This window comes from Oryza sativa, chromosome 8 (genome assembly GCF_034140825.1).
Source record: "Oryza sativa Japonica Group chromosome 8, ASM3414082v1".
Classification (NCBI taxonomy): Eukaryota; Viridiplantae; Streptophyta; class Magnoliopsida; order Poales; family Poaceae; genus Oryza; species Oryza sativa.
In genome coordinates, this window is record NC_089042.1 from 162,552 (window position 1) to 221,278 (window position 58,727).

The 58,727-nt window shown below is 40.3% G+C and overlaps 8 protein-coding genes, 2 long non-coding RNA genes and 1 other non-coding gene across 24 annotated transcripts; 5 read left to right on the forward strand and 6 right to left on the reverse strand.

The window, feature by feature from the left end:
• The first annotated feature begins 1,193 nt into the window (after positions 1-1,193).
• On the forward strand, positions 1,194-2,040 carry LOC4344426 (uncharacterized protein At4g14100). Its single transcript, XM_015793418.3, has one exon. It carries the CDS (start codon positions 1,302-1,304, stop codon positions 1,770-1,772), a length of 471 nt encoding a protein of 156 aa, XP_015648904.1. The 5' UTR covers positions 1,194-1,301; the 3' UTR covers positions 1,773-2,040.
• Positions 2,041-9,930: 7,890 nt separating this feature from the next.
• Positions 9,931-11,203, forward strand: LOC107278628 (protein MKS1). Its single transcript, XM_015793417.3, has one exon. The coding sequence runs from the start codon at positions 10,120-10,122 to the stop codon at positions 10,741-10,743; it is 624 nt and encodes a 207-aa protein (XP_015648903.1). The 5' UTR covers positions 9,931-10,119; the 3' UTR covers positions 10,744-11,203.
• A 3,002-nt stretch (positions 11,204-14,205) lies between these two features.
• On the reverse strand, positions 14,206-21,549 carry LOC4344427 (serine/threonine-protein kinase STY17). Of its 7 annotated transcripts, XM_015795271.3 has the most exons (14): positions 21,240-21,549; positions 21,003-21,157; positions 18,885-18,954; positions 18,678-18,788; positions 18,472-18,522; positions 18,136-18,281; positions 17,728-17,835; positions 17,580-17,653; positions 17,009-17,184; positions 16,431-16,526; positions 15,492-15,572; positions 15,337-15,387; positions 14,906-15,046; positions 14,206-14,658 (listed from the first exon to the last, which is right to left on the reverse strand). In XM_015795271.3, exons 2-14 carry the CDS (start codon positions 21,077-21,079, stop codon positions 14,596-14,598), a joined length of 1,245 nt encoding a protein of 414 aa, XP_015650757.1. In that variant the 5' UTR covers positions 21,080-21,157; positions 21,240-21,549; the 3' UTR covers positions 14,206-14,595. The 7 variants fall into 7 exon arrangements, 3 of the variants coding, with proteins under 3 accessions (XP_015650757.1, XP_015650755.1, XP_015650754.1); XR_001548408.3 differs by having other exon boundaries at positions 14,906-14,946; positions 15,481-15,572; positions 21,003-21,549; XR_001548407.3 differs by having other exon boundaries at positions 15,481-15,572; positions 21,003-21,549.
• LOC4344428 (uncharacterized) lies at positions 19,341-24,712 on the forward strand. The gene is made up of 6 exons (XR_010734421.1): positions 19,341-19,663; positions 19,966-20,035; positions 20,159-20,318; positions 20,497-20,608; positions 20,776-20,841; positions 24,109-24,712. It is a non-coding gene; the product is annotated as an uncharacterized lncRNA (long non-coding RNA).
• A 4,391-nt stretch (positions 24,713-29,103) lies between these two features.
• LOC4344429 (tubby-like F-box protein 12) lies at positions 29,104-32,977 on the forward strand. 6 transcript variants are annotated; one of them, XM_066312830.1, is made up of 8 exons: positions 29,271-29,379; positions 29,474-29,620; positions 30,333-30,387; positions 30,484-30,636; positions 30,731-30,933; positions 31,420-31,507; positions 31,669-31,801; positions 31,901-32,977. In XM_066312830.1, exons 5-8 carry the CDS (start codon positions 30,778-30,780, stop codon positions 32,667-32,669), a joined length of 1,146 nt encoding a protein of 381 aa, XP_066168927.1. In that variant the 5' UTR covers positions 29,271-29,379; positions 29,474-29,620; positions 30,333-30,387; positions 30,484-30,636; positions 30,731-30,777; the 3' UTR covers positions 32,670-32,977. The 6 variants fall into 6 exon arrangements, with proteins under 6 accessions (NP_001409302.1, NP_001409303.1, NP_001409301.1 ...); XM_066312831.1 differs by having other exon boundaries at positions 29,271-29,363; NM_001422373.1 differs by having other exon boundaries at positions 29,104-29,379; positions 30,484-30,933; positions 31,901-32,930.
• A 90-nt stretch (positions 32,978-33,067) lies between these two features.
• LOC4344430 (protein S-acyltransferase 8) lies at positions 33,068-36,893 on the reverse strand. Its single transcript, XM_015794602.3, has 5 exons — positions 36,615-36,893; positions 35,663-35,848; positions 34,573-34,854; positions 34,214-34,447; positions 33,068-33,891 (listed from the first exon to the last, which is right to left on the reverse strand). The coding sequence occupies exons 1-5, from the start codon at positions 36,663-36,665 to the stop codon at positions 33,406-33,408; spliced, it is 1,239 nt and encodes a 412-aa protein (XP_015650088.1). The 5' UTR covers positions 36,666-36,893; the 3' UTR covers positions 33,068-33,405.
• Positions 36,894-38,146: 1,253 nt separating this feature from the next.
• LOC4344431 (PI-PLC X domain-containing protein At5g67130) lies at positions 38,147-42,476 on the reverse strand. 2 transcript variants are annotated; one of them, XM_015794759.3, is made up of 7 exons: positions 42,199-42,476; positions 41,973-42,110; positions 39,876-39,974; positions 39,468-39,768; positions 39,161-39,384; positions 38,980-39,066; positions 38,147-38,580 (listed from the first exon to the last, which is right to left on the reverse strand). In XM_015794759.3, the coding sequence occupies exons 1-7, from the start codon at positions 42,385-42,387 to the stop codon at positions 38,383-38,385; spliced, it is 1,236 nt and encodes a 411-aa protein (XP_015650245.1). In that variant the 5' UTR covers positions 42,388-42,476; the 3' UTR covers positions 38,147-38,382. The 2 variants fall into 2 exon arrangements, with proteins under 2 accessions (XP_015650245.1, XP_025883307.1); XM_026027522.2 differs by lacking the exons at positions 41,973-42,110; positions 42,199-42,476 and adding an exon at positions 41,039-41,363.
• Positions 42,477-43,644: 1,168 nt separating this feature from the next.
• Positions 43,645-46,096, reverse strand: LOC4344432 (BTB/POZ domain-containing protein At1g21780). 2 transcript variants are annotated; one of them, XM_015794761.3, is made up of 4 exons: positions 45,880-46,010; positions 45,640-45,785; positions 44,768-44,883; positions 43,645-44,512 (listed from the first exon to the last, which is right to left on the reverse strand). In XM_015794761.3, exons 1-4 carry the CDS (start codon positions 45,993-45,995, stop codon positions 43,901-43,903), a joined length of 990 nt encoding a protein of 329 aa, XP_015650247.1. In that variant the 5' UTR covers positions 45,996-46,010; the 3' UTR covers positions 43,645-43,900. The 2 variants fall into 2 exon arrangements, with proteins under 2 accessions (XP_015650247.1, XP_015650246.1); XM_015794760.3 differs by having other exon boundaries at positions 45,640-46,096.
• LOC136351368 (uncharacterized) lies at positions 45,916-54,529 on the forward strand. Its single transcript, XR_010734422.1, has 2 exons — positions 45,916-46,053; positions 54,152-54,529. It is a non-coding gene; the product is annotated as an uncharacterized lncRNA (long non-coding RNA).
• Positions 46,501-46,572, reverse strand: TRNAQ-UUG (transfer RNA glutamine (anticodon UUG)). Its single transcript has one exon. It is a non-coding gene; the product is annotated as a tRNA-Gln (tRNA).
• On the reverse strand, positions 52,604-54,325 carry LOC4344435 (NAC domain-containing protein 105). Its single transcript, XM_015794762.3, has 3 exons — positions 54,145-54,325; positions 53,734-54,020; positions 52,604-53,620 (listed from the first exon to the last, which is right to left on the reverse strand). Exons 1-3 carry the CDS (start codon positions 54,323-54,325, stop codon positions 53,114-53,116), a joined length of 975 nt encoding a protein of 324 aa, XP_015650248.1. The 3' UTR covers positions 52,604-53,113.
• Positions 54,530-58,727: the final 4,198 nt, after the last annotated feature.

Consider the following 58,727-nt stretch of genomic DNA (forward strand, 5'->3'; position numbering starts at 1 on the left):
CACTACTATACGTATGCAATATTGTATCTAGCCACTAGTTTATTCTCTTTCCCTCTTTCACACTTTAAATATTTTATCTCCTAAACTACTTATCCAATCTACAATCCGATCACACCGTTGTATTCATTGTAATTAAATTTTTACTACAAAATATTATATGATTATATTCCGATAAAAGAGAAACATGTGTTTGAAACCGTTAAATTAAACTCAATATTTTATATGTGATAGCGGCACGTTTCAACCCGTGTTTCCGATGTGTTTCACAAAATTGATGCAACTACATGCCTCTATTATGTCTTCTCTCTTCATTCCATCCATCCATGCATTCATGTATTTAATGATCTTAAAAAAATTCTCCTAAATTACTTATTCGATCTACGATCCGATCCCACCGTTGTATTTATTGTAATTAAATCTTTACAATAAGAATCACATGATTATATCCTGATGAAGAAAAATGTTTCAATCTGTTGACCCTCGATATTTCATACGCGCGTGATAGAGACATGTTTTAATGTGTGTGCTTTCCTTGTGTATCACAAAAAATTTGAATGTTTGAATGGTTGATTTTTTTCACCATATATGACCTAACATTTTTAGAACGGTCAAATGAAATGTTTGACCGGTAAGAAAAATCAAACACCCAATTTGGAACATTGGTCTGGTAAGAAAAACCGAACACTCGATTTGGAGTTTGCTCTTTTTTTTCAAGCTATTATTAATTGTTCCATCAAGAATAGGAAAGCTCCATGGAAGTCATTTAGGCCCTGTTTAGTTTCTAAAAAGTTTTTCCCAAAAACATCACATCGAATCTTTGGACACATGCATGAATCATTAAATATAGATAAAAACAAAAACTAATTACACAGTTAGGGGGAGACGAATTTTTTTAGCCTAATTAGTCCATAATTAGCCATAAGTGCTATAGTAACCCACATGTCCTAATGACGGATTAATTAGGCTCAAAAGATTCGTCTCGCGGTTTCCAGGCGAGTTATGAAATTAGTTTTTTCATTCGTGTCCGAAAAATCCTTCCGATATCCGGTCAAACGTCCGATGTGACACCCAAAATTTTTCATTTCTCGCGAACTAAACGGGGCCTTAGGTCCGTGCATTGCAGCCACAGACGTGCATATCACCTCGTCCGACCCGGCTTTAACATAGCTAGCGAGTACTACCTTTATTTATTTACAACTAGTTAATTATTAATTATTACTGTGTGATCCTCTAGCTGTAGCTAACCCGCGCGCCGCTCCGAGAGATAAGATAAACCCGCGAGTAGTGAGAGTCGACGATAGATGGCGCCAACGCTGCCGTCGTGGTGGTTGCTCTTCCTCCTGCTCCTCGGAGTTGGCGCCACCGCGGCGGCCAGAGGCAGCAAGAAGCTGACTCCCCCGGTGTCGACGGCGTACGAGTGGCCGGAGCGGTTCCACGCGGTGGTGGTGTCGATCAACCTGACCAACCACGACCGCGGCGGCGGGCGGCTGCAGCTAATCGAGATCTACTACGACTGGCCGCATGGCCGCGACCTTAACATCGTCAGGGACCAGCTCTCCGGCGATCCACCGCTGTACAACGTGGAGTGGGTGAATGGCACCTCCTACCTCTTCGACACCGCCGCCTCCAGCTGCCGCACCTTCCAGTTCCCCGTCGGCATCCTGCCTCGATCGGGCGTGACACCGTGGACGCCGACGTCGCCACTGGCCGCCCCGTCCGCTGGATATTCAACGGCAATACGCGGCATGTGCTCGTGTTCGAAGCCGGTGTAATCCTCCAAGTGGCAGGCGCCGCCGTACTGCTTCCTCAACCTCAATAATCTCGTCGCTCGATCGATCTCGCTGCCTCATGATTATATTAACTGTGATCAGGTTCGCATGCATATATATTGGACCAGCTGATGATTATATCCACCCATCGATCAATTCATGCCAAAGTCGATCAATATATCCTGTGCACGCGCGTACAACTTACTGAGTATATATGTTGTATATATAGTTTCCTCTCTGCTACCAATTAATTCATCCGTATTTTAATGTATGACGCCGTTTAACCATTCGTTTTATTTAATTTTTTTTTAAAATATGAAAATATTTATGTCATGCTTAAAGAACATTTGATGATGAATTAAGTCACAATAAAATAAATGATAATACAATAAAATTTTTGAATAAGACGAATGTTCAAACGTTGGACGAAAAGTTAACGGCATCATACATTACAATATGGAGGTAGTAATTAATTAACTGTGACATACCATAGTCAATACATATATATTCTGTGCTAAACAACACTAATATACCAACCTGTACTTACTTGCACAGTTATATTTTTTTTCTCCTGCTATATTTAATGAAATTAACATTCTCTACTCTGGTCGTAAAAAAAAATATAATACAACACCTTATTAACTACTCCTTTCCTAAAAAAATATTAACTACTCCCTCCGTCATATTATATAACAATCTAGTATCAGATACGACATGTCAGTACTACAAACCTGAACACTATGTTGCTATATTTTAGAATGGATGTAAGTTGCTGGCTATTTAATTTGTTTAAGCCAGCCTCCATGGGAAGGGAAAGGGAAGGGATGATGGGGACATGATGCAATTTCAGGCACAACACAACAACACTCATATCAATCGATAGGATATAGTACCTTATTTTTATAATATTGGATAAAACACAACATAACACTATAAATCTGAATAGTGTGTGTTCCATTAAATTTTAGTTTGTTGTATTTTAGGAAGATGATGAGGGAGAATATACTATAGTGGAGTGTTGTAGTGTAAGAGAGAATCTCAGGAGCTCTGGTCCATCGTATAGTGACGTACACCAACAAGCAAGCGTGACATCACAACTATCGGCATTGTTCGGTAGAATATCCGTGCAAATATATATTTGCAATGTGTTTGGATGCTTCAGGCTATTAAATAGCCCACTGAAATCTTTCTATTTAGAAGTATTAAACGTAGATTACTGACAAAATCCATTCTATAACCCCTAGGCTATTTTGTAAGACGAATCTAACGAGGTATATTAATCCATGATTTGCTACAGTGATGCTACAGTAATCATCTGCTAATCATAGATTAGTATACCTCGTTAGATTCGTCTCCCAAAATAGCCTAGGGGTTATAGAATTGATTTTGTCAGTAATCTACGTTTAATACTCCTAAATAGCAAGATTCCGGAGGGCTATTTAATAGCCCGAAGGATCCAAACAAGACCAATGAGATAGTACTAAGTTACTTTCTCCGTCTTAAAATATTAAAAGAAAATATGATCGGATGGGATATTTCTTAATATTATGGATCTGGATAGGAAATGACGCATTCAATTCTAGGTTTATATATTTTGAGATGGAGAAATTAAAGTATTGTATGGCAGAAACAGAAAGCGAAAAGAGCAGGACGAGGCGTGAGCTTATGGAGAGGGGACTGAAAAAACGAGAAGCAGGATGTCTATATATCAAGTAGTAAAGCACTGTGTTTTTTAGTGTTATCGTAAATTAGTATACTTTGAGAAATGAACTTCACAACAGATAGCTTTCGAACAAATGCTTTAAGCAATACGGTACAATTTTTATTTCGAATCATATTTTATACAACCCGTGATAAAGTTTTGGGGGGAAAAGAAGGCTGGAAAGAACCCTCTATTATCTCCATGTGCTTATATTTGTGGCTGTCTCTGTCTGAAAAAGAGAAAAGAAAGAAAAGAAGAAAGGGAGCGGTACATGAACATGTACTTGTCAGGTGAAGTGAGGTAATTAAGCGGCAAAGAGAAAAAAAGGTAATTAAGCGGCAAAGATAAAAAAAGAAAAAAGAAAAGGCAGCAGTGAGCAGAGGATGAGAGCCAGAGGAACAGGCAGATACACACACTGCAGAGTGCAGAGTCGCCTCTAGCATTCTTCTTCTTGTTGTATTACTTTGTTTTTCATGTGACTGATACTTTCTTTTAATTTTTTTCAAACCAGATTGGTAACGACATGTGGATCTTATTTGTGTTTTTATTTTTAATTTTGAGTAATTTTTTAAAAATAGAGATATTTAGATGAAACTATCACAAAATTACAAATTTAATGACATGTATCACAGAACTACAAATTTAGCATCAAATTTTTCATGAAACTGCATATTCAAGACATCATATCGTATCATAAAACTATAGAATTAGTGATAAAGTTATTAAAGAACTAATTTTAGAGTTTAGATCCATGCATGGTACTATTATCTCTACTATTATAAAAATTGAAGATGTTTTTGCCGGTATTTTGATACGTGATCCGTGTATGAGTCAGATTTTAAGTTCGTTTGCTTTTGGAAATATATATCCGTATTTGAGTCAGTTTTTAAGATAATTGTTTTTGGTAATACAGAAGAAATCATATAAGAAATCTGTTTTTAAAAAAAACTCACATGCAACTTGAGACGATCGGACTCCTAAGTGTAGCTCATGATATATATATATATATATATATATATATATATATATATATATATATATATATATATATATATATTCAAGTAGACTCCTACAGTGAATTTTATCTAACTAAACCACGTAACAATAATAAAATTAAAATAGACTTCACCAGTTGCAACGCACTGGCATTTTTTCTTGTTTATTTAAATTTGTAAAAGCTGTAGGTTTATGATAATATTGATGTTAAATATGATATCTTAAATCTGATAATATTTTCTGTGAATGACAAATGGGTCTCACACATATTTTTTAATTCTAATACCACCTAAGCGTCACGTCAACACCACGTGGAACGAAGACTATCCTCCAAAATAATCTAGAGAGTCAAATTACACCGGTTTTAATAGTTGAGGGTTGATATATCCGGTACTATGGTTCAGGATACGAATCAAATTCGTTTATTAGTTAAGGGAGTAAAAGTGAACGTATTCCACTTCATATATATGAATGCATGGTCTCTGCTAGCTAAGCTGCTAATTATTAATTGGGCCATGATTTTATACGTGTGCTAGGCCCAACGCACGCACGTTTGCTTCATTGAGCGAGCTGGACATACTGTTGGAGTTATGAAGCTGCACTGTGACCTAATTAACCTACGTCGCCTTCCCAGCTCGTACCTGTATGTACGTTCTAATTAAGCTACTGTACTACTACTAGTCATTACTACTGTCAACAAATTAACTAAAGTCATTCGTATATTTACTTTATTTTGCCTTAGCTAATGTAACTGCAAACGATTTACTACTGTGTTAATTTTCCTTGAGAAAAATACTACCGTGTTCGTCATAATTAAGTAGCTGTAATTAATACTGCATACAGCTACTTAATTACGTAGGATAGATATGTATGGATTGATCCATAGGAGACTGCCTCTATACGTATATATGTTCATACATGTCGATCGATGATGTAGATGGTTGATACTATTAATTTGGATGGATTCAACGTACGTAATTGACCAGACGAAGACGACTAGATCAATCTACCCTTGACTTTGTCTCCTACGCTCTCTTCTGACCGTCTCCCTAATTCCTATCTAGCTACTATACATCGATCGATCTCTCTAGATCTCTACATATATATTCACTCTGTTTTTTTACTCCTTACGTTTCGTATTATAAATCATCACCGTTTCATAGTATAAGCCGTTTAACTTTTTATTAGTCAAATTTTATTAAATTTAATTAAGTTTATAGAAAAATTTAACAACACATCCAAAATATGAAATAAGTTTCACTAGATCATAATATATTTATTTTGTGTCGAACATAATACCCTATATGTTTTATCAAACTTAAAGAAGTTTGTCTAAAAAAAATTAAACACTTATAATATGAAACATAATGAGTATATCTCTATATGATGAAAAACATTATATATATATATATATATATATATATATATATATATATATATATATATATTGTCGGTGACATAGGATCGAGGGTATCATGACTAGAGAATTGGGCAGCCGCGGTCACCCACGTGGCCCGACCCCCCCGAGGGTGACGTGGCCACCCCTCCCTCTGTCTCCCCGAGGGGTCGGGCCGCTCCCGTTTTGGCCCCGAGGGCTGGGGTGCCCCGACCCCTTGTGATTTTGGCACCACGTGTATGGGTTAGGTGAGCACAAGCGGGGCTCACCTAACCGCATTTATCGCGGGTTGGACGAGCGCGCCACGCCACATTTAATGCAGCATAGCGCATGCTTATCCGGTCCGTGATCGGTCGCAGTGTGTGACCGGTCACAGACCGGTCAGATCGCGGGTTAGGGGGCAACAGGCGGCCTGACACACGCCTCGCCCCGTCCCGTCGGAATGATGAGAGCCTCCAGGCACTCGTCCCTAGCCGGAGCCGGCGTGGGAACTCCTAGAGTTGGCACGTCAGCCCCGGCCAGATACATTCCAGGCTTCATCGTAACCATTGCAAGGAAGTCATTGTATGAAGAAGGGCAGACGTGTAGCATGCTAAACTGACACGTGGTGGACAAGAATGACCGGTCTGTGACTGGTCTGACGCCGGTCGCGTCATCGGCAGACAACCGTGCTCCCACGATGCATCTGCCTCCGGTGGAGTGGAGGTAGGTATGACCCATCTCGTCGGATGGTCATTTGGATAGCAGCCATGGCAAATCTCCGCCCATTAATGAGGGAGTAACAGGGAGATCCCCGGTGTCAGGCGAGTGATGACGCTGGGCCTCACTCAAAGATAAGCTGTGATTTAGCTTCCAGGCGAAGGCGCAAGCCAGTTTTTTCTTTTTTGGGAAGATAGGGTGAGTCCCCACCCAAAAGAAGAGTAAGTAGAAGTGGTGCATGTGGGATCCCCTTGAGATATAAAAGGAGGACCTTGCCCACCGAAGGGAGCGGGGGAAAAAGGGAAGAGAAAGGACTCTAGAGGGGTTCTGGAGCCTGAACTCTCTTGCTCTCCGGCTTTCTGTAACTCCTTCACACACAGATCCACCAGAACACAGGAGTAGGGTATTACGCTTCTCAGCGGCCCGAACCTGTCTACATCGCCCGTGTCTCGTGCACTTGCTCTCTCGCGAACATTCCCCAGATCGATCGAGGACGAAGAACCTCACTTAGCGCCCCCGGCCGAACCGGCAAAGGGGGGCCTACGCGGTCTCCCGGTGAGGAGTCCCACGCTCCTTCATATATATATATATATATATATATATATATATATATATATATATATATATATATATATATATATATATATATATATATATATATATATATATAGAGAGAGAGAGAGAGTACTTTTACGGTATAATATACTATACTAGTGCTATATATTGATAGTATAAAGAAGATTATGTTGGAAATTTCTCACAAAATAGAAAATGTTCTTTAGTACGTAATTTCGTGTTAGATGTTAACTCAGATAATAATCCTAATGGATCATGCGTCAGATCGGATTACTGACTGGATACGTTTGAATTAATAAATGGCACAAGATCTCTATAGATTGCTCAAACACATAAAAACATTAGGGCTTGTTTGGTTTAATACTAACTTAAATTTTGGTAACTTCAATAGTAACAATTGCATGTTTAGTTTGGTACCAAATTTTATTCACAATAATTCAAATTCAATACTATCCATTTGGCACTATCAAGATTTTGGTAGGATAAAAATTGGTTCCAAACCAAATAGGCCCTTAATTTGTGTTATAGCTAGAGTGGGAGAGATTATCTAGCATAGAGAAAGATCATTTTACCCCCATTAAAATTTTATATTGCAGTCGATTTAAATGGATATATAGGCAAATCAACCTACACCCTTGAATTGTTTCTACTAGCGGTATACATTGTACCATAAAAGTTCTCTCTATATATAATATATATATAGAGAGATACAAAGATAGATATATATAGCCCCAGGGGCGGAGCTAGTGTATATTAGGGGGTGCCTAGGAACCCGGTTAAGAAAATTTTTTAGTTATACCTTATCTATTTTTACCATGTATGCACTCCCCTCAATACAAACTTAGACATCCACATCAGCTTAAACTCGGTCTAAAGTATAGTAAATTAAGCAAGTGGTACCACCCTCTATTTCGCTCTAGCTGCGCCCCTGTATAGCCCATAAATCCATCATCCACATGTACATATACGTGTGCACATCGATCGATTGATCTCTGCCTCCTCCTATACTACACTACTACTACGTCAACGCCTGCGTTTTGAGTAATTACGAAAAAAAAAACTGCGGGGTTTGACACCATCAAAACATGACAAAGTAGTAGTACAAGATATGGTAGTTGCTTTCCAATTCAGTTCCAGCAACAGCAGCTTGAAATCAGTCTAAGCGCATTAATCTAGCTTAGCTGCTCACTCCAATCTCGATCAGCAATCGGGCTAACTTAGCTCCTCACAGTACACATATATATAGTCACACGACACGCTCTTCTTATGTACATGTATCCTTCAAACAAGCCCTTTAATATATATGTTATTTTGTTTAAATAAAAGGCCCTTGAAATGTTACTTGTACGTATTATATATGAAGATACTACACGATAGATGTTATATTGCACACACATAAAAATTCTCATACATAGTTAGCTAACTATGTTGATAAGAAAGCATCGCATTTTTTTCAAGTCTTTGTAGAAAAGACAAATTATGCAAAAACTGGAGTAGATCAGGTGGTTATGTACCTTATGATAGGACCTACTAATTTATACTTTTTATAAAGTTATAGCCTACTAAATCTAAAACTCAACATGCAACATTGCCACATTATCACCCATTAACAATAATTGCATATTTAACCTCATGCAAACATACAACGGCATCTATAATTTATTTAATTCTACAAATCAATATGTAAGCATATCCAATCATATCCCCTCACATCATTTGCACAATATTTTAACAAATCTATCTATTATTTTTTATAATATTTAAAATATACTTATCAATATGTTTCACATTAAAACACGGGTATCATATGTTTCATGATAAGCACTGATAAAACCTAATGTTTCATTTCATTATTTACCCTGATTGTCGAAAAAAACATATTGAGAATTGCTTAGCAATTCCCGTAGCAAAATGCGGGGAACCATCTAGTTTTATAATAGTAGACATCGTACCCGTCGACGTCAAAGTGCTTGTACTAGTTTTTCTTCCATTTCAAGGTACGCTGATTCATAGAGATAGGAGAGAGAGGTTATGCGCGAGTGGACATTTGTATTGAGTTTCGTAAAAAGAATAGGAAAAGAAAAAGAAAAACTGTAGGAAAAATAAATTGGGTTTATCACGGCACGTAAGTGGTAATAAGAAAAGAAAAGAAAATAGGTAATGGGTAGAGAAGATTGCTAACTTGATCGTTGAGCTGCTGTCGGATGAAATGAAATGAATGAAATGAAAGGTAGGAAGCTTCTTAACAGAAAAAAAAGAGCGGTTATGTAGAGTATATAATTATATCCGCAGTAAAGCGAAAGAGATATGTATGTGTGACGACTTGGCCCACTCAAATCTATCAACCAAAAGCTGATGAGAAGAAACTGACTGACTAAGTGCACCATATAAACCAATGAAAGCAATCCACGTCTATACGTAAATAGTTAGGGACAGATTCAGCACAAAAAATGTATCGTATTCAAGCAGCAGAACATCGATTGAGATCGATCGATCGATGGATGATCGGTCCAGCTAGCTTAATGAAATTATTAGTAATTTGACGTTGTCAAAAGGCAAGCGCATTTTCCATTTTTTGAGGACAAAAGGCAAGGCATTGGTGAATGGTGATAGCTACTGCAATTCACTTTTTCTTGGCGATCGCTAGCTTTATACTAATATTTTGCAATCGATCGATGGAGTGCGTCCATGCGACCTTTTGTTGACTCGATCGAACATCGATGTATCCTCCTACCTCAGCTTACATATATGCATACCAAATCAACGGGAAAAATTCAAGCAACAATTAATAATTTCAGTTTGCACCTCTCTCTCTATATATTTACCAACGGGGCCGGCTAGACAGTTTACTTTCAGGCAGGCAGGCAGCAGCAGCTATTACTATCGAGCTGAAAACGAGTTCAGTACAGCTGCGGGCATCGCCGGCCGGCCGGCCGGCTGCTCCCCTTCAACCAACCAAAAAAACTTAGGCTTAGGTCGTCATGGAGCAGCAGTTGTCCTCGCCGTCGGCGTCGCAGCGTGGCGGCGGGAGGGAGCTGCAGGGTCCACGGCCGGCGCCGCTCAAGGTCCGCAAGGAGTCTCACAAGATCAGGAAGCAGGAGCCGGTGCAGCAGCTCCGGCAGCCGGTCATCATCTACACCATGTCGCCCAAGGTCGTCCACGCCAACGCCGCCGACTTCATGTCCGTCGTGCAGCGCCTCACCGGCGCCCCGCCCACCGCACCGCCGCAGCCGCAGCCGCACCACCCCACGCTCTTGGCGCAGATGCCGCCGCAGCCGTCGTTCCCTTTCCACCTCCAACAGCAAGATGCTTGGCCCCAGCAGCAGCACTCGCCCGCCGCCATCGAGCAAGCGGCAGCACGGAGCTCCGGCGCCGATCTGCCACCGTTGCCGAGCATCCTGTCGCCGGTGCCGGGGACAGTACTGCCAGCTATCCCGGCGAGCTTCTTCTCCCCGCCGTCGTTGATCAGCCCCGTGCCATTTCTTGGTGCAACGACTACTTCTTCTGCTGCGCCGTCGACGTCGCCGTCTCCAATGGGCGGCAGCGCCTACTATTGGGATCTCTTCAACATGCAGCAGCAGCAGCACTACCACCACCAAAATTAATTAATTTCATCCATCAATTCAGATATATAATTTGCACGGATATGGCGCGGTCATCATCACAATATTGGCATCCATTTAATTAGTTCCTAAGCTAGTTAGGGTTTACCATATTTTTTTTAGATATATGACGTCATAGTCATACAGGAGAAAATCCACTGTCAGATGATAGAGTACATTGGGATTAATTATTGATAGATAGTCGATGCTAATTACCTCGTTAGCTAGCTAGCTTAATTAGTTAGAGTGCACAACTGTAACTAACTCTAGCTAGCTGCAAGGAAGCTTCATCGTATCGATCGCCAGCACCTACTAATTGATTTTCTCCGATGTACTTGCTGTAATTTTTCACTCTTGTAGGCACCCCACTTAATTTGGAGGTGATAATATACCTAGATGCCACAGTGTATAATGTAATATTCACTTCATTCATTTTTTATATAAACTACAGGTATGTTAACCAGTTGTGCCCTCTTGTATTATATATGCTCTTGATTCTACCGTACGTACCACACCATGCACGCATTGCGGTCAGTTCAGAGAGAAAAAAAAAATCAGAATTGCTAACCTACTGCCGACATAAATTGCACCCCTAAATCTTGCAGATTTTGAGCCACTGGATGAGCTTCGAGATTCATGCTCCAGGCCTTCTACTCCAACTCCAGTGACCTCCTCTTCTTTTCCAGCGCCGACGACACCTAGACTCCGGCAGAGGACTCTACGGGTTAAGGTCTCGAGGTGAGGTTGGGGTGGGAGGGGCAAGGGGAAGGGGAGGAGTTCTTCGGCTCTAGAGGGTTGGCTAGGAGAGGCGGCAGCCCAGCGGTGGGCGGCGAGACGCCGGCAGCGGCGCCGGAGCGCAGGGCTGGAGGAGGGCGGTGGACCAGCGTTGGTGTCGGGGGCATCTCGCCGCCGACGGCTTGAGGAGGAAGGAGGGGGGAGGAGGAGGAGGCTGGCTGGCCGAGGGATCTCACCGGCGCCGTTGACGCCCTCCGGCCAGCCGGCGAGGCAGCAGGCGGCACAGTGGGGCGGTGGCGGTGGAGGAACACGCGATGGGAGGGGAACGGGAGGAGGAGCGCTAGGGTTAATGCCTCTGTACGAATCTTAAAGCATATTTGATGGTCCAAAATTTGAAGGATAGGAGGTGGGATTTTATGTCAGCAGATATATAGGCCGTCTCAACAAAAAATTTGCGAATGTATACGATCGATCAATGAATTAATCATGCATTCATATATATACAAGAGTGTATGCAACCATGTCCCGCGACTGGCAAAAGAACTAGTCGTTCTCGCTCTCCTCCCTCGTCCTAGTTTTGCGTAACATAGCCGCATCGCCATACTCGGGCGCTGTTGTCTCCCTTCCTCGACGCGGCGAGGCTACACCAACTGGCTCCTTGGACGAGCAGTCGCCAGACCGTGCATGGTTAAGTTCATCCGTCGTCAATGGATGCCGATCGAGTTTAATTGGCGCCTCCTCCGACGCCGTCGACTTAATCTTGGTGAGGGCGGCCTGCCTTAGGAGCCTATGGTTTGCATAGCTCTGTCCATCCCCATTGCCGTTGACCTGATCTCGTCGAGCTGAGGCCTATGACGATCGAGCAGATCAACATAACGAGCATCAACCTCTCCACGCTCCTCCGCCAAGAGCATCAACATCCGTTGCTAACAAGTCTAGTTGGAGGCTGCCCAGTGAAACGTCCCATCCTCCACTGTCAGATTGGAGAAATTGATTGGGGAGGATAAATATCTATAGGAGTGAGAACGAAAAAAACAAAGAGAGGCTGATAAGTAAAACCCATTATCAGATTGGAGCGCAAGCCACATATGGCTCTAAATTGTTTGCCTAGCTAACCAAATAAGGGCACCTTTGAATCAAAGGATTTTATGTAGTAATTTCATACGATTCAAATTCTATAGGAAATTTTTCTATGTGGCCATTTGATTCAAAGAATTGAAGCTTTAATTTCTAAAGAATTGAAGCTTTAATTTCTAAATCCTATGAAATTCCTATGGAATGGCTTATTTCATATAGGTTTTTGAAGGAAACATAGCAAGAGCTCTAACCTCGTGGAAAATTTCCTTTGGATCTATCTCTCTCATCCGATTTCTGCGTTTTTCATGTAATCCAATCAAACGATCATTCATGTGTTTTACCTATATTTTGCAATAATCTATTTTAAACTTACATTCATGTCTTGTGTTTTTTTCTATTCCTCCGTTTTTTTCAATCATGCGATTCAAAGGGACCCTAAATGTTTGGAGAACTAAAAATATCCACTCTATTAGAGATGCTCCGGTGAAGTGTCCAATGCATGGAGATACAAATGATGGCAAGGAAAAATGGCATGGAATTTCTGTTTTTAGCCTACTCACTCATTAAACAATCTGAAAATAGAGTATTTTCATTTGGATCACCTTTTCATTGTTGTAGTAATTAATTATCATCAATCGCACAAATTTGATGGTTTGGATTAAACTATCTATTAAAATCAAGACAAAATTTGTTCTCACCTGTCAAAATTTGTTCATTAGCAATTATTGCTTTTAAATATGAATTAACCACTCGTTATAAAGATAGATTAAAAAAATGGAGGGAGTACTCGTGTAATTTTATTCTTTTTTGTGCTGGCAAGCTTCTTAATTGTAACCATTTAACTGCAAAAATGATGTACTGTAGGGTATCACAACAGAGGCTGAGCGCCTTGTTGACTTGCTGAGTACAAAGGACACTGACGTGTTACCGGAGTTCTGTAGATGTAATAAGATCAGGGAATGTACATCATCAAGTTTTGCTCAAGCTTTAGTAGGAATTTGCTTGCAAAGCTGCTGATGTTGCTGCTGCTTCAAACAACACATCAGAGAGGTACGGTATATATTGTCTGAATAGTAGTATATCTTAATTTCGTTTCACTTGATTCAAGATTGTTGCCCATCGGATTATATTAGCGACATTAATTTGATTATTCTCTTCTTTGTATGATCTGTAGGGTCACTGATTCAATGGAAGGCTCTAGTAATAAGGATATGAATAGCTCAAAGTGGAAGTTGAACAGTAATCAGGCGGCGGAGGGTAATTCTAAGGAGAAGAGGAAAATGAAGAAGAGGATGTTCAGAAAGCAATTTTAGTATGGACGTTCAGAAGAGGTGATGAAGAGTCTATATGAAATTGCCGACTCATCTGCTGCAACCATAAGACAATTGGAAGACAAACAAAAATACAAAATGTCACACTTGGCTGATGATGGACTGGAGAAGATCCATGGCGGCTTTGATTTAACAAAGGATGAGGTTAAGTCACTGCTACAAAGCATTAAGGAGACAGCTTACACCACTGACTGATCTTTTGATTTGTAGACATGTCAAAGGTCAATGTAGCTAGAGGCTGTTATAATTTTCTTTACTTCTGGCCTTTTTTTTTGTTTTACCAGAGACCAAAACAAAGTTGATTATTATACTCTATCAGGCAAACTGAAAGATTCTGAAGTGAATAACTAAAGAATGCAGTAAAATACATGTACAGGAGCAGCGAAGGCCACTATAATACGAAGTACTAGTACTTAGGTGCAACAACTACAGCTGTACAAGTGTTCTAAGGTCGGCTTTGCCATCGAGGATGGGAAGCAAACAATGGTCATCTTCTAATCAGTCCACAGATGACACCAACAGTGAATTCGCAGTCATTCTGTTACTGCCGTCAAATCGGCAAGTACATATATATACGCATATATACCTTCATTTGAAGGAGACCTAAAGAAATTACACATTCTGTGGAGTTGCTAAGAAAGCAGCTACAAGTTAGCCTGTTTTACCAAAAAGAATGAAAACAAAAGAGCAAGATAACCTTTGGTATGATACTCTATCGAGGTGATTTCTTCTGTATCTTAGCTCTAGAACGCCGACTGGCTCCCCTGCTGTTTGCCTGCTCAAAAAACATACTCGATTAAGACAGAATGTTCAGAACAACAACCCAAGTCCATCATACTACCAAGGACTGGACATACAAATACACAATTGAATTACTCCCAGGTTATGCTACTGAGCAATCATACTGCACATTTATCAAGCCACTGAAGAAACATTCTGATACTTTAATTCAACTCCTCAAGACTAACAAAATGTGATAACTCTGTGTTATATGAATGAAAAGGGGAAAAAATCATTCTTACCTGGGCATGCTGTAAGATGTCTTCAAGTTCGATGACAATCTCTGCAAAAACAGGCCGGACATCAGGATCTTCGTCCCAACACCGCTGAATCAGTTTTGACAATCTCGGGTTCACACTTGAGGGAATCTCCAAGCGAAATCCCTAAGCAGGGTGTGTGGGAAAATGAGTCAATGTGGATTTCTGTTTAAAGAAACACAGAGACAAAATAATTTGCTAGTTTGTCATTATTCATGTTCATTTCTGTCATCTTCTAATATCCTTGAAGTGTGGTACTTTGGTTCTGTTTGATCTTGTGATTTACATGGATAAGGAGCATCCCTTACAACTCCAAAAAATTTGGGATTTTCTGGAATCTTTTACAGTGGATGACATGGAGGTAGCACCACAACGAAAGCAATATTTTCTCGAGATGACCAGAATCAGATACATACCTGCCTTACTCCTAGTGCAGCCTGCAAGGGCGTCATGTTATCGTATGGGACCTATAGCAGAATTAAAAATTACAGTGTTACCGTTAATAATCACAATATGGTATGTTCAAACAACTCAGAATTAAGCTCAAGCAGAATGTACACCAGGGCCAAACCTTCAAAGTTACCAGCTCCCACAGAACAATAGCAAAGCTGAACACATCTGCTTTGTTATCATAAGGCTTATGGTTAATGATCTGTTGAGACAAGCAGCACCTATGAGATTCTCATCCAAAAGAATGGAAAAACTGTTGCAATGAAAACTCTGGTCAGAACTTCTCATCTCACGCAAAGATAATTCCAGAGTGGTAAACAATGTATCCAACCTTTTCCTACAACTGGATCTTATTTGTCACTATCAAATCATCAATACAATCAATTTCACATAACAGGTAAAGTTCCAAAGGCATCTTAGATTCCAAGGACACTGATTGACCCAAAATCTTTCAAAGTTGATAATGCAACACTGTTGCAGTGATGCCTGCATGGGGGAACTTAAGAAGTCCAACTTACACCTCTCACATGGATGGCTTAATGATGGGTGGTTCATCGCTCAACAGTAAGTTGGAGAAGTGATGCCCTATTTCAGTTTGTGCAGCATTATCCACTCCACATTATCTAGTAGTATATGATTGGTGTTTCTAGTTTCAAATCTTGACTTTGAATTGGATTTATCTAAAAAGGTATCTCATACAAAGCAGCAGATTTTCAAAACTTAGGTTACTCAGAACTCACAAATTGGTTATACAAAAATCTGAAAGAAAAATTTCAACACCAAGCAATTCTTAAAAGAAAGGCAGAGTTTAGTGAAGAGGAGGCATGACCCATTCCAGAAAAAAATGTGATGCAAGGAGCCTACGCTTCACAACTCACAAGAGCAAACAAAGGACCACGCAAAAGCAAAAGGTTTACCGATAGTTTCACACATCAGATAACAATGGAAACTAGGAAAACTGAGGATGGTATAGTGGACACAGAAGCTTCCTAAAAGTTATTTCTTTCAACAAAAAAGAAGTATGAATCTCAATGGGCACAAATTAAATGGTCAACTGTACCTCGGGTGCCATCCATCTATAGGTTCCAGTTTCAGCAGTCATTTGTCCCTCTTGATTTCCTTGTCGAGCCACACCAAAGTCTGCGATCTTCACAACCTATTACCAGTAGCAGATATAGTCAATACAAATCTGGGAGATTAGTCCATTTCAATTAAAGGAACAGAATTACATCTTCAGGACCATAATGTGGTTTTTCACATGAGGCATGAAATTTCACAGTTCAAAACTGAAAAACAAAATTAATACTGACAAATTACAAGGACTATTTGAAGCCAAAGTTCTTAAGCAACTCGATTTTTTATAAATGAAATCTCCCCTTTGAGCTATAAAATGTTGTAAAAAATCCTCTTTGAAATGCCGTTGCCCATCTGCAAGATGTGGACTGAAAATCTTTACATAATTCGAAGAAAAAAATATCCCATCCCAAAGCAGTGTCATATGATTGAAAAGTGGATAACAAATGATTTGCTGTAATAGTACCGGTCACCTTGATATATTTTTCTAATTTTTGGATATCACTACCACATATCAGAAAGAAGAAGAAAATGGGAACTGAGAAGAATATTCAGTACGCATACTTGATGATAGCCCATGAGCAGGTTTGCAGTCTTCAGATCTCTATGAATGATGTTATTCTGATGCAGATAATTCATCCCCTTTGAAATACTGATAGCAATCCTTAAAATCGTAAGGAGGTCCAAAACATTATTTTGCTTGTGAAGAAAGTCATATAAATTCCCTCCAGGCATGTATTCTGAAAGAAAGAGAACCAACCACAAGACAAAAATGTGAGTTCAGTAACAGTAAGCCAGACAGGACATGAAGCATGATTCATTCGAATACTGACTCCAACTATGCAAGTCTAAGACCTATTTGATGCATAATTAAAAATTCTTTGCTATATATTACACAATTTTCTTGATAGTATGGGAACTTCAAAATTAAATAGTCTACCTGAAGAACAACATCAGATAGATGGCTATAAAATGGATGTATGTTTGTGTCAATACCTAAATACTAGCTTCTGCTTTAAGCCTATGTGCGCACATGCACACGTGGCAACAACAGCATTGTTTATGCAATTCAGCACCAGTGGTTATGGAGGTGATTCCAATCAAATATTAAGGAAAAAAAAGATATAAATGCTACCTGTTACAATGCAATACTTTTGAGGCCTTGTGCATGCCCCATAAAATTGAAGAACATTTTCATGATTAACACTCCTGGAGGAAAATATCTTGAGTAAGTCAGAATAAAATGAAACACGCTAATTTCAGCAGTTTATAAAAGAACTTGCCTTAGAATAAGTATTTCCTGTAAGAACTCAACTTCTGACGGATTGTTGAAATGAGAATCTCTGAGAATCTTTACAGCAACATCAAGACCATTGTAAGTTCCTCGATACCTGTGAAACAGAGTAAAGATGAGACTCGACTGGAAAATACTGTTATATGGTTTTTGTGTATCAGAGCCAAAACTAGGTTAATAATATCCATGGTAATTTGTCAATTGGCATCATGGTAATACATCAACATTTCCTTGTCAGTGGAAGCCAGCAAACTATTATGGTCTGTAGAGGATAGAGCGGCACACCACCGTATCAGCAGTGAAGTGCAAATAATTGAAACTTGTAAATTATTATTCCCATAGTAAATGGTGATCATACTAGACTGTTAGCAAACTGTAAGTGCCAAATAATTCTTACAAGTCAGCAGAAGATCCAGTAGCAATCTTTTCCCCTGTTGTTAGCAAGTTCCAGTCAATTTCAGAATCTCCAACCTGCTGTTGTAGCTCAGCTATTTTCTGCTGATTTGTCGAGGCTGAAGAATTTGTTGAATTAGATGGTGATGCCTACATATTACATGGAATAATTAATCTAAGTCTGTTAGGAAATGTCGGTAATTTCCTTGTGAGTGAAACTAGAGCTTTGCACGTGGTACTGCATTTACATGAAACAAGCGAGACGAAAAACCATGCGGATGACTTATGATGACCGAAACGGAAAGGAATTAAAGTAGGTTGAGTGTAAAGGGCATCATACATTTTTGTGCGACAATGCCTCCTTAATCTTGATGATCAAATCATCTGTCTCCTGCATGTGAAGTTGCAAAATGAGCAAGCAACACTTGCATATACAAGAGCACATAATGAAAGAGTAAACGATATTATCTGTGTGCGTGAAATGTGAGCTGGTAATCACAGAGAGTTTATAGATGGATGTAGAAACAGGCATGGTTATAGAGTGACCTCTGTGTCCCAGCCATCAACAACAAAAACGTCCAAACAGAAGCCATCAGTTGTGGAGTAAACATGGGCTTCACGAATATTCAGTCCAACCTCAGACAAGAGTAGAGTGAGCTGTTGAAAAGATTAAGTAACTATTGGTGGTAAGTAAGTTGGCAATTATAATATGGAAAGGAAAGCAGAAGTAGGAGATGGAAAATGAATTATTACCCTGCTAAGAAGCTTGGGCTTGTCCAGGGAAGAGAAGATAATCTCATGAATAAGCTTAGTTTTGGGGTACCTGTAGGAAGGGAATTCAGTAGGCAGTAAGTACTATATACTAGTTGGGGTGTATAAGGTATGAGTATGATATATATGGTATCCTATCCTATAAATCTATATAAGTGATCCCCACTTAGTGTAGTTATTACACAATTTCCTGCATTGTGGTTGATCCACGTCATCAAAATGAATGCCAGCCGTTGGACCAAAACTCAACGGTTTGATGGTTATTGCTTGCACAATGCACACGAGAAAGCCCAACTGAATTGAGCCCATCCCGACGGCCTCCCTATCTGCTCGCTCTCATCCCCAAACTCGCAACCACCGCCCGCTCTCATCCCTTCACAAGTGCGGCGCATCGGCCAACACTGCCGCCGCTTCCCCTCCTCTCGCACTGCTGCTCCTCACGCCTGTACGTTCCGCTCCTTCACATCAGCCACCCCCGTCGCGCACACCAATCCCCTTCGGTGACCTCGCTGGCGTCGTCTGTTCCTCTTCTCCAGATTGTCTGATGGACTACCAGCCTACCACTAGCTACCCACGGGATGATTCCTCTTTCTGAAACCATCGCCAGCAACAAGCAGTCGGGAGTATCTTCTTAAGCCTTTTTTAAGTCCTCAAAATATACCATCGTCAGCTTCTAAGACTCTTAATCCATCATCCCCGTGCGACCGGCCAACCCAACCATATGCATCATCACCATGATTAAGATAATGGAAAAATGCCAGGTATGCTTTACTTTTGACAGTACAATATTGCTGTTTCTTCACTTCCAGTTACATGACAATTTGTAAAAATCGAATCAGTTCTTAATTATCCATACAATATCGTATGGAATCTATTAAGGCTAGGAGTCGACAAAATATATAAGACAAGATTTCTTAATTCTTATATATGTATATGCAAAATTGCAGCTACACTAAGCCTTATGTATTTGGGTTGCCTCTGTTTCTACTGCAGAATTTTTGCCACACCAATTTCTATGAACGAGATTGATATCGTACTGGTATTTTTGTTTGATTTGCTTCAGATTTATGCAAGACAACATTTGAACAGGATCAGTGCCATCTGTGCACAAGTATCTCACAACCTTTTTTAATGTAAGTATTTCACAACCAATTTATTAGATTGTGCTTATAATCAGGTTAGACTGGGTACTGCATATGTACACTTTGCACCCTTTTGACTGCGATTTGACAAATTGTTTCTTCTGTAACATTCAGGAACCCAAACTCTTTGCCCAGACCTTTTGATGTGTTTTACAGTATTATCAGCAGTTTGCACGGCTTTTCTCTGCACTGCTTGGTTTCATCATTTTGTTTGGACACCATTAACCAGATCTTGCAGTGCTTGCTTTGTGTGAGCTTGACCAAAGAATGTGGTGTACTGATCCTTATCACTATGCACCCCTTTATTCAATAATATTGTGTTCACTTTATGGAAATCATTTTTTTTTACTAACAGTTGTTCTTTAATCCTTTTACCTTTGATTGGCTAATTGATGTATATATCTCATATATACTTTATAATCTGATCTGATGATTTGCTTGCTTGGCTGCAGGTACTCAGCGAGCAATATTTCTTTACCACTAACTAGATTTGTCTTTAATTAAAATGATATTAAAAGGTATTCATAGATTTTAGCTCTGAAAAAATGGATGCATAGCTAGCAGGTATACATTTTTTCTCATTCTCAACACAAATATATCCTTAAACATTGCACGATCCTGTGATGTTTTAGAGAGAAATTTGTATGCTTTATTATCCTCTAATGTACTGATTCAGTGTTTGTTCAGCTAAATATCTACCTTATTTCATATTATTCTTGAGTTGTTTGCAGGTCGCTCAACATATATTTGGCCTATTCTATGATTCTGCAAGCTATCAAATACTATGTTATTTAAAGGTATGTGATTGTGGGTTTTGTTTTGTGCTTATGGCATGCATGATGTTTCCTTAGTTTTCCGCAGCAACGCGAGGGTTCATCTAGTGTATTGAAACAAATAAAGACATAATAATAAAGTGAAAAGGCAAATGGAAAGATGAGGAAATAAAGGAAGTACCAACCTAGAGGAGATGGACATGGAGCCGGTGTTGTCTCCTGTGTCGTTTCTTCTTCTTCTCTCCAAGCTGAGGTCTTCCATGAGCCTCTGGCATGGATCGAAATCGGAATCCGGGAGAGGAATGGACTTTTGGAAGCGGGCGTGGAAGACGGGGCGATTCTGTGGGTGGGCGCAGTGGGTGAGGATCCTCCAGTGGAGGAGGACGTCGTCCACCCTGTCAACGCCGAGGTCGAAGAGATACCTTTTGGGGAGGCGCGACAGGTGGTGGACGAAGGCGGAGGCGTCGTCGGGGAGGGGGACCTCCTCCTTCTCCAGCTCCAGGATTCGCTCCTTCAGCTTCCTCTTCATCTCCTCGGGGTCCTTCTCTTTATTCACCATGTCTGCCTCTGGGTGTGGCCGTGGCGGCGACGAGCTCTCCCCCCAATCCTCCGCCTCCATTTCCATCTCCCCCTCTGCGCCCCTGCGTGCTCGCGCCCGCGGGGGCCTCGTATTTATAGCCGCCGTGCGTGGCGGTGGTGCAGGCTCCGGCCGGCGACCACCGATTGGAGTTTGGAGAAGACGACGACGACCACTGGGCTTGAAATACTAACGGATTTAAATTTCCTTTTTGAATTCAATTTTCTGTGGGTTTTGTTTCTACTAGTAGTATTTCCTTTTCAGAATATTCCGATCTGCCGTGGCCGTGTGAACAATGGGGACACGTAGCGGTCCAGCCAATGGGGACACGACGCGTGGCATCTCTTATCCGGAGCGGAAAGGGATCGGATCTGCGTAGAGGGATGGACGGTGCGGATGGTAACTGCGGACGGCTGGGATTTTCCCCCACACCGCGGGTGGATGCGGATGCGGTGGGGCCCACCGGGTTGGGACCTGGATGACGCAAGCTGCGACTTTGAGGGTTTGGTTGGGGGTGGGGCCCACAGAAAGGCGTGACTCTGACCGCAGTTTCTTCCTCTTCTATATTAAAAATAATTATAAAGACAAAAAAAAAACTCCACAAACAAGGTGACTCACTCGTGACGTACGCTTCTTATCACTATACTTTGTATTAAAAATATATGATAAAAATGTAACCTAAGAGTTTATTTTCTCTCATATATATATATACTGCCTCTCGTAGTTTCTCTCATATATACTGGCTCTCGTAGTTTGTTACCCTCTCCTAGATTGATTTTTTTACGGAGGAAATAGTAATTAATATTTTATGTTTTATTGAAAATAAAAAAATGATGTATTTAAATATTATCAACATAATTACATATTTAGATCTTGGAGCTCTGGATTATAGGGCCTGTTCATTTTGATGTCATTTTCAATCTTGTTAAAGTTGTAAAAAAAAGTGGCTATATTTAGTTTGCTGTCAAATTTTGATAACTATATAAGAAATCCTGTCAAAATTTTGGTAACTATATAAAGTTTTTTTTGACATTAAAGTGAACAGGCCCATAGATGTATGAATTTACGAAGCTAAGTTAGGAGCTTTATCAAACACGTACGATGTAAAGAACGATGGAGTATTAATTATTAGTAACTTGCTTACAGTAGATTCCTAGACCGAAGAGCACGCAGTGGTGAAAACCCCAAGTTCACTTAACAATTTAACAACTCGATAAACTTGAGACAGTTTAGTTAATTAATTAGCGACCTAGCAGCTACTAGTATGGTTGGGACAGAGATTTCAACGTACGGAGAAAACTAGGAACCATTATTAATTTGATGACTGCATTTACAATGCGTTACAGAACTTAATTTAATTAAGGGAATATATGACCTCTTCTAAGATAATAAATCTAGACAAAGAATAGTAAATAAATACATGCCGGTCTATAGCTTTAGAGTTGTTTGTATTGTTGTGGGAGGTTCGGATTTTAGGAGAAAATACAGCCATCAGAAGCTCCCAAACATGTCCAATGTTTATATATATACACACACATGTATACTTAACGTATTTTTTTGTGAAGTATCGCAGTGGTTGGATTTGGGGTCTTAATTATCATTCTCCGTATATATAATGTCATGACATATCTTAATTTTTATTCTGTGACATACAACCTCCAATCCAAAATACATCAACTTTTATGTATAAACCTAAACAAATACTACTATTTACCATAGACTTATAGTTAAAAATTATCTGGTAAAAACTAGTGGAGGTGGAGGAGCACTGGATCAAGCACTCCTGTCGGAAAAACCAATGCAATAAGTTCAATTACCAAGCATAGGTACCCAATTGCAGTTCTACCTCGTGCTATTATATATGGATGCCCACTAAGCAAAGTCAATTTGTCGTGCATATTGTGATATTCAGATTAATTATTAGACCAATTGAGGTGCTGCCGGCCGCTTAATTAATTCATCTCACGCAACACAAAGATACCGTTGAAACTCAAGATTTAAAGCTAAGGCTGCAGGAATTAATAAAAGCCATGTTTATCTTATACTCCTATGTATGAACTCCCATGTCGATCTCCCTAGAACTTTACAATCTGTATGCACACTAAATCCACCATAATTTACAGTTACTATCTCTGTTTTTTTAATATATATGATGCATTGACTTTTATAATTCGTAGGACGTACTATTCGTGTTTTCTGGAAATATGTATATGAATAGATAGGCATATAAGGCTCACTTAAAAAGTACTTTTGATGATAGATCTCGTGATATTCTTTTACTTTACTTATAACTAAGTAATTAAATAAATGCTGATCAAAGTTTGAGGGAAAAAACATCCTGATCAACGGTGCCATGTAAAAAGAAAAGAGGAGTGACAAGTTGGTATATTCATAAGGTCAATTGCTTATTTGACCCTGTTTTGACATGTAACTACCAATTTAACATTACTTTTTGAAGTTTACTTATTTGACCCTCCTTTTCAAAAACGAAGCACCTATTCCGTTTGGGTGAGTTAACGGTGTTAATTTAGGGGTAAATAGTCAATTTTGCCCTTGCTTATTTGACCCTGTTATATCTTACTTGTTTGACCCTATTATATGTCATACCGTGTATATATTCAAATATTTTAACATATTTGTAATAATTTTGGCTCAAGTTTGATAGATTTGTCACAAATTTGACAAATTTGAATCATTTTGTATTTGGGATGCAGGCGACAGATCCAGCGACGGCTCGAGGCGCGGGCAGCGGGTCTGGCGGCGGAGCTCGAGGCGTGGGCAGCGGATCCGAAGGCGGCTCGGGGCACAGGCGGTGGATCCGGCAACGACACGTGGTACAGGCGGTGGATCGGGCTTGGGGCAGCGGCGGAGAGGCAAGAGAGAGGGACCCCACTGCCGCCGCCGCCTTCTACCTCCACGAGCGGACGCCGGCGGGGCTCCGCATCACGCCGCCGCCGCCCCCTCGCTGACGCCTCCCCAACACCCCCTCAGAGCTCCACCGCGCGCACTCGGAGCGCCGCCGCCGCCACACCCTCAGATCACCGCCGCTACACGAGTCGCACGAGAGAGAATGTGTGTTGCACGAGAGAGAGAGAGAGAGTTGCACGGTGGATGGATAGGGTTTCTGAGGGTATTTTGGGCATTACGAATATTAGTTACATTCTCTTCTCTCTTTTTTTGGTATTTTGGGCATTACGAATATTAGTTACATTCTCTCTCTCTCTCTAACCCATGTCTCTGGTGGATTCTCCAGGCGAAAACTTGTTTCGGATGTCCGAAATAGCTACGGCGATATTATATTCTAGATTTTGCAACTTTCTTAAATTGTCACATTGGAGGTTCTCCTTATTGGTGAGGTGCCCATGTGACAATTAATGTCCTCTGGGTTCATGGCATTACTTTACCAATCTCCTTATTGGTAAAGTGGTTCTCTTAAATTGTCACATTCTGGTGAGGTGGAGCTGGGTTTAGGCAGCTCCACAACTCCACTTCAGACCTAACTCCTGAAGCTAAATTTAGAAGTTGGATCTCTATCAAACATGGACTATCTACAGATAGGCCACCATATATTCTGCAAGATTGCAAACTAATTAAATAAGTATTAGTATTACAATTAACAGATAGCAAACTAATTTGTTTTGTCATCAGGCATACTAGCTGACATACTACGGTACCAGCAACCGTGTTATTGCAAGTCTCTCTGGAAGATTATTACATATACAGGCGCAGTGCAAATTAATTGACGAGGATCTCGATCTGTCTGTCGAGCCCTAGCTCCACGAAGATGATACAATGTGCAGCTCGACCAACCTATCAATTCGTAGGTTGATCGTTAATATTAGTAACTTTTCTCAGTCCGTGGCTCTCAGCATCTGATCTGCAAGCCATACTATGACCTTCTCCTTGATTGCCTTAAGCAATCCACCCGCTTCCTGAAATTAAGTTTTATATAATTGCAGTTATTAGACGATGAATTAGCTAATTAATTAATGGCCAAATATTGCGGACAACACGTACTAGCTTAATAATTAGAGTACTAATTAGTAGAGTAGTAGTCTTTCATGGTTGGTTGATCAGTCAAAAGTATAATATATATTTATTTCATACGATCTTAAATAACATACTTTGATCGTTATTTTAAGTACGTGTTATGTTCTCAACCGATATAAAATTAACATCAATAAAAATACTTTAAAATATAAATATAATGATATAACATACATAATACTTAACATATATAATCAGTAAAATTATTAGTTAAAAGTTATCGAATCTAATTTTCCTTAAAAGATAGCGTCCTGTAATTTAGGACATGGGGTACCTCTTTGTTCCAACCATCAACGAGAAATACGCTGAGAGAAAAGGCATCGAGTGTGGAGTACACATGGGCTTCACGGATATTCAGTCCAACCTCAGACACCAACGCAGATAGCTGCATATTATATTGTACTCAATAATAGTTAACTGCATAATGTTTGCACAATATAAATGCAACTAATTAACTAAAACCATGCATGCATGATAATTCTCCGCAAAAGAAAAAAAAAGAGAAAATGATGCATAACATACTAGCTAGCCAGATTAATTAGTAAATGAACCGTACGTGTGTTACCTGACTAAGGAGCTTGGGTTTGTCAAGGCATACGAAAACAATCTCATGGACACGAACCCTGCTGTACAAACTATATATCTAATTAGACCATGCTATATATTTATCGACAAATTTTCTTCTAAAATTTTGACAGATGTAATTACAGCACAATTATAGTACAACTGTAGTGTAATTATACTGTAACTTGCATGTAACTTTCACATAATTTTGAACTGTATATTTGTTTCAAGATTTGTGCAAGTGAAGAAGGAAAAAAGTCACTGCGCGCACAAATATGAGAGGATTTTTTCCCATGATCTCCATTTCACCGAAATAGCATGTTACGGAGAGATTCTTAAAAGTTATATACAAGGTTACATGTAAAGTTATAGTGTAATTATATTATGATTGTACTATAAATACATCTGGTAAATTTTTAGACGATAAATATATAGGTGATCCTAGTACATATCTACATTCATGCTCCTGTTTTAATGGGATCATACATATCATCTCAGTACGTATATCAAGAAAGCTTTATATCACATCAAGCTCCGATCCAACACTAGAATCAATATTACTCCTACTTATTAGGAATTGGTTACAATTTGCAACGGGCAATGCAACTTGCATATTTCACTTTGTGTAAGGTTTAGCGAATACTTTTAGTTTATATAAGCATATATGTTGACATAAGTTTTACTTTGCACTATGTTATGTCTAATAATTAATATCCAAGTGAAATTTTATAAAATATGAGTAAAACTTGTAGAACTTGTTGAATCATGATGTTTTACAGTCTCATTAAGATATTATGATATTTCACGAGATTTTCATAGGTTGATGATATATCGTTCTGATGTTAAGTAACTTATGTCAACAAAACTTTGGCGCGTAAAGCGAAATTATTAATTTGCTACACTACCCTTTGTGCAAATTAAAGCAAAACACGTTACATTTTACACTATGCAAATTAAGTGTAAAATTTACTCAGTAGTTAATACTTGCTTCACTTCAAAATGTATGACGCACTTTTCGTACAACAAAATACCCGTGGTTATTTGATATGGGCTAAAATCATGTGGTAATTTCGTGGAACTCAAACCATAAAACCTGGGGTTTTCTTTTTTTTTAAAAAAAAAAGAGGTAGTAGTGAGGCATATACACAGGCGCACGTACGTACCTGACGATGGAGGAGGAGGAAGAAGAAGGGATAGTGAGGAGAAAGCGGGCATGGACGACGGGGCGATTGGCGGGGTCGGCGCAGTCGGCGAGGAGCTGGAGGTGGATCAGCACCTCCTCCGCCTTGCCGCCGCACATGTCCACCAAATACCTCGCCGGCATCCGCCTAAAGTGGAGACGGAGCTGGCGTTGGAGCTGATGATCATGCTGCTGCAGGAGGCCTCCACTCTCCGCCAGCCGTTCGAATATCCTCTCTGCCGCCGCCGCCGCCTCCTCCTCCGTCACCGGCGCCATTAATTGCTATATATGCTACCTGGTACGTGTGCTTCTCTTCTCTCGCGTGGGCTCTCCTCCCGGCCGGAGGCCATCAATTGTGGCTCATTCTTCATATTTATTTACTCTCTTTCTACTCCTAAGTACTAAGTAATTAAGAGGAGTCTTAATGGTTAAGTATATATTAGCCGCCTCCATTGATCGATCCATCGATATCATCATCAGTGTGAGGACGTCCCGTCCCGTCCGTCGTCCTCCCCGCTAGCAACAATGCAAAAGCTGCAGATCCATCCATCCATCGATACACACCATGCATTAATCAAATCAATTACAATGATTCGTTCAGAAAAAAATATCAATTACAATGTACTAATTAAGGTGATACATATATATCGATCTTTCCAATCTAGGAGTATTTATCTTAATTACATGCATGGCGTCTAGTGCATATGGCTATCTTCTAGGAGATGCTGGCACGCGCATGCATATGCGCCACGAACAGAAATCACGCACACATGACTACGCTTGCCGCTTCACACAAGTCGGACTCTGCTTCAAAAACTTTTAACCGTGCGTTAAAACTTTCATTTCGAAAATCATAAATTTTTAGTTTCAAATATAAAACTTTATCTCAAATCACAAAACTCTTCCATGAAACTTTCATCTCATAATTACAAAAGGAATTATACCAAAATCACAAAAACTTTCAATTCAAACCCAACTCTTTCATACAAAAAGACATAAAACTTTTATCCACAAACACTCAAATCCATCTGCCTGTTCGGTTCTAGCCACCCATCGATACCTTCCAGGCAGGGACGGATCTACAGTACTAGAGCCAACACCGACGACTTTCGGCAAAATCTATAGCAAAACTACTTATCTATATATTATAACACTATGATCTAAGTATTATCAGCATACTATGACACCGATAGACACATTATAACACCAACGAATCGATTTTCTAGATCCGCCACTGCTTCTAGGCCATCACCCAACCACCGCTATAGCCCCAAGGTTAGGGCACCGAGTCCAAGGACCTGAGAGCGTTGGAACATGAAGGAGTTTGAGAAGGAGAGGAATGATATTGTAGGAAGAATAGCCGGTGTCTTAAGCCTCTAAAATAGACCTTATATATTTGTGAGAGTAGTCTTTATGGGATGTATTTCGTTGAGCTAGCTATATGTACATAAAGACTACCCACAAGGGAAAAAACTCTTCTATCTTTTACGGTAGTGCTACTCTCTCTCACTCTCTCAATGTCTGCTCTTAGGTTGGTGGGATCCATCTTAATACCCTTCTCTTATCATATACATTATGTGTATGACGATATATTTTTATAGGCCCTACGATAATATTAAGGTAGGTCATGTACATCGAGCATGCCTTTAGAAAAAAAAAAAGACGACGACGGAGAGACGCAACAAGCAACCGGGCATGGCCAGCCTGAAGGAGGTGAGGCCCATGCAGCCCGTTAAAATTAGGCCTTCCTCTATCTTCCTTTTTCAGGAATTCGGCCCACCAGTTAATCATCACCGGATAGTTAGCTTGAGCTAATCGACTCGCTCTCTTTATCAACAAAAAGTAAACAATACTACTAATTAACTTTGGTTGGTTGGGTGACATTTTATTTATTGGTTGAGGTTAGTTGGATAGACTTGCTCGGTATCTTCCAAATCGTTTCATATTCGTGTTTACTGGAATAATGTTTTCATATATATATATATATATATACACTAGTGCTACTAGTACGTATCTTGCCAAATCTCAATCGACCTCATAAGTCATAATGATAATATAAAGAGTTCATCCATGATCCATCCCCTTGCTGTTTCTCTCTCAACTGCTTCACACTGTTGCTCTCTTCCCTCTCTGCACCTGCAACCACCACCACAACCATATACCAGTACCATCGAGGAGGTTGCCTTCTCTTCCGGTCGGAAGCTTGCTTTCCTTTTCTTCTTCTTCTTTTCAGATCCAAGGTTAATTTCAGCCGACACACACAGGAATTGAACCTGTGCTCTTCCCAGGTTTCTGTCTGTCTGCAAAGTTGGCCGCTTTCTGCAGATTCATTTCCTTTGCCACGTTTTCTGCTGCAAAAGTTGGATCTTTGCAAGGGGGACTGGCTGATTTCATTTGAGGTTTCTGAATAAGTTGGGGAGCTTGATTTGGAGAGGGTAAGATACGGATGTTCCTTTTCCTTCTTCCGCCTGATTAATTGATTCCATCCCTACCATCTCCTCCTCCGTCTTTCAGGAGAAATTCTGTTTTGGTTCCTCTTCTCTTCTTGTGTCCAATTTGGTTTTGCACTTCGCATAGAAAAATACAGAAACATTTATATTTATCCAATTCATTTCTCTAGCTACTCAAACAGCGCTTCGCTTCTCTACCCTACCCCTTGTGCAAAGTTCTTGCAGATCTTAGAATTTCTCCTCACCAACATAGGACATATGCAATCTATTGCACATCACAAAGTTGGGATAACAAGAGCCAACCTTTTATCCTCTCTAGTCTCAGCAGATAAGGGGTCAAAATTTTACAACGCTGGTGTATGATGTAATTAGATTATTTGTAATTAACGCGGCCTTTTGTTGGCCTTTCACCATCACGGAGTTGGTCGCCTACGTTGAGATCTTGTATTAAGTTTGTGACAATAACTTGTACTCACTAACCGCGGTAGCCCACCACTTTAGACTATTCAAATGGGAATGGTATGCTCTAGAGTAGGCTTGACTTAATCTACATGATTGGATTATTTGTCCTGGATTCCTTGTTGAATGCTACTAATCATCTTCCATGGTGGATGCTTTAGTTTTATTCCATGGCACTAACTGCTTTGTGGTCTTCATTGCTCTGACATCACCGAGTAATCACTTTTGTCCTTCTCAGGTTACTTTTTTGGGGGTGATGTTTCGATTTGCAAATCAGAACAAGATTACTTAAGGTATTACCATGGTGTACTACTGTGATTTTGTTCTCCACGTACTTTCTGATTGCAGGAGCTCAGCAGTTGCTGATGTTTTATCTTGTGCATATGCAGTGCTGCTAAGCTCAATTGGAAGTGGAAGATCTTGGTCACGCGGCATCAGGTGAAAGTTTGGTCGCTGTGCATTTTTCACAAGGGATGTCTTTCCGCAGCATAGTCCGTGATGTTAGGGACAGCTTCGGGAGCTTATCAAGACGGAGTTTCGAGGTGAGAATTTCAGGCCTCCCTGGTCTTTCTGGCCATCACAGAGGGAAGTCCCTTGGATCTTTGAGCGAGCTGCGTGACAGACCTGTAGTAGTAGATCAAAGCAGATGGGTTGGTCTTCCTCCTGAATTACTCCGTGATGTGATGAAAAGACTGGAGGAAGGAGAGAGCAATTGGCCGTCCCGCAAAGATGTTGTTGCCTGTGCAGCAGTCTGCCGAACATGGAGAGAGATATGTAAGGATATAGTGCAAAGCCCGGAAATCTGTGGAAAGCTCACTTTTCCTGTGTCTCTAAAACAGGTAAAATCATGTTCAATTATATGTATGGTACCTTTGTGTAAAACTGTAAATGATTACATGAGATCAATCAAGCACCTAGATATATGCTAAGAATGTAAAGTCTTACCAAAGTTCTTGTGAACAACACATGTAGTCTATGGATAGCCAGCCAAAAGGATATTCTGGACTGGGGATGGGTGTGGGGCACATCATCACCCCAACTCCTTTTAAAAGTGTAAAGAATTGTATAGCTTATATTTCTTTTGCCACACTTGTAGTGTAGAACAACCAAAACGAACAAATGGTTGTGTTTCAAATCATAGCAGATGCTATGTTTATCAGGTAACACTGAAATTCTTGTAGGCAATTGAAATTAAAGACTAGATTCTGCAAATAGATGTGTCCTCTTATGAATGTCTGCACCTGTCTTTTATTAGATAATGGAAGCTTTATTGATCTCAGTCAAGTTATGTCTGCACCTGTCTAACTTTGATTTTTCATGTACAGCCTGGGCCTCGAGATGGTTTAATCCAGTGTTTTATCAAAAGGGACAAATCAAAATTAACTTATTATCTCTACCTGTGTCTTAGCCCTGGTAAGTATATGTAACCGCATCTCTTATTAATATTTAAATACCTACCGAACATTTTCTCAGTATACATGAAAGTTGTCACGCATGGTTATTCTTTTTTCCATTAACATTGGTTTAGAAACATAGATGGATGCAATGCTAATAATATGATTTCGATCATGTAGCTGTGCTCAGCGAGAATGGAAAATTCCTTCTTGCAGCTAAGAGGAATCGTCGGGCAACTTCTACGGAATACATAATTTCTGTGGATTCTAAAAACATCTCACGGTCAAGTAATGGTTATGTTGGAAAAATGAGGTGATGCACCATCCTTCACTAAGTGTTCCTGCCTAACTTCATTAACTTGAGTTTGGCATAGAAATATGCATTGAAATCTGACACTGCAAACACAAACAGGTCAAATTTTCTTGGCACCAAATTCGTTGTCTACGATACACAGCCCCCGTACAATGCTGGGAGCCTCATGTCATGTCAGCATGGCAGCCGGCGAATCTCTTCTAGGAGGGTTTCCCCAAAGTTACCCACCGGTAGCTACCCAATTGCTCATGTGAAATATGAGTTGAACGTTCTTGGCACTAGGGGGCCGAGGCGTATGCAATGCACCATGCATTCGATCCCAGCCTCAGCAGTTGATCCTGAAGGTGTGGTGCCTGGTCAGCCAGAGCAGCTTCTCCCAGGTCCATTCGAGGAGTCGTTTCGCAGCACAAACACCTCCTCCAGGTTCTCTTTCATGGACAGATCTCTGGACTTCAGCAGCTCCCGCTTCTCGGAAATCAGTGGATCAGCGAACCAACAGGGCGAGGATGATATACCTGAGGCTAAGGAGAGGCCTTTGGTTCTACGAAACAAAGTGCCAAGATGGCATGAGCAGCTGCAATGTTGGTGCCTCAACTTCCGTGGCCGGGTAACTGTGGCTTCTGTCAAGAATTTCCAGCTGATAGCTGCTGCGTCCTCTGAATCTTCACAGTTGGAGCAGCAGCAGCAGCAGCAGCAGCAAAACCATGCTTCGAGTTCTTCTTCGGCATCCGATCATGGCAAGGTGATCCTGCAGTTTGGTAAGGTTGGCAAGGACATGTTCACCATGGACTACCGGTACCCTCTCTCAGCATTCCAGGCTTTCGCCATCTGTTTGACCAGCTTCGACACCAAGCTGGCTTGTGAATAACATACATCAGTACTATAAGTGTGTTTGTATAGCGTGTCAGTGTGTGTGGATAGTATAAACATCAGTCAGTCTCGTTGTGTGCAGATGCAGGTGCAGTTTGTTGTTGCTGTTGATTTAGTTGTCTGTTCTTCTTGTGTGGCAGATGTGAACAAAGAATGGCAACACATCTCAAGTGCAGTTGTTTGCTGCTACTACATTTATATCATGTAAGTATTTGGAGGTTGGAAGTGGAACAACCCCAGGCTCCTCTAGTTTCTCGAGAGGGTATGCATCTTACTTGCGAATGTGATTTATCTACTCGGTCTATATATCTTGGTATCCTTTAGGATCATAGCTGCTATATGAGAGAAGCTACACTGCTACAGCCTGCATATGTGCTTGAAGGAGCCACTTGGAAAGGAGGCAATATCAGTTGATCGATTCATAGGCATGCAGATTATGTACAATTAACACTTAACAGTAATGAAGCACCATTCCTGCAATCTTGGAAACAAATCCTAGATGAAAAAAAAAAGAAACCTTCATAAACTGCTTAACGGGAGATCGTTACAGGAAGAACCCTATGATATGACTGACTAATCAACAGCCCACTCAAAATCCCAGGAAGAGATGGCAACACTCAACATACGTCAAATGACATCCGGATTCCATTTGTACACCTGATGAATAACAAGTTGTTGGTTGTCAGCAATCCATGAAAACAACTTCACTTTTCACAGCCACATTCATGTATTTGTCAACAAAGTACATCAGGATGTTGTTTCTTCTCAGGAGATGAAGGGAGTGCAGCATTGCCAGTTGGCAAGATCTCCAGATCTCTAACCTCACTAGAACTCTCAATCTTAGTTCTTGTAATTGGGATCTCATTGTCTAAACCAGGTGAGCAGTCAGCTCTGCGATATTTCACGCCATTGCTTTCAACTCCCAACTCTTCGTCACCCAGTTCATCTGACCGACGTTGTGAGGTCTTAAGGATGTCGAGGCCCATCTCAAGATCATCCTCGACTTTGGCTCGTGGACGGTGGGGTGTCTCCTCTTCTGCTACATTGGAACGGCTGATTCGTGGTGGTGCTACCCCATGGTCCTCTTGAACAATTGCTCTCAGGTTGATCCTTGAAGGCGCTCTTTTGGTGCAGAAGAATTCAGAACAGTTGTTCATGCAACCACGGTCAAACACGTTGGGTTGGTTGTTGTATTTGTACTTGAGGTTCTCATATGTTGTCTTCAAAAAAGGAAGTGGAAATTCAATTCAGATCATAGTTTTCAATTTTTCATAAATGCAAGAAAGAATTAGTGTACATGATGCATCATTGCAATACTTAATTCCATTTCTATTCTCAATAAAAATTCATCCAGTGAGATTTGACTTGATCACTAGTGCACTAAATTCAAAATAGCAGGTAGGCATTTCGGACCTGTGGTTATGTACATAACTACATACAAACCTTCTGCATGATATTTAAAGGTGACCTATATACCTTTGTCAGCAGAAAGGCTACACATTTTATACTTTACCATTCACTCTGTATAATTGGAGTACTAACCTTATTTGTTGCAATGAGGTAAGAATGGAACCCTGTGAGACCACCAACGAACCAGAAACAGATGAAACAATATGCCATAATTGCCACTGATGCTGGAGATTCTTTAATTGCCTTTATCACTGAATGATGATCCCTATTCATGAGAAGCTTGATGTGCAAAGCGCACATTGAAAATATGTAGATGCACAGGATGGCTGCTGAAGATACAAAACAGAAGAAGTAGCGATAATTGCGCTGCAAAGGGGAAATAAAAGCATATTAACTGAGATGGTTTCATATGAACAGCTGTCAGGGTGTAGAAACTAAAGCCACCCATAGCTGGATTATTTTATTTTGAAAAGAAATTAAACATAACAGACCTGTCCAATGCACTGCCCAACCCAAGGACAGTGGTGATCAAAGCGCTCGACACAGTTATCACATTTGGAACAGTGAGAGCAGCGCGGAGGTCGATATATCATGCAAGTGTCACAGTATTTTACTTTCACGGGTACACCATTGACCAAAATCTCCTTGACCCGTGGAAACTGAAGAGTGTGTGGAGCTGAAGCATCATGAGAAAACTCTTCCACAGGTGGATGTGAGTTCCGTGGTACAATACCTGGATCTTGAGATGAGGTCAAGAAGAGCAGTAACAGTACCTAACAATCAGGTTTTGCAGAGAAGGATCCTATGATTTTGGCGGTGTCTGTAAAAAGTACTGTGAAATAAAATACGATAAAACAATCTACACACTCTAGAGATAGAATATTTTTTATAAATTTTGGAGACCAGTAAGATAAATGATCATGATAATATATACAACTGAGTATATGTAAGAGGAAAAGAGGACCAATTGCACTGAGAAAAATGAAGACCAAAGTATCAATCAATCCAGTGAACATCTTCTAAAAAGGGCATCGAAGATGATAACTCGGTAAACACACAAAAAAAGTTTGGTTCATCAATTAATGAGATATATCGAAGGTTGAAACAGGGTATGTCATTATAATCACAACTCGGATGATCCATCACTTGATAAACTAAAAGGAACCTATAAGATCCCTTTCCATTAGTGAAACTATGCTCGTAGCGCTTTTGTCAACTGTATTAACAACACAACATTTTAAGGCAATGAAGATGACGAACCCCAGTGAATTACCAATTCACCTCATGAAAAGGACTACAGCTTTACTAACATATTGACCTCTGCATTTCTGATTACCAGATAAGATGCAACAATTTGTTAAAATATTAAATTTCCAAAATACTGCTGGATTCATGATTATATTATTTGTTCCATATGGATAGTTAGCAGCTTTCAACAGATCTTTCATTTCAATCACATCAGGTTTTCTGTTGAAGGGTCTAAAATAAAGTTGCTTTCTCATGATTGTTGGTGACAGGACAAATCCTACACAGGAACCTTAGCATAATTCTGAAGTACAAAGGCACAGAAAGCCTACTTACATAAATTGAGAGGACTATGGTAACAGCAAGAATTGCATACCCTGCATTATATGCAGGAAACATGTGTATGAGATGCCTCGCCACAAAGTAGCAGAAGACGGCAACCGGGATTGCAATTAGAGAGAAAGATAGCAGAGTGGCCTTGGCATCTGGTCCAAAGATAAACCTTCCACCGCACAAGATTATCTGAACAAAGAGAAACACGTTGATGACACATTAAAAATGTTTATATTAACTGCTGGTATAAACTGCAAGCAAAGGTGAAAATTCCGAAATCCTAAAAGGTTTGATATGATATTGTGTAAAATCTGCAGTTGTCCAACTCCATCAGAACTCCTATCAAGGCCATTGTTTTTACACTAGCCTGAACTCTGAATAAGACAAGTTGCTGAAAGCAATAATTCTAAAGAGAAGAGTAAAAAGAAGATTTAAGCAACGTAATGTTTGCAAGTGTAGCACATTATTTTTTATGCAGCCTGAAGCCAGGTTGAATTAGCTGCAGAAAGACAGGACCTTGGGACTCCTGTCCCAATTGGATTATGTTATTGGAAACAAAAGAGGGTTATCATCCAGAATGGCCCCAAAGCTCCAAACTGATTAACGATAGTTTATTCATCTAACTCATCAACAGTGTAGTAAAATATAGTACAAACCAGGCGCACAAACCAATTAACTAATAAACTAGCCTAGCTAACCACACACAAAGATATGGGCCGGAAGCAGTTTCCTTTATCTAATCCCCAAAAGTATTCGTCAGAGCAGGTTAGAACAAATCACATCGCGAAATGTTAGGCGCCAACGGGACAGACAGAAATGGAAGCGGGCAAAATCAACAGTCGATCCGAACCCAAGAAAAGCGCGGATTATGGGGACAAGAAGGGGGACGGGGGCGCAAGAAAGAAAGAAGAGAGGGATCGTGGAGGAGGAGGAGGAGTAATCCAATCTCACTCACGTTGTTGCCTTTCCAGACTTGGTAAACCCGCTGCTGCTTGGCCATGGCCATGGCCGCAGGCCGCACGAAGGAAGAAGAAGAAGAGGAGAAAGCCACTCCACAACACTTTGGCCACTCTTCCTTGTTGTAGAATCCTTTATGATTTGATTTCCTCTTGAAAGGGAGAAGGAAAAGGGTTCAGGACAGGAGACGAGATGCCATCAGCATCACTTGGGTCGTCTTCTTCTCCCTCCTGCGTCTGCGTCTGTGTGTGTGATCTGGGTGTAGGGGGAGCTAAACGAAACCTATGAGGAAGGCAAGGCAGGCTCCTATATCCATCCAATCCTACCTTCTTGTTAGCCCGCCCCGGACTACCAAAGCATCTCTCTCCTCTCATCCTCTACTCTTTCTTTCTTTTTTCTTTCTTTTTATTTATCCCCTATATACTCCTTACTACTAGAGAAACAAGAACTATCAATTGATGATGGTATTATCATTAATGTGGGGTCTTAATGTCTGCAGTTGATCATCCAGTTGTGATATTCAATACAAATAAAAATTAATCACAAACTGTCCAAATAAAATTAATGGCACTCTCTAATATAATATATGATAAAGTATTACTTGAGTGATCGTGCAAATTTGTTTTTTGTTCGATCACACGGGATATAAATACGTGTACACACACATATGAGTGTATCTTCTAATTATATTACATACCATGAGCCCATCGGATTTTTCATGTGAAGTTTATTTAGGAAATGTAATAATTTCACATGTTATTCTTTTTAAGGAATGTCACTGGAAATAAGGGACAATTGATTGCGTTGTGATACTACTATAAAAAAAAGTTGCATGTTCATAAATTGTGGGAGTACAGGTAACCAGGGACCATTTATGCTGGTGACATGTTGTACAGGAAAGACAATGGACCATCACTGTTGCAGTGGAATCTGGCATAGCAAAGCATCAGATCCCTTGATTATAAGAGATCAATGTCTCCCTTAATTGTCACTCACATGTTCAAGGCAGATGAATGAATTTATTAAAACACCCCCATTGGACCATATTTGTCCAAAGATTAGTCAGTAGTTCCCATATGCATTTAGACAATTGTCGTGTGTCCGTGTACAAAGATTATGCTTTAGCTAACTGACTAACCAGTTATTCCTTATCCCTGGAAAGGATCAACGACATTTTTCTAGTTACTACTTGGGTTACACACATACACCATGCCGACAAAGTTGTTCAAACAGATTGTTATCTGATTAGAGAACGTGTAAAGAACAATCTTGGTGGGAATATATGCTTAGTTTGATGCTGTTATCCACCGACTAAGTTGAAAAAATCAGGCATCCAGCTAGTAGCACAACCTGGAATTTCTTGGAACATAAAGTGCATAAGATCAAGAATAATCCTGATGACATATGCAGAATCTGTTCCATTTGCTGTCTATGCATAATAGGCATATTTTGCACCTGTAAAAGGTCTTACCACAACATTTTTTTACAATGCGATTGCAGTTATTTTATGAGCAATAAGATCACTTGATATGCAGAAAAATATTGCCTCAAATAAAAGGAATGATCTACAGCTCGGCACATGAACAATTTCTCCAGCTAATCTGGCATCTACAGCTCTCATTAACAAAAAAGAAAAAGAAGTTACAAACCAATGGAACAGGTGGCTAAAAAAAGAGCAGAAAATTTTGCCTCAGAATGGCAGTACAGTATGTGCTTGTACCAGCAGAGCACAAAGACAGCACAAGCTCAAGTGAATGGGTCTGCTCTTAATAAGAGAGTATGACCAGGATCAGAAGTGCCACTCCGAAGAAGAAGCTCAGCTTTGGTAGTACAACCCGAGCCATTGCGCCGCTGGAACTGGAGCTGCCGCCTGCACTTGTGCCCTTGCCGCCGCTGGGTGCCTTCCGAGGCGACGGCGGCGGTGAAGGTGGAGGTATCACACATGTCCCGAATGTCGAATTCGCCTGCAGCTCAGAGGTCACAACAACATCATCATCATGCAGATACAATACAAGAAATGCAATGGAAGTTCTGATCCAAGTAAACAGCCAGGTGTGGTTGCAACATTAACTACTAGATAGATGGCCCCGTTTTCATCATTAAGACATATCATTCATAATCCCATCACCTATTGTTCTGCCTAACATCTAAGAGTAGACTTGACACAATATCCACTTGCTGATGAGATGCAACCTAACTTGCCTTTTCCATTGCAAAATATCACATAAATATGTAGAATAAATAGCTACACCATTATTCTGATTCAGCTTTCCATGGTATGCAACATTTATTTTTATCAAAATGTAACATGTTGTTTTTTACAAGTAGAACTTGTGGCCAAGAGAAATGTTGTATGTCCTTACCTTGCAGTATGCGATGTTGTCACACCCACATACTAGATGACCATTTGCGATGTCAGTAGCTAAGGGAGCTCCTCCACCATCGCTCCTCTGCATGATTCAGAGTGGAGATTTATAATAACAAAAGATGTCCAAACATATTTCATATGGATTAAAGAGTGAAACAATTCCCAAGTTGATGTACCATGTAGAAATCAACAGCGATGTAATTGGGCCACCGATTGCCCGAGAGATCATGGCAGGTTTTCAGCATGCTAACAAGTGGCGCTGAGTTGTTTGCGCAAACCCCTGTTTGACTTGGGTCTGTTGTGAAGAAGTTCATCAGGACAAGAGACTGGCTTTTGGAATCCATGGCTGGAGACTCTGCACGATTCGGGCATTTACCCTCTACCATCCCTTCATTTCCATCTGCACAGACAAAAGATAACAGGTCAAATAAGAACATAAATGTTTCACGTTCTGACATCACCAATTTTGTTTTGAAATCCTACATTGGTTTTCCACGACGTAACTCCACTCGTAAGCGATCCCCTCGCTTGCTTCTTTTGATTTCTTTGATGTGAAGACTAGCAGGCGCTCGTTCTGGCTGATCATGTCCTTGAGTAGAGGCCAGTCGCCACCGCTCTTGGGCATTTTAGCCACTGGGAACCAATACTTCATGAGTCCAGAAGCATTGAATACTTTTGGCAGAGACCCAGAAGCAGTATAATCTTCCAAGAAAATTGTGATTACTTCTGAAGGGTTACCGTCAAGGAACGTCCGGATTTCTTTCAACACATTGATGGCAGGTTGCTGACCACAAAACCAACTCAATGTTAGAGTTACAAGATCAACATACTCTCGGTGTGAGAGAGAGGAGAGATAGGAGAAAGAGAGAAATGCCCAGTTGATCATCTTACAAAGGCTGTGAAGTTAAAGCATTTCCCTTGAAATGAGTGGCACAGCCAGACATCATTATTGAAGTCGTAAGTGTCAAGCATCAAGCCCCTAACACCATTCTGCATGTTATCAAGTAAGTTTCCAATGGTTAAATTTTTTTAATAACAAATAACAAGTCAAAATTCAGAGTGTGAATGGACAACCACAAGATACAGGTTTGTATCTTTGTGGTAAAAAAATGAATTTATTCAGTAGCTGCAAAATAGGCCACAGTATTTTTAGGTGGGTTTGGTGGATTTTTTTTTTTTTTTTGAGAAAAGGCTTGCGACCAGCTTTTTTAAAGAAACCATAAGAGTGCACACAGAGTCTGGAACATGTTTGTGGATTTTCCACCCTCAAAGACATACGAGTAGAAAATCCTCAGCCGTCACTGTTGAGGAGTGGCTTAATTCTGAAGTGTGATGAGAAAAAGGAGCTGCATCAAGTTTACACTTTTAAATACAACAACTGTATTTATAAACTTTGGTATAAGAACTTCCTACTTTAGAACGCCAATTAAAAAGAAAAAAGTAAGATGATATGGTATGATAAACTGAGTGAGTATGGCCCCTTTGTTTTCTTAAGACCAAAGCAATCGATATCTTCACAGCTTAGTACCAGAACCAGATATGATTACAACAAAGTCTACTTGTCAATCGCTACCTTCAAGAATCTCTTTCGCTTTTAAACACATTGAGCATCACCACGGTTTGAAGATTTAGTTATTTTGAAGAGGCAATAAACAATATAAGAATGTGAAAACATGCTTAAGTTGCATCAAGTCATTCCCATGGTGAACACCGCAAAAAAAGAAAACAAAGAAAAAATAGAAAACCGTGTCATAAGTTGCAGCATGTGAGGAAAATTTAAGTCAAACAACCATTAATCTGTTGTATCTTTCAGCAGTATTTATTGAAAGCCAGAATTGTGCCAAAGCTGGTAAATGGGCCAACCACAGGCAACTAAGACACAGAAAATGGATGCATAAGCTGTAGCTAGTTGTTAATTCTTCTTTGTTTACTCCCTTCTTTAATTAACCTCGAATTATTCATAGTCTTTGTATGGAAAATGTCATTGCAAGAAGCTCCATACATGTAAACTTTAAATTTAAAATCTGTATTGTGTGTTTGTCTTGGATATTGACCTTAATATCCAATAAGGTGTGATTTGGTAGCACAAGCCCGGAGGCAAAGGGAAGACATCTAACATGAAGTGAAAAGGGATCCAGATATCTAAAAGGGAAAAAAAGAAGAGTTGAAAAAGGAGCCAGTTTGATTTTGTCTGCAGGCACCAGAGTTGGAAGAAAAGCATGGCGATATAACATGAACATGTGTTAATTGCAAAAGGACAGTCTTTTTTTGTGTATAAGGTAATGGAGAAATGGTGCGTGCAGACTTGCTTTGTGGGTATGGAGTTAATATATTCCTAAGAAAGACAAAAGGAGTGGGCAGGTAGGGTGGTGAAACCCTGTGTGTGTAAGCATGACCTTTGGTTTTAGATCGAAGATGGCGAGACCTACTCAACAACCATCAGAATAATTTGTTAGATGGATAAGGAAGCAGGTAGAGCAATAATGCAAAGAAAGATGGAGGTGCGTTGTCCATTATTATTATTATTATTGGTGGTAAAAGGGGAGGATGTGATCGAAATCTCTATTGTGGAGATTGAAAGGGTCAGGCTTTGGTAAAGTAAAACTTGGATTACAGTGAAAAAAAAAGTTATCTTTGCGTAGAAACTTAATATTGTTGAGTAACTCAATAGCATAGCGATTATCGTCAAGTGTTAATATTGTTGGCTAAAACTGTATGGCATATGGCACACAGCCAAAGGAAAATTACGATTCTTCATGTTTTACGGAGGGAAAGGAAGGAAAATCGTGTTTACCTAGTCGGACTGCAATACTAATACTAATAGTACCAATTTTTATTACTAGCACATCTCATGAAGAAGAGAGAAAGAAGCGAGCGGTGGGGCCCACACGGCAGGAAAAGGAAGTGGCGGACAGGTGGGCCACAGCCATGTGACGGTCACCAACCGCCGCGGGCGCCGGAAGCGGAGAAGAAATGCGGCGGCGATACCTTGAGCTGGGCGGTGATGGTGTCCTCCTGGTTGGTTTGGGTGATGAGGGCGGAGCCGGTGGCGGAGGAGGAGCCGGCGAGGGCGTACGAGTTGTGCGTCGTCAGCCATGAGTAGTTGTTGAAGGGGAGATCCGTGCCCTGCTCCGTTCAACCACTATCCATCATCAGATCCATGAATCCATCCAGGTCCAGGAGCAACAAGAAGAAGAAGAAGAAGAAGACGTACGTGCGTGAGCGGGTCGATGGGCTTGGCGCGCGTGCACGTCTTGTCGCCGCCGCCGCCGCCGCCGCAGTCGCTGCAGTGCAGCCCCGCGCCGCAGTCTCCCTCCGACGAGCACGTGTCCCCCACGCTCGCCGCGCTTGCGCCGGAGGCGAGCAGGACGAGGGCGAGGGCGAGGAGGAGGCGCGGGGCCATGGATGGTTGCGAGGTCGACTCGCGGCGGCGGCTTAATTAGCTACTACACTAGACTTGATTGATTTGAACAACCTTACCAATACAAACATGCAATGCCAACAAAAGGAACAAAGAGTATTAGTATTACTCCTATATTGTAATACTAATACTATTATGTAAAAGAAGAAAAGTAGAAGAGGAAAGAAAGAAGAAGAGGGAGTCCAATTCCAAGTCCCACGACACGAGGAGGTCTATTACTATTTCTATTTTGTGTTAGTACTCCCTCAATCCTAAAATAGGTGCAATTTTGCACTGTTTATGTCTCACATTTAAGTTGACAGTACATACAGACCTGCTTTTATTTTTGACAACACATACAGACCTGATCAACAAATTAATTACTCCTGCAATCTTCTTCTCTCTCCGATACGAATTCATCGTCGTCGTCATCATTTATAGTACCAGTGTTGACAAAGCTAGCTACTATATAGTAGCTAAAGAAATGTAAGCTGGCATGTAGTGATTAATGTACTCGTACGTGCCACGGGTAACAAACACGTCTGGCCGTGGCCGCCCGGCGACTTTTTAATTTGTTCCCAAAACACTATCACCTTGCTTAGCTGCCTTTCCTCAATTCATCCTCTCTCTCTGACAATCTCTCCGTCAGCATTTCTAAATTCTAACCCAGCATTGCTTACTTCAATCTTCTCGCCCTCCATCTCAGACTTGTTCCTTCATCCTTGTTGATTGTCTCCGTCTCTATCTACACCTTGCCGCCTTTCCTCAATTCATCTCATCCTCCTTTTTTTTTTTCTTTCTTTCTTTCACAATCTCTCTCCCTCAGCATTTGTTTGTAATCCGGAATTGCCTACCTCAACACGATCAACATATGCCAAGTCTAATTTTCACCATTCCCCCATATGAACGAACACTCAACCAAAACCATGTGTCCAGATAGATGGACCATTTCTTCCGCTCACACGTACTGTATATCCATTCCAGACGCCAAATTTTGCTTCCCGACACTCATCTTGGACCATCCATATATATATATATATATATATATATATATATATATATATATATATATATATATATATATATATATATATATATATATATATATATATATATATATATATATATATATATATATATATATCGCACCTGGCTCTGCAATGCAAGCCCATTATATCCACCATAAGCTACCTAGCTACCTGCATCTCTCTTTTTGCTAATTCCATGCATGCTGCTTCTCAACAAGCATTCCACCACAGATGATGCATATAAACATGAATTCATGCCTTCAAGCATCTGATATTTACACACCACATCACATTTGCCGCCCGGAGTTCTGCAGTTTCCACACGACTATTTACACAACCACTTTCCTCTACTATAAACACTTGTGAATCTTAAACTGAATACTGATCCACATTGGGGTACAACTAGCAAGGACGCAGTGTACATCTTCACAAGTGCAACCGAATATTTACAGACCCCCCCATATATAGGGTCAGTTTGGAGCTAGCGCTCATATGGGCTTCCACGCAGTTATGACCTCTTGGAACATTTCCAGCATCAGCTCACGATCTGCGTGCTGGAAGAAGCTATTGATCTCCTCCCTCACATCGTATATCTTCCCAAAAACAAACAGGTAGGTCAGGCACCCTTTCTTCAGCTTTTGCAGCTGGTACAGCCACGCGACGTGAAGCCTCTCGAGGACATTGCTAGAGTTTATATCCTCCAGGAGGCTCTCCTCGCAGCAGTCCTTGATATCAGAAATGCTGTACTTGTTCGCTGCGGCGAGCAGCGAGAGGCGGTGCTTCCAGAACTGGTCTAGCTTTATGGTCCCGTAGATGAAGCCAATCAGAGCAGAGCAAGACTCAAGGCACATGTCATTTATGTTGATTGTGGAGGACTCCTTTTCCTTGAGATCATGGAGGAACATGCTTTCAAACACAGGAGAACATGATGCAAGGATGGCCTTATGGGCCTTGAGGACACCATCAGTCGTATTTATGGTGACGTCTGCATGTATCGACTCCGTGAGCATGCGCGAAAGGCATCCGAGACTGCTCTTACTAGCAATGTTCTGCACCGCTATGCTTTCATTTGGCCAAATCGAGGTAGATGATTCTGCAGCCTGTAACCATATCACATTACATTAGCATATTATTATTATCAGTAGGCATCTGTTTGAACAGTAGGACTTGTCATAACCTCCAAGCCACATACATACATACATACATATATATATATATGTATACACACACACACACACACACACACACATATATATATATAAACTACCGTGTAAAGAAAGAGAAGTGTGAGATGTTCTGAAAAAGAAGCGGAATTATTTTGGAACCAATTTTGAGGACAAGAGGTGGATACTTGCATTGTTAGAGGCTATCTTCAGGTCCAAAAACTCAACATCAATAGTGAAACGCCCAGCGTACATCGTATCAAGTTGCCAGAAAAAGTCTTCGCTGCTTCGGAGGAGATGCTCATGCACTGTCAGGAAAAATTGGACAATACTTATGAAGATCAATGAGGCTGCCCGTAACATCAGTAAAACATCACTGCAGTAGCTATAGAAGCAAGATGACTATGGAATGACTTGGAAATAAAAGCCATTGGGCTGTTAATGCTTGAAAGTGAACATTACCCTATTTTCGTTCTATTCATATTATAACAATGACAAAGCCACCCAAATTCCAGTAAACCTAGTGTCCTGTGAAAATTAGAAAACAGACACCTTATGTTTCATGAAGGAGATGGTGGAGCTGTTCTGAGCTTAAAAAGGTTCACCCAAAACTAAAGCAGTAGAATGGAAGGTAGAAACAGTCTTCTGCGTATAGCCCTTCCCTTTGAGTTATTGCTCACATGATAGTTGGAATTAAAATGAAAGTGTTATGCAAGAAAACACCTTTTCCCCCCAATATGCCCTACGAGTATTTCATAGAGAAATATGATGACCATATGCATAGGGAGGGTCTGACTCTTTGGGAGCATCTTCAACTAGCCACCATACCTGAATGGTGAATGGTACTACTAGAGTAGATAGCTGGTAAGGGAAGTGAAGAAGTGCTCTATTAGACAATTTGCAGATAGCATGTTAAGTGGTCAGGTCAGGTCAGGTGTTCAAAGTCTGAAGATGGCATGGAGAGTGAAGACAAGACATGCACTAAAACGGGGATGGTCCATAGCCTAAAGCTAAATATGGTGGTGGTGGCAAGAAGAAAGAAGAAAGTAGAGGAGTATATGTACCAGGGGAGACGCAGGAGCGGCGTGGCGGGCCGGACCAGCAAGCTCGGAGAAGGAAGCGGGCGAGCGGGGGCCGTTCCTTGGCCACCCGCCCGGGCTCCGGGAACAGCCTCACGTATACATATCGAGCCTTCTCCACCGATAGGTACCTGCACGGATTCGGATCGAATTGGCGGATGATTTGATTTGATAGGGCAAATCGGTGATCTCTGAGTAGTGGGGGATTGGGATTGGGAAGGGAACCAGTTCCAGATGCCGATCTTGAAGGAATCGGAGCGGCGGTAGGAGGAGGGGCCGAAGGTGTCGATGCGCCACTGGGCCAGCCGGGAGATGGTCTCCACCCGGTTCTCCCTCTCCATCCCGCCGCCGCCGCCGCCGCCGCGCCGTCTCCTCTCACTCTACTTGTAATAACTCCCGGTAACATAACTCATTAACTTTTCCTTTTTCCTGGTCAACAACATTTTTCTTATCTTAGAAAAAAACAAAGAGATAAACTTTAAGCCTGTTCAGATTGTAGCTAAAATAAACCTTACTAATTTTTAGCAAGATGGCAATATTACTAAAATTTTAGTACGATTTCTTATATATTTATCAAATTTAGTAACAAACTAAACATAAATTTTATTTGGCAGCTTTATAAAAAATAATATGGTTGAAAATGGCATCAAAATGAACATGCCCTTTCCGAGACATCACATTTTTATGGGTGATGCAATGTATCAAAAAAAATACACACAATTTTGAAAAGTAATTTTGAAATAGAAGATTTCTATTGTAGTATAAATACACACAATTTTGGAACCGGACAACACAAGATGCTCAAGGGAAGAATGCCAAGAGAAAAAAAAATTAAAGAAAAAAAAAAGGTCCCACCGGGATTCGAACCCAGGTCGCCAGATTCAAAGTCTGGAGTGCTAACCACTACACCATGGAACCATTATTGTTGCTAATTATCTCTGTAAACTTATTTATACAAATAATATTCGTTAGAGCCCACTTGAGACGGCCCATTAGTTTATAGAATGATAATAGCTAGGCCTCTTTCGTCAGATGGTTCGACCTTCCAAGTCCAACTGTACGCACCGCTTCAAATCTGTTTGCTCCCTCTTCAATTATTCTCCTACATTGTTTACGAGGTTTAGGGCTTGTTCCTTCTAAAGAAATTGTAATGGAAAAGTACTGAAATATGTCATCCTTTAACACTAAACTGCCCATTTGTTTTAAAGAAACTCACGAAAGGCAAATTTCATATCCCTCTACTTTAGGAGGAAAAAAAATCCACCTCAACATAATGTTTTCAATCCTTTGTACTGTTTACCGAACAACCATAGAAAAGTTTACTATGTTTTCAACCCTTAGGTTTGCACATGTATTATCATATATTCCTACTTTTTTTTCTATTTTTATGTTGTGAAAATCCTACAAAGCAAATGAGCCCTTGAGGGAAACAAAACTTTTTTTTTACCAAAAATGTGGTGACACTTTTGTTCATTTCAGCCCTATATATGTAATCTCTCTCTCTCTCTCATTTTAGTATATAACTATCTCTCATATCATATCTTCTAGGCAGTTGATTAATTACTTTTAATTTTGTTTCTCTTAAACACATGTATTATCATATATTCCTACTTTTTTTTCTATTTCTATGTTGTGAAAATCCTACAAAGCAAATGAGCCCTTGAGGGAAACAAAACATTTTTTTACCAAAAATATGGTGACACTTTTGTCTAGTTCATTTCAACCCTCCCTCTCTCTCTCATTTTAGTATATAACTATCTCTCATATCATATCTTCTAGGCAGTTGATTAATTACTTTTAATTTTGTTTCTCTTAAACATTGTGTATTAAAAAAAAATACAATGTAACTGCAGAAATTTATAATATAACTTTAAAAATTTACAATGTAAATGTAGTTAATATATAGCACAAAAATGATTTGACTATTTTCTATTTAAATTGTGGCGCAATAAATATAGCTAGTCAAGAAAATAGAATATCTCTACCATATCTATACTTCTTTAAAAAGACTCTAAAGTTGTGTTCTTTTGGGCGGGTTGGGAACCTCTCACCTCCACATGCAAAACGGAGCGATAGATTAACACATGATAACGTGGCAATGATGCATCTGTCTTTCCCTACCTATTTCCGTTGTAGCTTTTACATATTACCCACTTAAACTTCTTAATATTACATAAGAACTAAATCTAAATAGATAGCCACATGTAAAATTAAATTAAGATAACTATTCCATATAGGAAAAGGTAGATAACATATCTCACAAAAAAGTACTTTTCTTTATTTTGAGAAATATTGTGATATTTTTTGTACTTTTATCACTAGCAAAGTGCGACATTTAGCTAGTTAGAAAAGCTAGCATACGTCATACCATCCCGGTACGTATATAAGACAATATAGTCATGTAGTCCACACGTTACAGCCGAAACATGGCCATACCTTATGCTCAATGTCCCCATGCCCAAGCCTAGCCATGTGACCACACCTTGATTCTCCACATTCCTCCTCTACTAAATTGCTCATGTCGAAGAGCATATGCAGGCCTAGCGCAACAAATACATGCAGCTGCGTGAGCCGATTTGATCATACATAACTTTCTCCCTAGTTTTTTTTGTTCTTAACTTAATTTTTCCCCTTCATTTCATTTGATTTCATTTGTCAGTATTAACTAATGCACCATACCCTTTTATTTGTATATCTTAAATTTCTTACTCCAAGCACTATTGGAGCTATGCATATCGACTGGTGATACCATGATAATCTTATGTATTCAAGGGCAAACATTAATAATATTTAGCGATGCTACATTGATGATACTCTACTAATGCACCAATTACACTTATAGCATGCTAAAGATAATCGTAAACATATTATACGGTCAATACACCAACAATAATGATAAACAATGATGAAACCCTCAATACAATGATGATATTCATGACACATTGATACACCAACGGTATGAAGTGGACAATATATTTGACATGCCAATGGTACTATCACCCAAAGGATATCTCAAATACAACAATACCATGCCTATAATACCTCTCATGCATCAACAATAACACGTTGATGATACCTCCAACACACATATAGTACTCAAATTGGAATATCGATGATATTTGAAATACATTGACCATAAAAAAACTAAGAACTCAACATTATGATATATCCACAATACTATAGTATCATGCTACTTGTTGAGTCATAATACCTTTGTGGTACCATGAAGAATCATTGATGTTTTGTGATACGTCTTGATTTCATCAATTCATGATACCCGTAGGTATCACGGATATTTCATGATACCTATAGGATTAATGGTACCTTGTAGATATCACCGATGTTTCCATCATGACACCTTGTGGTATCATGATACCCGTAGGTATCACCAATATTTCATGACACCCAAATGTATTAGGTACCTTTGTTGTATCATGATACCAGTTGGTATCACCGATATTTCATAATATCCATATGTAGCATGGTACCTTGTGGTGTTATGATACTCGTAGGTATCACTGATATTTCATAATTCCTAGATGTATCAGGTACCTTGTGGTATCATGATACCAATAGAGATACCATCGACAATTCATGATACCTTTAGGTATCACCATGTTTCATGGTGCCCATATGTAGCATTTACATTGTTGTATCATGACGTACCACCAATGTTTCACGAAGGAATCCTCTATATAGGTGTGTGTCAGGGTTTAGGGGTAACTAAATTTCTATAGTAACATTATGAAGCTATATCAAGGTTGTAAGATTATATCATAGAGATATCACCTATATTTATAGTGGCTTTCATATAGTGTTGTCTGATAAGCCAACAAGTAGATAATAAAGGCCTATGTAGGTATTACTAAGGTTTTATATATGGTGCTATCAGTGATATGTATATCACAAAATTTTCATGAACGTGTTGAGCTCATCTTTTCCCTTCGTCGGTCCAGCCCAACTGCTATCTATCCTAATTAGAGAGGGAGGCATGCTATCCTAGACCAAAACACACAAATTATGCTGACAAGAACGGCCACTAAAGCCAGCCCAATCCGGCCAATGCACAAAGCTTAATCTAGCATGGGCTATGTAACGCGTGCGGGCCGATAGGGTTCCATGGCTAGCACTTAAGCAAAATAAGTGCTCAGCTCGCGAAATAGTGGCACGTTGAACATAAGTAGAAGCACTAGCAAGTCAGGTATACCATTAAGATGATATATCGTACGCTAGTTGCTCCCTATGTAAAAACATAGCGGAAAAAATATGGTTCCCTATAGTTTTTTTATCTGTAGAGAACAAAGGGTAGAGGGCCCACCACACTCTTACCATCGTCTACCAGCATGCAGAAAACAACATAGGCAGTGCCATAAAAGTTGTATGGGACAAACTCTCATTTGCTTCCTAAATTTTTTTGCTTTGACCCAATTTTGTTTTTTTTTCGCCATCTCTCATCTCTAATATCCCCTTTTCTTATGCTCCTTCCATCCCAAAATATATATACAACTTCTAGAGTTCAAATTTTGTCCCAAATAAAACAACCTAATACTTGTAAAAGATGATTTTTACAACTAAACTACCTATACTACCCCTTAACTTCATTATCACCTGAAAGTCTAGGTCCACAACTCACCCACCTTGAGGAGACAAACAAGTCTTTTTACCCCCTCTCCTTAATATTCACTGAGAAGAGAGATAGTAGCTAGTGGCTAAAATTGGCTATATTTTAGCATGCGCACGCGTGTTGTGTGTGTGGACTCTTTTCTAACCTCAATCTAGAGCTACCTCTATTCTTCTCTTCTCTGGTGAAATGAGCAACCATGATCTCCCACCTGCCAGCAGTAGGTGTCCTCCTAACTTTCCATCCATGACCCCCCCCTCAAATCACTAAAATTTTCATCCCAATTAAAACCCTGCTCTAAAGGTGCAATCCTCATCGAACCTAAGACTAGCATCAGGTTACTTGTGCTAGGCAGGTAGGTAACTTGTCCTCATGCGTCCCACTATTCCTAGAGGTTCTCAGTTAAGTAGATCGAGGAGGAGGTAGATGTAGTAAAGAGGTGGTGGCCTTGGCGTGTTATCTAAGAGTGATGTATGATCGTGTGTCATTTACATCTTAAAATTGTAGCCTTAAAAATACAAATCTTAAGGGGCTGTGTGTTGTTTAGTTGCCTGAAAACAAGAAAAAATTAGTAAAACTTTGAATAGCCACAATATATCGTTTTAAGATTCGTGCAATTCCCTAACCCTACCATTTCTTATCTTCTTCCTTACATTCTCGACACAATTCCTCTTTATCCCTCCCGATCCCCCAACCCAACACACACCTCCTCTTCCACCATGCCATATGTACAGAAATTGTTCTACTCCTAACCAGATAGAGCATGGCTATTGATTTCACTAGAGAGGCGTAGATGAGCTTTAGTGTGCCCCACCCTTCTTTGTGCCATCGCCCCCACCATGCTCTTTCTTCATTTTCCCAAAGAGATACCCGGCTCGCCCCACCTTGCCTGTCGGATTATCCACCAACTCCTAGTTGATCACCTCACCCCTGCCAACAACTGACCCTCTCCTTGCCTGTGGCTCCAACGCCATCACTGTCACCTTGTACCATATACCTTCACCATCGAGCTGCCACCTCCACAGCCATCCCTCTAAGCACTACAATGGTGCTAGCTTTCCTTGACGAGGCATTTTCATCAAGAAGTAGCGCAATCCACACGCACATATGCTGGAGAGAGACGTTGATGGATCTATTAAAGGGGATGGGTGGATTTGGGGGTTTGCGGGTGAAAGGGCATACATACACACGCTGATTTAGAAAACGAATGCCGGACAAATGCATACGGTCCATGTAAACACTGGAAAAATGCACATGTTTTCTCTTACTTACACGTGGGGCTTTCTTGAAACTATATATTATTGATTAGTTATATGATGAAAATACTTGTACACCTATGCTAGTACAGTTGTTACGACTAATTAGGCCTAGATTATATATGACGAATTTTTCCATACAATCCCATACTTACAAATGGGACCAACTTTGTTGTGGGCTCATGAGGACCCTGCCTACCAAGTTATACAACAAAATTCTTCGTCACCGTGTGATAGCCCAACTATTAATGACAAAATCCACGGCGTTTGTGATGAGCCCGTTTGTCGCCGTGAACATATATTATGACCAAGGCCTCCAGTTATTGCTAGGATTGGTTGAGGGTGAAGTTTACGATGACTGTTTAACGAATTTGTCATAGATCAATGACGTACGGATTCCCTATTCGTCACACGGAATGCGTAGAAAGCCTATATCTATTTTATTGAAGCCCTGGGAAGCCCCCGCCTTCCATTCCCCCCAACCCCTCTCTCACCCCACCCAACCTTGGGACTTATAATTGGTCTGTGCTGCCATCTTTAGGCATTGCCGGAGAGAAGAGATGCTTGCTAGAGGAAATAAAATAGCTGCTCGTGGAGAAGAAGAGGTGCATGAATTTCCATGTTCATCTAACTATTAAACTATACATTGGAATTTTCGAGGAATATTTTAGGTGATAGAAAATTAATCCCCAAATACTAAACCCTTAGAATACATTAATTTTCACATAATACATTACTTTTCTGTAAGATAAGATCGGAAGTGAGATATCATGGGGTACTCAATTTGGGCACATGAATAACAAAAGGATGGAAACAACTGATGATTGCGTTAGGGTGGACCGCCCCAGCCGGTGTGTTATGATTGCAGTGGTAGTGGAAGTTGCTATCCACGTATATAATCCCGCGGCTTCAATTTCAATTATATTCGTTCTGTTGATTAACAGTGAAGGTATCTGCTGAGTTTAAGCAATGTAGCAATCTACTATCTACCTAGCTAGGTGTACTAACAAACTGTGTTTTGTATCTATCAACTAAAAACAACACATGCAGAAACAAGTGATACGTACGCCATGATCAATATAATGTTACATTATATTTAAACAATGATAAAATATATATATATACAAATTAATTGATCAATACTATATATACTGCAGAGAGGTGGTGTACACATTAAGCAGACAACGATATATGTATACATATATATGATGTATATAGTGATAGTGCATATATATGTGTATATATAGCACCTAATTAAATGCTAGCTAACTTAATCATCATCAGTTACAAACCTCTCTCAGCAATGAGGTCAAAAGACGAACAACCGATAGATACACACACTGACACTAGTAGCTAATTAATTAAGAATGAACTAACAACCGTGTACTGACATAAGCTAGATAGTAAGCATGCAGATGGCCTGATGATGGCCAGTGGTCAAATTAATGTATACATCATGGAGACGGAGTAATCAACTAATTAATAGTACACTCGATCGTTTAATTGTGCGTATTTGTAAGAATTCATGCATATATATGATGAATGAATTGTCAATTGATAATAATCGATCTGGATCGATCGATCAGTCTCGGTCATCGATGAAGCCTGACGAAGAAATGTTGTTGCTGTTCTTGGAGCTAGAAGCGGAAGGCAGGTGGTGGAAGAGCTGATGCGCCGGCGGCGGCAGCAAGCTGGTGAGCAGGTTCCAGTCGACGATGCCGGCTTGCTGATCGACGTCGACGCAGCTGCTAGCCTGCGAGACGTAGCCCTCGCCGTCGACGATGGTGGGGCTCTCCAGAGGCGGCATCATGTCGGAGAAGTGAAGCTTGGACTCTGAACTCAGAATGTTGCTGTGGTCGACGACGCTGTTATTGTTGTTGTTGGCGAAGAGAGCTGAGGCAGCGGCGCTCATCAATGGCCGCCCGGCGAAGCTAGGGTTGTCGTGGTGCAGCAGCAAGCTGTAGTTGTCGGGGACGGCGGCGTAGGCTCCGGCGCCGTAGCTGCCGGGGATGCAGCCGTAGGACAGCCTGTGCTGCTGCTGGTTGGGCATCGGCTTCTGAAACGCGCGGCAAACCACCCAACCTTCCTCCTGCATCCATATTCCATATTAATATCCATGAATTAACATATATAGTAGGACAGATAATTAAGTAAAGAAGTAAAAAATTAAGATGGAATGGAATAGGTGGTTGCAATGCATGCCTGAGTAGGGGCGTGTTCGTTTGATTGGAGGCGGTACTCGTGGATGATCCAGTCGGTCTTCCGGCCGTTGGGGGCGCGACCCTTGTAGAACACCAGCGTCTTCCTCATCCCGATCACCCTCGTCGACGGCGACGAGAGCACCGGCTTGTCGCGGCCGGTGGCCTTCCAGAAGCCCGCCGCCGTGGCGCGGTTGGTCCTCGTCCCGCTGGGGTACTTGCGGTCCTTGTAGCTGAAGAAGTACCACTCCGTCTGCTCATCGCCGCCATGCCCACCGTACTTGCAACGCTCTGCCACATATATATAATTCATCAGAATCATCGATCGTTCAGTTCCCAAATTAATTGCTGAATTGATATTAATTATGCATGAATAGAATGCATGGTTTATTTAATGTAATGGATCAGTACGTACCTTGCAGATCCCATGGCTCGATCCTGTAGAGATCGAGCTCCTGGATGATGTCGAGATCGATCTTCTGGGAGGCCACCTTCCTGGCGAGGTAGTAGCCCACCAGCTCCTCCTCCGTCGGGTGAAACCTGAACCCCGGCGGCACACATGGAGACTCTCCTGCCTCCTCCTCATGCCGATCCATTGCTATTTCCTCCGATCGACCGATCAATTCTTCTAGCTAGCTAGCTAGGAGTATCGTGATCTTTGCTGTATATATATCTAGCTGATGGATGGTTGGAATTTGATTGCCTGGTGACTCTCTATGCCTCGATCGATTGGCTGCAGATCAAAACAAGCATATGCAGAAAAAGCTATATCATCATCAGCTATATATATGTCTTCTTCAGATCGATGCTCATCAATTTTCAGCCCAATCTCAGATTCTCATGAGTGTATAGTAGCTATAGCCTATAGCTAGAGCAATGAACTGCATGCAAGTGCAAGTGCAAGCGCATCTGGATGGGTCCAAGGCTGGAAAAGCTCCTAGAAATAGGACAGACACGGCCACTCATGCAATGGAACATGACCTAATCAGCCAGCCAGTAGTTGCACCATACCTATACAACCTAGTCGTACATACATACTAGTAAGTATACCTTTAAACCAATCAATATTCTGAAGCTAGCTAGGTCGACCGGGGAGACTAGCTTCATGCATCAGATGAATATTAGAACTAATTAAGAACACGGACAGTCAGCAGCTAGCAAGCTGTACACACACGCCTGTACCTACTAATTAATTAGTACTAGCAGTTTGATTAGGGACAGGCAGGCATGCATGGACTATAGCATATATATGCAGCTGAAACTAAGGGTACCTTCCTTAAGCTAGCTGCTCAGCTTGTAACACACCAAAGTTGGGCTTCTGCTGCATGCATGCTAGCTAGGAGAGATGAGAACTGGAAAGTAGTAGTACTGGCTTGTGGACAGTATGAGAGGCTTTTTGGAGGGTAGAGAGAGATCTACAATAATAATAATGTGTGCAATATTTGTCTTCCTAGCTTGGAGTGCACTTCAGGGCTCATATCCACCATCCATACAACCCTCTCTCTTACCATACAGCCATATAGTACTAGTACTAGCTCCTCCTTTCCCAATCTTACCTAAAGCCTGCTGCTTGTTGAGCTCCTGGTCACATCTTCAATATTTCTCCACACAAAAATTATATGCGAATCTAACATAATACTGCATGCGCAGGTATGTAACAACGACTCGTGCATATATAGGTACGACATACCAACAAATTTAATTAAGATCATGCATGCAAGAAATATGTACTCGATCCTTAGTTTAATTGGCATATATATATGACGAAGTGCGCGTGCACTCACCTAATTAGATAACCATATGCATGAAGTACAGCGCTACAGCAGCAGCCAGAAGGAGATCTTCTCCCAAGTCGATCCCAACTATAATGAACACTGTATATATTATATATGGTGGCTGTGTAGCTAGCTATAGATGAGATGAGATCAAAAGATGGATCGATGATGGCAAGGAATTTAGTTGGTATCTAAGCTAAGGGAGCTTTGTGAGCTATTTATACATGAGAAAAAGCGAGCTTATGAGTGCCTGGGCTGTGCAAAGATGAGGATATGCATGGTACATCATCGCTCGATCGATTAGCGCTATAGCTCTTGCTTAATTGATTAAGTGCGCGTGGAGTGGAGATCTTCAGCGCGTGTAGAATCTAGACCGAGAAAGAGACACCACTATACTGTGTACTACAGCATGCATTCAGAGAGAGAGAGAGAGAGAGAATTAAGCATGCAGCATTGCAGCAGCTAGCTAGCTATAGCTAACTTGTTTGGTCGGTTAACAAGTCACCAAGCGACCACCACCACTCAGTACATGAAAGCGACTCTCAATTTGTTCCCAGCAGCGCCTGCTCAGACTTGAGTACAAACAAACTCTCATCAGCTAATTAAACTAGCTTAATTAGCTAGCTAGCTAGCTAACTACACATCCATCGATATGATATGATAGCTAGATCGATCCCGATCATATTCTTCCGCGTTTATAATTTGTCCTATTGAATTGAAGGAAAAAACCACTAGAGATATTATTAAGCAGACAATAACATGCGCAAAACCGTTGCTTTCTATATATCTCCCCCGACCCGGCCATTTAATTAATTCCTACATATCTCACTTAGTGTATCCTAATAGACTTATATCTTAGTTCTCTTAGTGTGTATACATATTTTTTCCCAAAGAAAGATTAATATATAGTTAGTTAGTTTAATCAACAACTGTGCTATATATAAAACTAGTGCATGCTCTATCAGATTGCATCAGGAGACCCTAGCTAGTAAGATATATATAGTAAAAAACAAATAAGATTGCCTGATAAGAAAGGAAGGAAGGGATGATACATGCATTGTATGGCCAAAGTTGTCTACCATATCCATTTTTCCGCCGTTATATTGAGCTTCAAGGGTAGCTTTTGCTACTTAGAACAGACGCTAGCTCGATCTAGCTAGGTTGTTCTTCCTGTACAGTATACATATATAATTAATCATTGATTTGTTTTGACAGGGAAGGGCATGATCATATGTGTGCGTGTGGAGCCCACAAATCATACGCTAGCTAGCTAGGTATGGTACGATGTATCGATCGAGCAATAATACTGGCCTGCAGCTACTACATATAATATGAATGATCGATATATATCATCCTATATCTTGGCCGGGATCGAGGGAAGCACACTACATAAAATACATATATACGCATCATTGCTTGTGTTGCATGCTTGCATTGCTATTCTCGTCTCTGGCCGGCCATGACAATAATATTTGTATTTACACTAACACTAGTGCTTTGTTCTAGCTTATTTAAGTTTGGTGGTTGTCACTGTCTGGCTTGGTGAATGCACGTAATGTCTGGCTCCACACTCAAATGATCAGATAAAGACGGCTCTAGATTCACGAGATCTCTACATGATGTATCAAATTCATGGTAATTAATAATCAAGTCATATAACCCATATTTGGAAGCTAGGAGTTCTCTAGACCGACCTGCTGCACCGTAATTAAATGGTAATTAATTAATCAATAACTAAAAGAGATCAAGCTAAGTGTGTTCATATATATATAAATCAAACTTATCGTGTCCTCTATAGATCATAGTAGCCAACCTGCCCCCACTAACAATAACCAACCAATCAACAGTAGCTATATAGCTTCATCAGTATTATATTTTCCTATAGTTTCTTTTTTGCTTCTGTTCCAAGGTTTAGTGTGGATAGAGTTGATGTACAATAGCTAGTACCGATTGACCCTTCTTACCATCAGTTCGATCTGATCACATTATGCTAGAGTACTATATATATATTCCATATCCATTAATTGCTGGAGGTAAGTTAATAATTTCATATATATTCCATACCCCTCGCTCTTGGTAGCATTTGTTTGCAGACAGATTAAACATGTAAAGTACAAGGAATGCATCATCCATGATATATATGCAGAATTGTCACTACTATATACAAACATTTATTTGATAGTGTAATTAAAAGAAGAGAAAGAGTAATATGTACTGGTGATTAAATGTTACTACATATTCACATTTCATGTGCCTTTGGCAGCTAATGATAAACACATACTAGGATGAGATATGAAGTTTCCCAGTATGTCCAGCAGATTCATTTTACAAGGAAATGTTACATCCTGTCCTATGTTGATTTTTTATGGGACGGTAGGAGTTGTATAATATAGTTTGTTTTTCTTGTAAGATTGTTATGTATGATAAGCGTGTGCACATTTTATCAAGATCAATATCGCTCATTCAGTCACAAGTCCAAAAAAGAACACCATAGAAGTAGAGTCAATCTATTATATTATTAAAATAGCCTTGAAAGAAGGCATGACGTTCGCTGTGGAGGTTACAAATTCCCACATTAATCGGAGAAAAAGAAAAAAAGAAGAGTTCAAGTAGAATATAATTTAGAAATATCTGAAATTCGGAATTAAATATAAGAAAAATTGGAAGAAGAGTCCTTATATAACTGAATACGAGATTAATTAAAATTTGGAATTAAAAATAAAATAAATTCTGAAATTAGAAAAGAAAAAAAGATTTCAAGTAGGAATAAAAGTTAGAAATATCTTAAATTCAGAATTAAAAATAATTAATATCTGAAGAAGAGTCTTATAGAACTGAATAAGAGAATAATTAAAATTCAGAATAAAAATAGAAAAATAATTATAAGAGTTCAAGTAGGAATACACTTTATAAATAAAAAAAATCAGAATAAAAAAATATGGAATTTTTAGAAAAAAATAATCAACCTAGAACTCAACGACGACAAATAACAATAGCAAGGGGACAAGTAATAGGCCTGTAAAACAATAAGGTAGTGAATGGTTGATGGGACATCTAAAAATTATAAACAAAACCATAAATAGAACCCCAAGGACGATTAAGAAGTGGAATGATAGACAAGACGTTAAGCAGCATAGTCATGACGGTTGGCGGGACTTCTATAAAGTAAAAAAAATAAATCGAAATAACAATCATGTTTTACTTTTAAAATCTCAATGATAAT

Excerpts from the sequence above, each read along its gene's own strand:
- LOC4344427 (XM_015795268.3), bottom strand. The coding sequence starts at position 21,442 with ATGGAAATGGAGGCGGAGGATTGGGGGGAGAGCTCGTCGCCGCCACGG. Across the intron at positions 18,523-18,677 it reads TTGATGGCTGGGACACAGAG|GAGACAGATGATTTGATCAT; the intron begins GTCACTCTATAA and ends CTTCACATGCAG. Across the intron at positions 17,836-18,135 it reads ACTGGATCTTCTGCTGACTT|GTATCGAGGAACTTACAATG; the intron begins GTAAGAATTATT and ends TCTGTTTCACAG.
- LOC4344430 (XM_015794602.3), bottom strand. The coding sequence starts at position 36,665 with ATGGCCATGGCCAAGCAGCAGCGGGTTTACCAAGTCTGGAAAGGCAAC. Across the intron at positions 34,855-35,662 it reads CCATAGTCCTCTCAATTTAT|GTACTGTTACTGCTCTTCTT; the intron begins GTAAGTAGGCTT and ends CCTGATTGTTAG. Across the intron at positions 34,448-34,572 it reads TTGGGCAGTGCATTGGACAG|CGCAATTATCGCTACTTCTT; the intron begins GTCTGTTATGTT and ends TCCCCTTTGCAG.
- LOC4344431 (XM_015794759.3), bottom strand. The coding sequence starts at position 42,387 with ATGGCCCCGCGCCTCCTCCTCGCCCTCGCCCTCGTCCTGCTCGCCTCC. Across the intron at positions 42,111-42,198 it reads CCATCGACCCGCTCACGCAC|GGCACGGATCTCCCCTTCAA; the intron begins GTACGTCTTCTT and ends TGAACGGAGCAG. Across the intron at positions 39,769-39,875 it reads GCTTTAACTTCACAGCCTTT|CAACCTGCCATCAATGTGTT; the intron begins GTAAGATGATCA and ends TTTTGTGGTCAG.
- LOC4344426 (XM_015793418.3), top strand. The coding sequence starts at position 1,302 with ATGGCGCCAACGCTGCCGTCGTGGTGGTTGCTCTTCCTCCTGCTCCTC.
- LOC107278628 (XM_015793417.3), top strand. The coding sequence starts at position 10,120 with ATGGAGCAGCAGTTGTCCTCGCCGTCGGCGTCGCAGCGTGGCGGCGGG.
- LOC4344432 (XM_015794760.3), bottom strand. The coding sequence starts at position 46,060 with ATGTTACCGGGAGTTATTACAAGTAGAGTGAGAGGAGACGGCGCGGCG. Across the intron at positions 44,884-45,639 it reads CCGCTCCTGCGTCTCCCCTG|TGCATGAGCATCTCCTCCGA; the intron begins GTACATATACTC and ends TTTTCCTGACAG. Across the intron at positions 44,513-44,767 it reads TGAAGATAGCCTCTAACAAT|GCTGCAGAATCATCTACCTC; the intron begins GCAAGTATCCAC and ends ATATGGTTACAG.
- LOC4344429 (NM_001422372.1), top strand. The coding sequence starts at position 30,568 with ATGTCTTTCCGCAGCATAGTCCGTGATGTTAGGGACAGCTTCGGGAGC. Across the intron at positions 31,508-31,668 it reads CTACCTGTGTCTTAGCCCTG|CTGTGCTCAGCGAGAATGGA; the intron begins GTAAGTATATGT and ends TCGATCATGTAG. Across the intron at positions 31,802-31,900 it reads GGTTATGTTGGAAAAATGAG|GTCAAATTTTCTTGGCACCA; the intron begins GTGATGCACCAT and ends AAACACAAACAG.
- LOC4344435 (XM_015794762.3), bottom strand. The coding sequence starts at position 54,325 with ATGGATCGGCATGAGGAGGAGGCAGGAGAGTCTCCATGTGTGCCGCCG. Across the intron at positions 54,021-54,144 it reads CGAGCCATGGGATCTGCAAG|AGCGTTGCAAGTACGGTGGG; the intron begins GTACGTACTGAT and ends TATATGTGGCAG. Across the intron at positions 53,621-53,733 it reads ACGAACACGCCCCTACTCAG|GAGGAAGGTTGGGTGGTTTG; the intron begins GCATGCATTGCA and ends ATATGGATGCAG.